The 60948-nt window shown below is 56.1% G+C and overlaps 1 protein-coding gene across 1 annotated transcript; it reads left to right on the plus strand.

Moving 5' to 3' along the window:
- The first annotated feature begins 34842 nt into the window (after positions 1-34842).
- Positions 34843-37498, plus strand: ELFN1 (extracellular leucine rich repeat and fibronectin type III domain containing 1). Its single transcript, XM_044232735.1, has one exon. The coding sequence runs from the start codon at positions 34851-34853 to the stop codon at positions 37323-37325; it is 2475 nt and encodes an 824-aa protein (XP_044088670.1). The 5' UTR covers positions 34843-34850; the 3' UTR covers positions 37326-37498.
- Positions 37499-60948: the final 23450 nt, after the last annotated feature.

Raw genomic sequence — 60948 nt, forward strand, 5'->3', positions numbered from 1 at the left:
GTCAGCATTACTGAAATGGCCGGTTCAGTAAGGCTGTGCTGCAATCGATATAGTCATTCTTCTGCTCACTTAGGCTGCTTCCCACCTTTTCTCCTCTTCTATAATAAGTGGCCGTGGAAGTCTTCGGCCATACATTTTTTTTTTCCTCTATGGAGTTATTTCCTTATGAGAGTTTCTTAGGAGGAAGACTGTTGGCTTGAGGATGTGAGCTTTTCTCCTACACCCCGTGGCTTTTATAGTACGTACAGGAGAAAACCGAAAAACCTCCAGGAAGATAAGGAATGATTATTGAGGGGACGTCGGTGTCAAGGGGAAAGCAGAGACAGCCCGCCCAGCACGCCTCCCCGATCACAGCCCTATTTGCATCCCGAGCAAGGCAGCCGGCATCCCCAAACAGTTTATCCTGGCTCGGCCCGTTTTTGACATTTACATAAATGTGTCCGCAGCGTACACAGTCTTACCTGACCTCCTCCTTTCGGTCGACATCATCTGGGGACGAATCCTAACCCATCCCGAGGTGCTGTCTGTCCCTCCTCATTGCCGTGGAGTGTTCTGTTCCAGGACTAGCCCAGGATCGTCGTCCTCACTCTGGGGCCAGGATGAGCCTCTCTGTGTCCCTTCTGCGCGTGGGCCACCGAGGCAGGTTTACACCAGGGAAGGGGATCGCCACCGTCCGGCTACGCGGCTTCGCACCACCCTGTTTCCCAGCACAGGGCACGGGGCTCTCGCCTTCCCTGACGCACCGTGTCTCCAGGCTGTGGAAGCTTCTCCGTCTTCCCAGCTCATGAAGTTGAGCATCTTTTGGGGTTTGGGTTTTTTGGCTGTTTGGAGGTCCTCGCTTATGAAGTGCCATTTTGAGACCTCTCCCCATCTTGCTACTGGGGTGTCTGTATTTTATTCATTCACGTGTAGGAGTTCACAGATTCCGAGTGAGAAAGCAAACATTCTCTCTGCATGGAAGGAAGACATCCACCTTGTAATGTTTGTGGCCTGTGGTTTTATTCTTTTTATAGCGTATTTTTAAGAGCAGAAATTCTTCATTTGTGCACAGTAAAGTTTATCCATATATTCTTGTGCACGTGGGTGGGAAGAAGTCCTTCCTTGCCTCCAAGTCATCAGTGTATGTTTCTGTGTCTCTAAAATACATAGTTCTTTTCCCGTTTGGGTCTGCAATCGACCTGGGATTGATTCTGTGTGTGGTGTGAGGTAGGGGTTCGAGTTCATTTCCCTCCCCCCACCCACACACAACCTAATGTATTGGACTGTCCCCTTTCCTCGCCGGGCCTCCTTTGTCACATCAAGGGTTAATTCCTAGGTCAGTTTCTGAGTTTTCTGTTTTGATCCCTGGGTTCATTTGCCCAGTCTCCTCTGAAGACCACACTCTCTCTATCACTGCAGCTGCATAATAAATCATAATTATCTGATAGAGTGAAACCCCCGCTCAACATAGTTATTTACGGCTAGAACGTGGAGAATCAGCTTGTCAAGTTCCATGCAAAGAAAAAAAAAATCTGCTGGGATTTTGATTGCAGTTGCTGTGAGTGTATGGATCAATTTGCAGTGTTGACTTTTTAATAAATGTTTATTTTCTACTTACTGCAGATGTATACACATCCAGTCCCTGTTTGTGTATGGGTTTTATACCCAGCGCTCTAAGTAAGCCTTCTCATCCATGACTGTATTTAGACATTCTTTGGGATTTTTTTTTTTAAATGTACACAATTGTAGCACCTGGGAAGAGCTACAGTTTTCTTTCTTCCTTTTGAAGGTGTATCATTTGTGTTTCTTTTTCTTGTCTTACTGTAGTGGCTGAGACCACTAGTAGAGTGTTGGAGAAAAGTGGTGGTAGTGGGCATCCTTGTGTCATTCTTGATCTCGAAGGAAAAGGCCTAGTTCACCATTTGGCAAGTTGTCTGCTGTAGGCTGTGCTCCTTTTATTAGCATTCAATTGGTATCACGGAATGACTCCCAAAGAATTGTGCCGTTTTCAACATAAGCTTACCAGCACTGGGTATTATCTTTAGAGTTTTTTTTTGTTTTGTTTTGTTTTTTGGGGTTTTTTTCCTGGAGGGTTGGTTGGTTTTTGTTTTTAGATCATTGTTTCTCTGATGAGCCTAAATGGTGTCTTACTGTATCTCTTTTAAATTTGCATTTTCCTGATTATGCAAGAGGTGGAACATTGTCCTACATATTCATCAGCCACCTGTGTTTTGTCCTGGGCTTCTCTTCCTCCCTCCATTTGTTGATACATTGTTGGTGTTTCCCTAACAAATCTGAGTACGGTCTTTACAGAATGAAGATAGGTGTCATTTCCCTGTCACATTTGCTACAAATGTGTTCCCGGTGTATGTTGTATCTCTTTTCATTTTTGTTATTTTTCTTATGCTCCCTTTCCTTACTTTTATATGGTCAAACCTGCCTCTTTTCTTTTACAATTTATTCTATTCCTCCTGAGCGTGGAAGGCTTGTCTCCCTCCTGAGGACTGAGAAGTATTGAATTCTGTTTTCCTCTAGCTTTTTTTTATGGCTTAATATTTCATATTTAACTGTTTACTCCGTCTGGAGTTGGTGGGGCTGTGGGGTGTGAAGCTGGGAGTTAATTGCTTCTGCTCTTTACCAGGGGAAGGGGCCTCATTTGCACTTCCAAGTCTCAGGGCTCTGGCTTTCCCACATCTAGGCTGAGTGGGAGGAGATTAAAGGGAGGAGGGAGTCAGCCCCCACACAGCCAGCCCTGGGACTGTGGTGCTGTAATTACCTTCGGGACAGTCCCGTCAGCTGCCTCTGCCGCCCTTTAAGTCGAAAGCAGAGAGCTGTGAGCCCAGTTCAGCAACATCCTAGGGCAAATCTCTTAACGTAATTGGGACTCAGTTTCCTTATCTGCGAAGTGGACATACTAATGACGCCCGTCCAGCTGGGAGTGTATGTGTCGGGTGTGTCCTGCAGAAAGCAAGAGGTCAGGCAGCCCTGTCCAAATCCTGGCTCATCTGTGCGACCTGGGGCATGTGATGACACTTCTCTCTGGGCCTCAGTTTCTCCATCTGGAAACCAGAGTGACAGTACTGTAGTTGCTCCTTGTGGGGCCTTGGGCCATGTGTCTGGTTCTTAGTTCTCCAGCAGCTAGGCATTGCGGGGTTGTTACTGCTGCTCATCTTTGGGAGAGGGTGAGGAGCATCTCTGTGGGGAGGGCGTTTCCAGTGTGGTCTCCGGGTAGAGCCCTGGCCCAGCTGTGATGGGGAAAGGAGGGCGGGTGTGTGTGGGGGGGAGAAGTGGCATGGCACAGAAGGCCCCTCCTTCTTGCAGCTCTAAGGGGGTGGGGCATGCCCCCCCCACTTCCCCTCCTCACTCCCCCAGCTATGGGGGGATGGGCACGCAGAGCCCAGTCTCTTCTTCCTGATCTGGGCAGAAATAGAACACGGTGGCACACACAGTGCCCACCCTCCACAGCCATACGTGCCCGGATAGCCACGCACACGTATCACAGATGCACGCAAGACTGGACACACACACACAGACACGGAAACACATGCATGGATAGACCCACCACCTACGTAGACTCACGGGTCAGAAACACATGCTTTCTAATACACAGAGGCGCAGAGGCAGTGCGCCCAGCACACACGTTTGTGCACGTGCACACAGGCCACGCACACACCAGGCATGCATACATCCATGCACACAACACAGGCACATGCACACACACCAGGCACACATATACACACATGTGTGTACCACCCCAGATGCATGTGTGCACGTGGGCACACACACCAGGCACACACACACACAACACACATGAACACACACGTATACAAACACACCAGGCACACATGTACATGCATGCATGCACACCCCAGACACACACGTGCACACAGTCACACTAGGCATGCATGCACACATACACATGCAGTGCATGCACACACCCGAGACACATGTATGTGCACACATCGCACACACCAGGCATGTGTACACATGTGCACACACATGTATGCACACACATTGCACACACCAGGCACGTATACACACATGCACACACACGTGCACACATGCATGCATGCACAGAAGTACACACACACATACACACGAGGTATGCATATGACTGGCAGAGTTGTGCTCCAGGCCACAGCTGGTTTTCAGCTCTCCTGCTCCCATCATGCCTCTGCCTCGCCCTTGCAGACCAGGGCCCTCCCTGGGCAGCTCCTACACCTGTCAGCCCTCACCTGCCCCGCTGCCCCGCACAGTCAGGAGCCTGGTTCGTCCTCTCTGGCACTTCAGTTTTTGAGGTGATGCGGATGGCCTTCTCTCTTCTCCTTGCCTCCTCCCCGTCCCCGCCTTCTCTTCTTACCTCTCCTTCCTCCGGGCATTCACTTTGTAGGAGACACGACAGGGGTGGGACCTGGGGCAGGAAAGGCCACGGAACCTTCTGCACCCAGGGGCCGCGAGAGCCCATCCAGCTCCCTCCGTAGGGGTCTGCACACGCTCACGAATATCATGAAGGTCTGGGACTGGCATGGGACCCGCTCCCTGTGCCTGACCTGCCACCTGGAGCCTTGCAGGGGTGGATGGAGGAAGGGTCCGTTAGCCTCCCTCAAGACCCCTTGGGGTGGAGCAAGGTCACTGGGGGACAGAAGTGAGCTCAGGACTGACTCTCACCATAGCAGCACCATAGGGGTCTGCTTGGAGTTCTGAGCAAGACTGAAGAAGACCCTAGACAGCTAGGCTTGCCTGCCCAGCCTTCCCACTTGCTCCATGGCTCCCCTCTAAGTGGGAGGATTCTCCCCCGCCCTCTCCCCCCAACATTCCACCTCCAGGTGTCAGTGCAAGTCCCCAGCGCACAGTAGGGGCCTCACTAATGCTTCTGAATGGCAGGCAGGGGACTTGAGTGGGTGTATCACGATTGCTGAGGGCCTGTGTGTCCCAGGCTGTGGGCTCTGCTGGCCCTCCAAGGCTCCTAGGCCTGCTGGAGTTCTTGGCCCCAGTGGGGGCAGCCCTACCTGTCCCATCAGGGCGTTGGGGAGGGAACATTGGACTTGGGCCCCAAATGATGGGGATCCAGCTGTGGGTAGATCTGGGAGGAAGCCTTCCAGGCAAGGGGGTACCTGTGCAAAGGTCCTGAGGTGGCCACATGCTGGGGGAGGAGGAGGGATGTGTTGGAGAAACAGAAAGGCAGAGGACTGGCAGAAGGACAGAGCCTAGAGGAGTGAATGGTACAACCTGAGGTTGGTAGATGGGGTGGGGGGCCCAGGAGAGCCCTAGGGCACCCAGCAGCACCCTCATTTCCCAGGTGGGGGCCTGGCTTCTCAGAGGGGAGGCCGGGCCAGGTAGTGGGGCAAGTCCCACCCGACCTGGGATGGGCATCTTTCTGCTCGCTGGGGTTCCTCCCTTGCCCAGCCTTGGTGGGTGGTGGGGGGCGGGCTGGAGACTCAGGGGACCCCGTGGGTGGGGCAGGCACAGCTGTGGGGAGCCCAAGCTGCTGGCATCAGCAGGAGCCCCTCCTCCTTACCTCGCCAAACAATCATTGCACAAAATATGCAAATGGTATAATTACTGTTATTTGTTTTGCTGATATAAGTGTTTGAAATGCAAATGTCAAGTTTGGGCGCATTCATTTTCCCCACCCCTCACCCTGACGTTTGCAAGTCTACCGTTCAGCCCTGGAAGGAGGATTTGGGGCCCCCCTCCTGCCTCTTCCTCCTTCTCCTCCGAGGAGGCAACCGCTCCCTCCACAGCAGCTCCCTCTGCAGCCTGAGGGACACCCAGGCTCCCCCCTCAGCAGTGTGCAGGGGTGGGGGGAGGCCTTAGAAAGGAGACCTCCCATTCCCCTCCCCTCCCCTCCCCTCCTTGCTGTGTGATCAGGGGCCAGTTATACTTGGCCTCTGGGAACCTTGGTTTACCTGTCTGTGTAATGGGCTCCCCCAGCCTCCGACTGTGGCGTGTCTGATCGCCGTGCTCTCTGGCTCAGGAGCAATTCTGTCGATGGGTTTGGGCCTCAGTTTCCCATCTGTAAAATCCTGCATGGATGTGTTCCCAGCTGTCACGTGGGGACATAGGGCTCCTGGACGGTTGCACCCCCAGATAGCATGCAAAAGATGCGTGTGTGTGTGTTTTCCAGGGTGGGTCCCTGCCTGTGGCTCCTCCAGCCCGGGTGCTCCCTGAGGTTTCAGGGCTTCCAGGCCGGTGGGTTCAGACAAGCCTGGGCTTGTGTGACCCAGTGGGAGGTACCTACCATCATCCCCATTCAACAGAGGAAAATCTGAGGCATGGCCTGCTGGGGTTTGTGGTGGTCTCCCTCATGAGCGTGGTCGATGCCAGCTCTGTCTAGTGCCTGGTTCCTTTCTGGCGGCTCCCTGCACCATGAGGCCCGAGGGCCGGCTCCTCCTTTCTGGCCTCAGCAAGCCGCTCCCCCTGGAAACCCTCTCCCCAATCTGCCTGCACCTCGCAGCCCAGGGCCAGGGAGGCCCCCTGTGTCAGAGCACCAGCTTCACCCAAACCCTACCCGCTGCAGATCCCACATTATGGACAAGGTGCTGGGACCCCTACATTTCCAGCTGCATTGCTGAGCGCGGTCTTAAAAGCTCTTGGACCGACTGGGTTCCAGGAGGAGCTCAGCCCCAGAGAGGAGCAAGGAGGCTTCCTGCCAGGCCCTGCGGGTCGATGGGGCTCGGGGCTTGTGCCAGGGATGGCACCGAGAGTTGCCCTGGGTTGGGCTGATGAAGGTGAGAATGGGTGTGATCCAGGGGCTGGTGGGTCGGGGCGACCCAGGCGCGACCTGCCAGCCCGGCCACCCTCTCTGGACTCAGCCCCTCCAGGCCTCGTGCCGGTGGTGGCAGGGCGTGGTGCTGGGCTACCACCCCGATCCAGCCTAGAGCCGGCGTGTGGGAGGCCTGGGGTCCAGTGTGCCTGTGAGGAAAGTGGAGGGTGTGTGTGTGTGCACAGTCGTGCGTACACGTGTGTGAGCTAGCACGTGGGATCCCGGGGTCTGCAGGGGGTGCTCGTGGACAGTGAGATCTCCAGCCCAGGCACCTAGTCCTCGGTTCTGAGAACACAGCCCACTTGCAGGCCAGGCCACAAGGCACCTCCGCGCTCACCCGGTTTCCGCTCCCACGCGCGGTGCCCCGGGCTCATGTTCCACCTTCCCAGCTTTGCCGTGAGGTCTGAGGGTGGCCAGGAACCCGCATCCCAGCCCTTCCTGTGGCCCGCCCCGGCTGCAGCCATGCCTTGTGGTTCCAAAGCAGTTTCCTTGTGTAAAACCTGGGATTCTTTGCAAAGTGGGGCTGGGCATCCCGTGAGCACTCAAGAAGCTTGCATCCCTGTTCCCCGCCGGCTTCACTCATGAGCTAGGGGTCATTATAGCGGCCGGGGAGGCCGTTTTCAGGCTCCCGGGCCCAGGAGAGGAGAGCAGGCCCTGGCCGGGTGGGCAGCAGGGAGAGGGCCTTCCCAGCAGGCAACCCATGCAGGCAAAGGCCCGCGGGGCAGGAAGGAAGAGGCGTCCAGGTGCCTGGGCCCTGGGCCTCAGCCTGGGGGCCTACTCTGGGGCTGTGCGTGCAGAGAGCACGCTCTCTTTCTGTCCCAATCACCTTTTCCAAGACAGGTTTGCCCTTATTAGCATATTCAAACGCAGGCCATTATTATTTCAATTAGCTGTTAGGTAATTAGCTCTAATTGATGAGCATTCCCCCACCTCCCCACATATTTTTTGGTTATTTACATCTGCTTCTAAACCACAATTTCAGGTAATTACGTGCCACTCACTCAGATGTTTGCGCGTGCGCGCACGCGCGCGCACACACACACACACACACGCACAAGCTCTTCCTCACACCACGGGTTCTTTCTTGCCTTCCAATTCCTGCTCCTGGCCCAGGAGCCTGGGGATTCTTGGCAGGGGCGGTTTGCACAGCTGGGGCAAGGGGCCCCTCTGGCTCCTGTCCAGGCCCTCCTGAGGGTTACCACCTGGCCTGCAGGGCCTCAAGGGGAGTCCCCTTGTCCCGAAGGTGCCACCTGCTCCCCCATCCCGTGCTGCCACACGAGTCGTCAGCATTGTGCCTCCAGATTTGGTCTGACACTGCACCTTTGTGTTGTGGCCTGGGGCGTGGACACCATTCCCAGCCTCCGCTTCCCTGTCTGCAGAATGGGGACCCAGTTTGCAGGAGTGTGGCTGAGCAGAGCATGTGTCCAGGTCCACTGTGAGCCTGTGCGTGGCTGCCGGGCCTGCTCCAGGGAAGGAAGGGAGCAGGGAGGGATGCAGCCTCATGGGCAGGTGGGGGAACTAGTTATGGGCGGACTCACTGGGCCAGCGGGAGCCTTGGCTTCCTGGCTGGTGCCCTCCCATGTCGTCGGGGACCCGGTCTGGAGTCCTTGCCCTCTGCTCCCCAGCAAGCACTCGCTTATGGCGTGGAGGTGGGGCCTGCAGGGAGAGGCCTTGCCCTGGGTCTTTGTGTAGCCCACCTCCTTGGGGGGTGAGGGGGTCAGGGAATCAGAGCTGGTCCCCCCCCACACACCTGGGCTGCAGCAGTTGGGGACCCACTGAATCGGAAACAGCAGCTGTAACCAAGGCCCCTCCACCCACTGCCCCCCTCCCCCCGCCTCCCCCTCCCAACCCGTCTGACCTGCCAAAATCCTGCCTCAGGCTGTGCTCCTCTCCCTGCCCTCTGCCCTCAGGGCGTGGGCCTCCCTGGTGTGCACGTGGAGGTTGACTCTCCGTGCATGGGGCCAACAGGACGGATGTCCCCCTGGCTCCTGCAGATGGGATCTTGCTCAAGCTGCGATGGCTCCCAGCACCCTTCTCACCGGCGTCCCATTCTGTCTCCCTGCAGTGGCAACTGCCTGGGTGTCCATGTGCTGTTCCTCTGGGTTCTGGAAGGTGGAGAAGACGTGTATGACCCCCGCAGGGAGGAGCCCGCCAGCCCATACTGCCCCGGTGTGCCGTGTCACTGCCGGGCCCTAACCGGAAGGTAAGGGGCGCTCTGGCCCATCCGATGCGCTCAACATGTGGGGGGTTGGGGGGAGGCCGGTCTTGAAGACCTGTGTGCTGGGGTCACCGCGCAGGCGTTGGGGGAGCCAGGCTCAGGGTCAGGCTCAGCTGGTCCATGGAAACAGAGGTCCCCACATGGAGCTGCTGCCCAGCCGACGGGGCATTCGGGCCGAGGAACAGACCACTTCAATGTGTGCACAGTGGGGTTGGGGCTCCAGCATCCCCCCCGGTGAGTAGGGGTGCCGTGTGGGTTTCATCCTCTTCCACCTCACGGTGCTGGGCGCCACGCTGTGCGCTTCCGTTACATGTCCAAGTTCAAGTGTACGACGCGCCGTGTATTAATAGGGACTCACCCCGTGTATTTGAAAAACAGGGTCTCTTATGGAAAAAGTGACCTGGAATGCCGACTTGAGCGCCTCAGGAAGGGGAATCAGGCAGCCTTCAGGTGACACAGCGGGTGTCCTCGTGGCCTGGGCCACTGGGCATGCCGGGAGTTAGCTTCCTCGGCACTGTCCCAGGTCACAGAACCCCTCTTGCCACCTGTGCACTGGACTCCGCCGTTGGGGACCCTTCCTACAGGGCTGGGACTGACTTCTGTTTGCAAACCCAGTTCTGACGCAGGTGCTCCTACCGGGGAGGTGGCCCGTCTGCTGGAGCTGGGTTGTCCTGGCTCGCGTGACCAGAAGGGGGAGAGTGACTCAGTACCTTGAAATGTGTGTTTTAGGGTTTGGAGTTTTGCGACATGTTGCTTGCCTGCTGCATCCGGCCATTGCGATCGTGATACTCAGGCTCTTCCGATTCTGATGGACCGAGAGAGGGAGCATTTGGGAATACGGGGCTCTGTCCTTGGTAGCAGGGAGGAGCAGAGGCTCCTAGAACTTCCAAGGGCATGCCTTCTTCTGCTGGTGTCAGACGGCTCCCCAGCCTTCTCCGTGGCTTTAGCAGGAGACTTCCAGGAGGGGAGCGCCGAGGAGGGAGGAGAGCCCACCATGAGAAGAAAAGCGGGGTGTTTTGGGCAGAGGGACCAGCTGGGGAAGCAGAGCTGAGGCGGGACAAGCTTAGTGTGTGTGAGGTTCATGGGGAGACCAGGCTTTCTGGAACCTGTGGGCGTGGGAGCCGCGGGGTTGCAGGGCGGACAGGGGCTAGGTCACAGGGCGGGTGAAGCTGCCTGGTCATGTTCCTCCAGATGTCCTTGGAGTGCCTGCCATGTGCCAGACACTGTGGAGCTAGACACACACATCCCTCTAGGAGCGCCGAGTCTAGAACGAGGGAAGGGGTGTGAGGTCATACGGTTCATTCCATGTGACGGCTGCGTCCCTTCAGCGGACATCAGGAAAGCCTGGGGTGAGGTGCTGGGGTCTGACCCCATCCCTGCCTCTCATTTCATGGGACAGTGAATGAGCACCTACCCCTCCATAGGCCTCAGTTTCTCTGTCTGAAACATGATGGTGTTCCCAAGGACCATCCTGAAGGATGTCCCCTGAGGCTAAGAGTTGCTGAGAGGGCAGCATGTGTGGTCTGGGGTCAGGGTCAGCTCTGACCGTGCCAGGACACAGAGACCCATGCAGCAGTGGGGCAGGCGGGCCACCACAGGCTGACAGCACCCCTGAGAGGTGCTGGGTCAGTTGGGTCGAGGCTGGGCGGACTTGACGGTGCGGACCCCCGGGCATGGGCCAGCCCGAGCAGGATTTTGGCCAAGACTCCTGGCGATAGCCCTGTGCTTTCCCACCTCTGTGCATTTGCATAGAGCACCCTGTCTCCCCACTCTGCCTGTCCTTGGGGTGGTATGGGTGTCCCATAGACCCCATTCTGATGACTTTTGCATGTAGAGTTTTGAAAGTCACCTACTACTTCTGACCTCCTGTTTCTTATCTGTAAAGTGGAGTAATAACCTCTCCCAGAAGGTGAGCATTCAGCAGGACGTGCAAGTTGCTCGGGATACAGTAGGCACTTAGAAATTCTGGTGGTTATGCCCCCCTTTCTGAGCACAAGACAGCAGAGTCTCTGGGACATCACGTCTGAGCAATGTTTATTCTCTGCCTTCTTTGAAGCCCACGCTCAGGCTTCCCTGAGTTGGTCCCAGGTCCCTGGAGCCCAGGGGAGCCCGGCAGGGCTCAATCCCCCCATCAGCCCCAGACCCTTCCGTCTCTGTCCTCTTCCTCACCCCAGGGCCGCGTGTTCTGCCCCTCCTGAGCCTGGCAGGTGGCAGTCGCTGAGCGAGTGCGTGGAATGAATGGAGGGATGTTTCCCAGCCTGGCCCACCTAGGAGGCAGGTGGGAGACCAGATGGCCTGAGGCTCCTGCAGGGTCCGGCAGAGGCATATAGACACCACACGGTGGTTCCGGAAGGTGGGTGCGGGGCGCACCGTTCCCGAGATCCTGCACAGACACAACGTTTTATCATGCAGCAAGTTGAACTTTCTCAGTTCTACTCCTGCCTCCCTCCCTCCTCCGTTTCCTGGTCCTGAGGCCTCGTCCCTGGAAGTTGCTTTACTGAAGCAATGACTAAGAGGCCAGAAGGAGGCTTCTGTGTGTTCTGATGACCCCAGGTGACCTGCTGGCCCCAGCCCAGCCCTGGCCCTGGCCCTGTGTTCAGTACCAGGGACAGAGCCACGGCCAGCCCCACCCTGGGCCCCTGGGTGCCATGGAAGGCATGCTGGGAAATGGGGTCTGGGGGCTGGGGGTCGGCAGAGGCAGAGCCCAGCTTCCACTGTTAAGACCCCTGCCCCCAGGCCTCAGTCTTCTTCTCTGGGAAGTGGGGGTGATGCTTTCCCTAGCACAGGCTGGCATGACACACGGGGGACTTGCCCAAGGCCACCCACCTTCTCCCTTGCACGTCCTGCCCCTCCCCCAGCCTTCCGACAGTCCCCCTTCCCTCCCCCCTTCCCAGAGCAGAGTTATTTATCTGCCTGACGGTGACAGGAGGCAGTGGCTGGAGTTAGAGCTGCTGTCCGGAGATCAGCTGGCAGTTGCAGAGCAAACAGCCCGAGCTAATTAGCAAAAGGTCACTCCAGCTGCTTGAGCCCCGCTTCTGAAGTCAGGCCTCACAAGTCGGGCTGGAAGGAACCTGGGACTTTGAGTTAGTGGCTTGGTTACCAGGACAGCTTCAAACCCCTGGCCACGGCTCATCGCCTGACTGCCCAGCCCACGACTCTAGGCTTCGTTCGCCTAGAGATTCCCAGCACCAGGGGTCCAGCCGTCCGCCCCCTGCCCCAGGCGGGACAGTCCACAGACACTGTGTCCCCAACCCATGTTGGAGGGCGGGCCTCCCCCACAGAGCCCAGGGGCAGACTGTCCCCAGCGGTGGAAGTGTGGGGCTGGGCAGTAGCCGCCCATGTGCCCCCACATTCCCTCTGTGTTCTTACTGTTTTTCTTTAAGTAAATTCACTTTTAAAAAACTTAAATAAATACATTTATTTAAAAGGGAAGTTTTATAGCACTACTACAAATGGAAAACAAGCCTCCTTTGCCATAAATAGAATTCATAATCATAAAAATAAATTCAGTGGAAACAAAACAACGTTATTAAATTCTAGTTGGATGCTGTAGCCCAGGGGAGGCTTGGAGCCCAAGGCCTGCTGTTGCTTTATTAAAAATGGAGAACAGGAAGTGTGCAGAGGTGTTCAACACTTACCAGCCCCAAACCGAGACTTTCTTTTTGATGTAGTTAGAAGCCCTGAAAAGAATTACATTGAAGGTAACTTTCTTCATAAAAGAATTCAGCATTATTTTCTGCTGCATCAGCCAGGGATTTGGTTTGGCTGCATGAAACGGAGACCCTGTCTTATGATTGAGCCCCGCATAGGGGTTCTCCTTTCTCATGGAAATATAGGGTCACTGTAGTGTTGGTGCACAGCCCAAGGAAGCTGTCAATCGTCACCCCACATAGACTTCTTCTTAGACATTCTTAGCATTTGTCCTCATGCCCTCAAGATGGTGGCAGCTCCTCCAGCCATCATGTCTGCATTCCAGGCAGGAAAAGCAGTGGTGAAGAGAAAGGAGTGCGCTGGCTGAGTCGGTTCCTTGTTATCAGGAAGATCATGGTGGGCACTGGAGCCTGTGCTCTCACCCACCATGGTCCACTGTTGCCTCATGGACATTCTCACTGAAGAGTTTGCCTGTTGGCTATATATTGATGTGCTGTCTGTCATTTTCCAGGCAGTAGACCCCGGCCGTGAGGTCACATGCTGGCATCTGTGGAAAGAGTCACGACCCATCCCAGGACACCCTCCTGGGGCCTCCCCTTCCCCCACACCTGGCTTCTGCTGCCCACAGTGGGCCCAGCTCAGGGTGGACCCTGTGCTGTCCCCACTACCCTTTCCTGTCCTCACCACCTGTGGGGCGAGGTGGGGGGTGGTGCTGGAGAGGGTCCAGGCTCAAGCTGCCCACCTCTGGGCTGCCCTGGGAAGGGAGCAGCCCCTCCCCTCCCCCTCCTCCACAGTTCTCTTGGGGTCCTGGTTCCCCATTCTCCCTCTCCAGCCTCCCGAAGCCCCTTCTTGGCAGTTTGGTCTCTCAGCTGGCAGCCCAGCAGGCCACAGGGCTGCATTTCTGCTGCTATAGGTCTTAATTTGTTTTCTCATTTCCCTGTGGAATGCGTATCCTGGGTTCCTGGCTCTAATGAGCAGGAGGAGTGGGCGGGCCTCGGGGTGCCTCCCGCCTCTGGCCTCTCTCTGGCTTGCAGGCCCTGGGGACCCCTTCTCTGTCGGCGCAGGGCTCCTGGCTCGGCCCCTCCTTGCCACAGGCTTTGGTTTTCGGCCTGAGCTGCCTCTCGCCTCCTCCCGTCATAGATTTTATTCCTGCCTCTGGCCTTTGACCCCTATTTTTGCCACCAGTGCAGGGGGTCCCACTGCAGACCCCATTACTAACCAGCTGTGCAGTCAGGGGCAAGTCACTTAACCTCTCTGTGTTCTTTGTGTGACGGGGACAACAGCAGATTTTCCTCAGATCTCTGATCAAGTGAACGAGAGGCGCCCCGCCTGTGCCTCTCCTGTCTTCTCCCCACCAACTCCGGCTTTGTGGATGTCCACATTCTGCACACATGTGTGTAAGCATCTCTGCGTAGGTGTCCCCATGGCCCTGGGGGGCTGGGGGCTGCGGTGCCTGTTGCCATCCTGCCTTGCCCCCCGGCTCCACGTGGTCAACGTCAGGGACTCACAGCGACCTGGCGCCCCAGCCTGTGGACCCTGAATCCGGCATTGGAAGTGGGTCAGGGGGTCTGTGGAGAGGGGGAGGGTCTGGCAGGCAGGCCTGGTGCAGCCATGGGGTTGATGTGAGAGGATTGGAGCTGGTGGGGGTAGAGAGAGGCTTGGAGCAGCCCAGAGGAAACGAGCAAACAGGGCTGTTTCTCACAGTCATGATCTGATACGGAGGGACGTGGCCCAGAGCTCTGGCAAGGCTTCTCTGCCAGGATGAGGGGGAGGGCGCAGCGGGCTGGGGGAGGTCTCCCTTCCTGAACACCTACTCTGCACAGGCTTTCCATCCTAGTCCGGAAGACTCTGCACCACCTCCAGTACTGGGCCTTCCGGTCCAGGGGCCCTGAACAACTGCCCCAGGGTCTGCAGGTAGAGGGAGGTCGTGAGTCCTGCCCAAGGCATGTGCCTGGGGGGTCTGACATGCGCCCACCTTGTGGAAGTATCTGGGCTCTCTGATGGGGAAGAGGGTACACAGGGCTGCCTGCAGGGACTCTGCTCCAGGCTGGCCCTCGCCCTGGCACACGGCCGTCCCCAGCCTGGCCGCTTGGCGCTGGGCCCTGAAATGCGGTGTGTACATCAGCCGGTGGCTCTTCTGGGCTTGCCAGCGGCTGCTCTGAGTCTCCTGGGGAAGGCAGGTGGGGGCAGGGCCTGTGCTGCTGTCCTACTATGTGCTCCCACAAGCCTAGTTCTGGCTGGGGATGCGGCTCAGGGGGGGCGCCGACCCTCCCACCCCAAGACAGGACCATGAGTGCACACCGGGCTTGGAGCAACAGGGCTTCCCGCATCTCCACTGTTCCAGGTGGGGCCTGGAACACAGCCCCCACCCCCTGACAGCAGGGTTTCGGGAAGGTGGTCACGTCTCCTCCTGAGCATCTCTGCCTTTCTGAGTCTGGATTTGAGCTCTTCTGAGGCCGGCAGGGTTGGCCTTCCCCATTTTTGCCTCTGGGAGCATCTAGGCGGGCCTGAGGTGTCCAGGGTCCTGACCACCCGCACAGTGTCAGCGAGCTGAGTGCCACCTGTCCCTCCTCGCCACGCCCCAGAGGTGAGCTCCCCTCCAGTAGTACCCGGTCAGGTAGCCCTGACCCCCTTTAGTGCCCCTTTCTGCATCCAGGGTCTGGTGTGGACACATGTGTCCTGGCGGATGTCTGTGGCTCAGAGATAGCTCCCTTCCCCAGTCCCGCCTGCCCTGGTCCTGTCCACAGTCCCTCCTCCGTGTGTGGCCAGGACAGGTCCCCCTGCACCTGTCCCATGTGCGTGCTGTTGGAGCCCTTCATAGCTGGACTGTGTGTTGGTGGCTGGTGTCAGCACAATGGACAGGCACCTGCTACCCATGAGAATGCGTCATGATGCCGGCCCACATGTGGGATGGGCCACAGCCCTGACAGCTCCCAGTTATTCCGCAGGGTCCCTGCAGACTCACGGTTCAGGGTCACAGACCACACCTTCTACCTCGCAACAGCCCCTCCTCTGCTCCGGGCATCCGCACGTCTCCTGCCTTGACATGCTTCCTCTCATGTGCCCCCTTAGAAGTTGGTGCCCCCGAAGTGCCTGCCCCTTCTCATGCTGCATCCGTTGTCCTGCCCTGGGGTCTGGGGTCAGCTACGTCCCCATGCAGACCGCGCTGGTTCTCTGCCCAGTGCGGGCCATGGGGACAGAGGAACCCCAGACCAGCGTGGCTCTCTGAAGTTCTTATAACCCAGATGTACCCATGTCCCCAGCTCCCAGACCGACAGCCGGGCATCAGCGGCTCCCTGGGGCGGTCTGCACACCCTCCAGGGTAGGGCTTCTCCATGTCGCTGCGTCAGGATGGCTTGTGCGTCTCTGCGGCCGCGTGATAGCTTTCTGTGAGGGCTGCACCGCGGGGAGCTGTCTGTCTGCCTGTGGACGAGCGTTTGGGTAATGTCCGGTTTGGGGCTATCCCGAGTACGGCTGCTGTGTACACCCTGGACTCCCGCACAGGTTCCCATGCGCCCTGTCGGGCCTATCTCTGCCTCTCGGCTCAGCCCACATCCCTCCCTTGCCCCTCACTGACCGGGCTCCTGCCCCCTCTCCCGCGGACTGCAGATGCTTCTGCTCGATTCCCTGCACACCCACGGTTGTCCTGCAACAGTCCCTTTTCCATCAACAGCCAGAGTCGTCATACGTCGTCTGTGCCAAACCTTCAGTGGCTCCCTATTGCCCCTGAGATAACATCCTGTCTCTGGCAGGGGCGCCGGGGTGAGATCAAGGCTCCCAGCAGCCTCTCGGGTCTTTTCACCCCCATCCTCCTGGCTCTTCCGGCCTCCTTGGCCCCTTCCCCTGCCCTGTCTCCCCCACTGCCTTTGTAGGGTTGGTCTTTCACTGTTCAAGTCTCTGCAGAAATGTCAGCTCTCTGGGGGAGCCCTCCTGGGCCCAAAAGACCAGGCTGCGTCCCCGGCTGACCCACGTACTGGTTGAAGCTTGGGCGTCCCTCTGCAGCCCATTAGCCCTGCCTCTGGCACGTGGCAGGGACCCGCTTGCCAGGTGTGGTCTCTCTGGATGGGCAGGGCAGAGCAGCAGCCCCCATGGTGTGGGTGCACGATCGGGGAGCTCCAGAGTGGCGTGGTCAGTCACCCAGCCGATCCGCAGAATGAGGGACCGCCGACACGGAGCCCGTGGGGACGTGTTCTTCCCAGGACAGCTGGCATGAATACAGAGCTGTCTTGAGAGCCAAGGACATAGCAGGGCCCAGAGGGCTCGCCTCGGACAGTGGAGGGATGGGCACTGTGGTCCAGCAAGGAGGACATCCCTGGGGAGGCCCATGGCTCCTGCAGCCTGGCCCTGGTGGGCTCTGGCCACCCCCACCTCTGTCCCGGCCACAGCCCAGTCCACAGCATCCCAGCATGCTTTCCCTTGTGAGCCCAGCCTGGCCGGACACCTCTCCTTTTCAACCCCACAGCACACCTGCTGTCCTCCTCAGGAGGAAGCCCACCTCCCCAAACCCGGCCCCCCTGTCTGGACAAAGCCTCTACCCATTACCTCCTTTGGGAAGAAGAAGGCAGAACCAAGGGGGTGGGGTGCGAATTCTCTAGCCTGGTCCGTGAGCTTCCTCCTCCTGCTTTTCATTTCCCCAGAGGCCTTGCGGATTACGTCAAGCCCCTTGTCTGTGCCGGGGGCCGGGTGGGGAGGGAGGCCTGTCGAGCCTCCAGAAGGGGCACTGGACCATTGTCAGCAGCCCAGCCTGACCTGGGGGTGGGGGCAGGGGGTAGACCAGATGGCCCTTTGTCCCAGCCTTTGTGTGGCAGGAATGGCAGTGCGGGGCTCTGGCCCTGAGTCCCTCAAAACCCCTTCCTGCTCCAGGTCTCTGAGCCTCCTTCCTGTCTTCGTACTTGGGTCTCTCTTCGTGGGATGGGTTGGTATGGTTGTCTTGATCATACAGTGCAAACGTTGCTTCGTTATTTCGGAAATCAACTGCAGCTAAATGCCGAGTGCGTTCAGCCGTGCTTTCTCCGGTGGCCCCCGGGGCTGTCCCACTGTCCCACCCACTCTCCGGCCCGGTCCCCGCCTGGCCTACCCCCAGCCTCCACCTGTTTTCTCCTCAGCAGAGCAAGGACGGTGCGCGCTTCTCCGCTCCTTCGCGATGCTGCGCGTGTGCTAACGTTTACAGAAATGTGTGACGGCGCTGGTCAAGTCAGACCTCCGTGGCGGGAAGCCGCCGTTCCTGTGACAGATTCCCAGCCCTGCGGGGCTGCTGCGGGCCTCCCACGAGGCCGTCACCAGCCAGGTGGCATCTCTGTCTGCCAACCTGGGCACTCGACCCCGCTGCTCCAAGGCCCCCGTGGGTACTGGAGCGGCAGGCAGATGGGGGCAGCCTCCTCCCACCCCCCAATTCCTGCCCTGGAACTGCGGGAGGGCTGGAGAGGGCTCAGGAGAGCAAAGCCTCTGTCCTGGTTGAGCTATGATCTTCTGTGTGATCCGGCGGGAAATGCCTTTCCTTCTCGGGGCCTGAGGGCACACCCTCACAAGGCTGAGGACAATGTCGGGAGGTTCTCTCGATGTGGTTCCTCAGGCACCCGGCTTCGTGGCCACCCCTGTCTGCCGCTGCCCAGCCCTGGCCTGGGCCGGGCACACAGCCACTTTCAACACCATCAGATGAGGAAAGGCCAGAGCGCAGGGCCGTCGGTCAGCTTGCCTGTTTGCTGGGCACCAAGCTACACACCTGCCAAGCTCCATCCGTCAAACCTTTCCTCTGCATGTGGTTAGAGGCGGGAGGGGCTCAGGTTTGAGGATGGGCCTTGTGAGGGAGGGACTGTCTCCAGACACCACGGGTCACCATTAGTGCTCTGACTACCAGGACGGGGGACACCCGTGACCGGGGCAGCCCTGGAACAGAAAGGAGATCTGTCTCCCCTCTTTCCTCTCCTGTGACCCTCAGGCTCTTTCTTCCCCTCTCTGGTCCTCAGTGCTCCCGTCTCTGCAAAGGGGGCCGTGCACACCTCGCCGAAGGCCCCATGCCCGCAGCTCCTGGGGCTGGTACCCCCACCTTGTGTTCAGCCTGGCCGGGGGCTGAGGAGCCTGGGCCTGGACCTCAAGACCAGAGAAAACAAAGCATGAGCCAGAATCTGTGTCCCAACCAGGACAGAGGGCACGTGGCCCGTGGCACAAATGCAGACACCCAGGCCCTACACTGGGATCTGTTGAATCAGGAGTAGAGATGGGTCCTGGAAGTCTCTGTTGCGTAAAGGCTCACGAGTGATGCTGACCATTTTCCTGGTTTTAGGCACCCCCCTGCTGAGGGAAGTGCCCTCTCTGACATCCAGCCTCTCCTTGCACACCTCTGGCGACGGGGAGCTCAGTGGCACACAGCAGCTCATTCCTTTCCAAAACATTTAAAAATGTATTATAAAGTATTGCAGACGTCTCAAAGATTTAAGAAATCTCAAATATTTCACTAATTATGAAATATTTAATACAGCTAAAGGTGTGAAGAGTGATACCCTGAGAACCCGAACACTGTTCAGCTGAGTGTCAGTCCCCGCCCCCCCCACCCCTGCCGGAGCCTCTGTGTGCCCCTCTCAGACCACCCCCACCCGCCACCTTTCTTTCTGAACTTTCCACTGTGGTAAAATACACCAGAATTGGGCTCATGGGCTCCGTGCGTCTTGATCTTTGTGCGATGCCACCTAGGTGTTTCCCAGTGAGGCCGCGTGTGTTAAACCTTGGTGAGCAGACTCGGGGAACTCTCTGGGAGGGTGAAAAGGTCCACCCCAGGGCCTGGGGGGCCCTGCTCTGCAGGCGGCCTCTCAGCCAGCCACCCCCACGCCTTCCCTCCCACCTTCGCGCCCGTGCTCCACCAGCTCCGTCACTTTCAGATGCGCCCTCCTGGGTCTGTTGGCTGCGTCACGTGTGGGTAGGCACTGGGGCTCTGGGGCCAAGGTGCCGGGGTTTAAATCCTGCCCCATGACTAAGCAGCTGTGGAAACTCAGCCAAGTTCATTAACAACTTCGTGCCTTTTCGGTTAGGTGGGTAATACTACTTCCTGCTTCACAGGACTGGCCCCAGTACTAAATAGTTTGATAGACGAGAGTTTAGCCCCTAGAAGGTGCTCTAGGAGTGTGGGCTCTGGTCACGTTCCTTGGAGTCTGGAGCCAGACGCTCTGAGCACAGGCTGAGCCGTGCTGCCTAGAGCCGGGTCATCACCTTCTCTGTTCTCCCTGCTATATCTCTATTAAGTCAGCCAGTTACCTTCTCAGGTGGCCACATTGACCTGTCCAACCGGCTCTCGCTTCATTCTCTTCCCCACGGGTGATGTGGAGCCATGCTAACCCCCTCCTGGCGTGGTTTTTGCCCTGAGGTATTCGTCGAGCTGGAGGGAGTGCTTGGCTCCCGGTCCTGGCCTTCAGCCTCCGTCCCCTTCCTACAGGTTCTCAGAGTTCATCAAGGCTGCTGCTCACACGGATGAGGACAGAGCCTGGAGACCTCCCCAGATAGCCCTGTGGGTGCCCCCCAGCCCCTGGATGTGTTCTTCACCTCCCCCGACTCTGCAGTCACTCTGGGTGCGTGGTCACTCTGCCACCCAGGCAACTGCCCTGTCTTGTACATGCCTGATAACTGGCCCTATCCCCTGTGGGAGGTTCGGTCCCCAAGAATGTCACACTGTCCTCTAGGAGCCTTTGGGGAGGAGCGAGTGGGGGCAGGTGCCCCTGGCCTCCTAGCACCTGCCGGGCAGCCCAGGGACTGGGGTGGTGACCCCTGGAGTCCCAACGCTGTGTCCCAGACTCCTTCCCTGAAGTCCCTCCCTGTAGCCGTCCCCGGGGCCTGACACTGGGGGGTGGGGTAGGGTGCGGGCGGCCAGTGGGGAAAGCAGCTCCCTCCACGCACAGAGGTGAGGCCGGTGGCCGGTGGTATCTCGGGCGACAGACGGACAGACGGCCGGCCGACAGACGGAGGCCCAGAGCCAGGCGGGCAGGCGGTGAGGGGGCGGAGGCAGTGTGAACCGAGGCAGTAATGTGTTCGGCGATGAAGGATCGAGTCGCGGAGGGGAGCGCGTCCTCACACCCCACTTGGGTGCTTTCCAGCACTGTCAATTACGCCGAGAATTGAATGTCCTCCAGCTGCTCCGGCGGTCGGACTCCTGCCCGCCGCGAGACAATAATTAGACGCCTGTGTGTGCGTGCGGGTATGTGTGCGTGAGGTGCGGCGGGGGCAGGCAGAGGGCCCAGGGCTGCCGGGTCGCACTCTGGGGACACACACGTGAGGTCGCCACAGACACTTCCTCCCTGCGGGTCTCAGGGGTGCTCGATATAGGCCTCCCCGATCCTCACCTCGAAGCTGCCCCGGGAGGGGGACCCAGGTCGCCATCTCAGCCCAGCCCCCTGCCCACCATGCTTCCCGGCTTCCAGCTTCACTGACCTTGGCCCTTTGAAGGCTCCGTGAGAGGCTCTATTTAGAACAGCAGCATATGGACCTCGCTGGATTTCTTGCTCAGACATATGCTGGGAGGCATGGCACAGCCAGACGCGCTCCAGTCCCCCTCCCCAGCCACACACACACAGAGGGAGGCCTGGCCGGAGCGGTCCCCGGCCCCACATGGTGGTCCCCAGCACCCCTGGACCTCAGGGACATGGGTGGGGCTGTGGGAGAGGGGAGCCCGCCATCCGAGCGCGTCTGCGGTCACTTCTCACCTGGGAAGGGTCCCTGAGCACCTCTTCTCCCAACTGCCCCACCCCCCCAGAACACAGACCAGTGTGCTGCTTGGGGGATAGCATCAGGGAGAATGGAGCCTGTGTTCCCCACCTAGAGGAGGGGCGGGGGGCTGCCAGGTGCCCCCTCCCCAGGGGACACGGGACGTGTTCTGCATGTTCTTAAAACATGTCTGTGTCCCTCCGTGGGTCAGAGGCTGCGCCGCTGGCTGCCCAGCCCCCACCGGGACTTCCTTTCATGTCCTCGTCCAGCTGGCTGATTGCAGTCCCTTCCCCAGTGCCGTCTGGCAGGGGGCTCTGGCCGTGCCCCCGAGGGTTCATGCTCAGCTCCTTGCACTTGGGAGCTCTGCTGTTAGCACAACAGGGAGAGCTGAGGGGTCCGGCTTGGTTCCCCCCACCCAGGCTTTCTGGAGGGAGCCCCGCCCCTTTGCAGTGTCCCTTTGGGCCAGAAAACCAGTGGGGAGCAGGGCCAGACCGAGCTCCCAGGGCCCTGACCCCCGGCTGGGCCCCCCAGCAGCCTCCACTCCCCTGCCGTCAGCCCGATGTTGGGGGGCAGGCTCTGGTCGGCTGCATGGCCCCTGCCCCCGAGCCCTGGCCCCTCCCCACCCCCGCAGAGCATCTCGATGACTAACAGCAAAGCGGCCCCTTCCAGATCAATCCCATTCCTGGTCTCACGGCTATAATTAATGTTTGCTGTGTCATTAGATTGATTTTTTATGGACTCCGAGAGCTGGCGGGCCCTCAGAGGGACAGCTGTGGGCCGACTGCAGCCCACCCCCTGGGAAAGGGGCACCCAACTCTCCAGCTGCCCAGGCCTGCCTGCACCCCCTGGACTTTGCATCAGCTCTTCTTCAGCCCTGTCCCCACATCCTGGCGGCAGCCAGAGCCTCACGCGGCCCCGCTGGGTGTGGCATGGTGCACGAACACGCGTGTCTTGCCCAGGCCCCTTGGTGAACCTGCGGGCTCCGTGCACTATTCCCACTTCCCAGAGGAGACAAGATGCAGCTGAGAAAGTCCAAGGGGTCTGGGGGCAGATGGTTTGCACCCCATGAGCCTCTGCTTCCGGGGACACCTGCCACACTGGGTCCTGGCTGTTCCCAGACGTGGCTGCATTTACCGGTAAGCAGGGGCCCATGGCCCCGTTGGTCAGGGAGGTAAACTGAGCCTCGAAAGTGAAGGCATCTGCATAAACCTGCTGGCCTGGAGAACACCAGGGCCTGAGTCTCTCTCGGGTCAGAAACCCTGTTGTCGAGGCCACTGCCCAGGGGCGTGGGCATGGATGGGACTTCCTTGACCCACACACTGCAGGCGCCGCCCCCGCAACCCCCTCCCCCCCCCCCACCTGGCAGGCGCCCCCTCCTGGACTGTGAGGGTGAGGAGCTCCCTGTGGTGGGTGGGGTGGGGGTGGTGCGGGGCTCTCCCGCTCCCTGTCGCTGTCCTGCTCTGACACGCGGCATTGTGTCATGTTGCCATGTAACCACGCCGAAGCTTGTGGCTTTTGATGGCGGCGGCTGCGTCCGCGTGTCAGCGGCCGAGGGCCATGCCCAGGACAGATAGGTCTCACTTCTGGCAATGCTGGTGGCCAGTGTGGTCAGGACCACCGGATTCAAGGGACACAGAGACAGACATGCTGTGCAGGGGTAGGTCCGGGTCCCAGCGTAGCAGGTGGACAGTGAGATGGTACCATATTTCAGGGGTGTCCTTCCTGACAAGCCCCTCACTTCTGCAGGGTTTCTCCTCAGAGGGGACATTCCGAGAGGGTCTGGGTCTTCCCTCATTTTGTGTTTTCCGTGCCCCTGATGCCCGACGTGACGTCCATCCGTCTGCCTGTGGGTGACAAGGAACACAGACCAGGAGGCCCTGCAGGGTCCTCTCTGCGGGTGGTGTCACAGTCCTGACGTCCCCCAGGCTGGTGTCCACTTTCCCAGCACATTTCCCTGCCGTGTACCGGCCTGGAGCCAACCCCGAATCATGAAAATCTGGAATGTACTAACAACGAACGCAGGGTGACAGTCACTTGACAGAGTGGTCCGTGGTGTTTGCCCACATGGCTTTGGGAACACGTTTGCCCGGGAGGGGCCCCAAGCTCAGAGACCCGGGAGTCTCACTGGAGCGGGAAGCTGCTGTCTGTAGGAAGTCACCCCGGTGAGCGAGGGTGAGAACGGCCCCAGACTGTGAACACTGTACAGAAACGAGACCTCACCCAGATCTCGCCCCTGGGGATGGGATCAGAAATCCTTGGTGAGATACACACAGATCCTGTTTCCTAGAACGTTAGGTCATCTGCTGTGATTAGGTAGGATTTATCAGAAGAATTCAGAGATGGCTTAGTAGTGGGGAAACCTGTTAATATAATACATAACAACCTCAACAGGTTGGCTGTGGGACCCTGTTGAGAAATGACAAGAAGCATCTGACAAAATCTAGCTCTGGTTTCCGATCTTAAAGGAACTGCTAAGAATGGAACCGGGGATGGTTTCTCATCCCGGTAAAGAAACTGTGTCCCAACTTCACAGCCAGGACCATGCTAAATGATGAGATTTTTCAGATTCCTGGGAGTTCAAAAACTTTTATTTAAAAAAAAAAACAAACACCAGCAACAGAGCTCTTTATCATTGTCCAGAAATCCTGGACATAGCAATAAGACATGAAACAGAATTAAATGCGCTGTCTCTGGGAAAGAATTGTAATCATTTGCCGGCAGCCTGATCGGAGGCCTGAGGAAACCAAGAAGCCACTGAAGTGTTCACTGGAGAACTTGGCGAAAGTAGCAGGCTGGTTATTGAACAGACACACACAAGTCAGTCATTCTCATCTGTACCCACAACAGCTGGTCGGAAAACATAATGAGATCAGGGGTCCCCGCTCACAGTGGCAACAACACAAACACCCCGTGGGATTCCCACGAATGCAGTTATGAGAAAACTTTGAGATCATTGTGCAGAGCTCTGTGGAGTCTTCCTGGGAGACCAGAGAGACAGCGGGCGTCACGGGACAGGCCGTGCCGAAATATTACAATCCCGAAGCTTCTTCCAAAGTTCATTTGTAGGCTCCGTGGGGTCCCACCTGCGTCTTGGCTGCGTGTTTGGAAGAGCTGTGCCCAATCACCTGGGAGAGGGACGCTGAGCCAAGGTTCTGGAAACGGAGAAGCGCAAAAGGGTGTCTATCGTCCTCTGTGGGCAAGCTCATTACAGAGTTTATGTCCCAGGGCCGTTTAGGCGTCACAAGAGGGGCGAGGGGCCACCGATAACAATGGCGCGGTCCCCAGCAGAGGTGTCCATACCAATGCAACTGTGAGCCACCTGGCGGGGTGTGTGACTGGGGTGGGGGGGCTCCACGCATAGGGCCACCGAACAGGTGCGTGGAGACCGTCCGGGGAGAATCACGACTTGGAGCTACCCTCCCTTCCAGGTGATGGACTGAGCACCTCCACAGGCTCAGTCCCCGTCCACTGCCTACCCTGTGCCTGGGAGGGATGCGGAAGAGCCAGCCATCCGTGCCTGCAGCCCCCAGTCTGGCTGACAGGGCGGGACGCACGGGGGCACAGCTGGGCCACTTTGTGCTTACGAGGGGAGACCCCAGCCCCTCTCGGGAGTCCAAGCAGAGACCACAATGGTGGCCGGGGGATGTGTCCCAGGCTGGGAAACAGCAGCTTAGAGAAAATGCAAGAGAAGCAGGTTGACCATCGTCTTATAGGGCAAGGTGGGGGCAGAGAGAGGTAGGCAGGTGGGGACATGGGCTCTCTTGAGGGCACTGGGGAGCCATGCGGGGTTACAGGGGGAGGGCAGGCTTGACCTGACTCACCCTGTGAGGCATCACAGATCAGCCGAGGCAACAGATGATTCACTATATGGTGTTGGACGTTTCATTGCCTGTTGATGGGGGGTTGGGAGGACCGATTTTACTCCTTCATCCCAGTGAAATGCTTTTTAGGTGGGACCACAGATAGGTGAGCAGACGGAGGTGATGTCTGCTCTTAGGATGGCTCGGGGCTCCCCAGGCCACCAGGCAGCAGACCCCGTGCGTGTGTGTTTGGATTCAGTGACAAATTAAGAACAAGAGTCTGGGCCCAGGCCTGCCCATGGTGCTGGATTCCCCTCCAGAAGCCTCTTTCCTGGGACAGGAGCCTGAGGTCCCCGGGGCACAGGGGCTGCAGAGAAAGGGGGTCTTGTTCTCAGAGCTCCCGGGGAGCCTGGGAAGGATCCTTGCCCCCAGGAGCTGCAGCAGCCTTCTGACAGGTGTCCATGAGGGGCCCTCGAGGGAGGGGTGGCTTCTGGAGGGAGAGGGCCTGTGGGGGCGGGTGGTCCTGGCTGTGACCGTGGGGGCGCTGGGCAGGCTGTTTGGTCAGAAGCCCCGTGTTGATCTGGTCATGTGGGGAGAGAGCCCCATTTCCGACGCGGAGACCCCCTGCTTGCCAAGGGACCCTACTGGCTGTTCTTCCCCAATCTTGGACTCTCCCCAGGACCCCTCACCAGAGTGATGATGCCATCCCAGCATGGCCGGTGACCCCGACACATAGCCGGGGGCCTGGTTAGCCCAGGGACAGCATGTGTCTCGGCTCCGTCCCTGGCCCGGGTGGTGTCACCGATGCTGCCTTAGATGGGACTTTGTTTCGGACCTGGTTTCCCTCCTTCATGTGATGTTCGAGGAGCTGACTGCTGTCTTACAACCTCTGCTTGAAAACCATGCCCCAGATCTTTAGTGCAACTCGTAGTGGCCGGAAACAGTGCTCGGGGAAAATCGTCACGGCAGCGGGGACTCGAGACAGGACCTGATGGGTGAGCAGGGTGGGCAACGGTCCCCGCGTCTGGGTGCGTGGCCCTGGCTGGTGGAGCGTGGGGACGGGGGGCAGTGTCCCCCGAGGCCCTCCCAGCAGTCTGCGTTGCCCTCCGCCGGAGATGGGAACAGGGACAGAATCCCCGTGCCCAGAAAGGGCTCCCAGAGCTCAGGGTTCCTGGGGGTTTAGGTTCGACTGGGAAGAGCAGAACCAGTGCATCTCCAAGTGCGGTCTCAGGCTGGCCATCCCTCAAAACAACTGGAGAGATTCAGGTCAGACTAAAGATAGAACTTCCTGGCTGCCAGGGTTAGGAGGGTGTGATGGGGAAGAGTGCCAGGTGTCCCTTGGACACCCAGACCCTTGCGTGGAGTCTGCAACATGCTTCCCGACGGTGGGGGCTGGGGGCGGTGTTCCTGGAGAGGGTCACGTGTTGCCGTCCGGCCTCCCTGGAGGCCAGCCAGCCACCCTCTCCCGGTCCCTGCCAGTGCCTGAGCAGAAAACCATCGCAAAGTGATTTCTCCCTCCAACAGTGCCGTACATCATGTTTTTTTAATTTAAAAAGATGCCCAGTGGAAGCATAACAGACCATTAAATGTTTGGATCCCTAATTAACTCAGAGCAGCCGGGAGCTGCGGGGCCTGGCGGGACAGGGACGGAGCGAGCCCAGCGTCGTGGGGGCCAGACTCCAGCCCCCAGCCCTGCCTGGGGCCTTTGCTGCTGTGTCTGCCCCTCCAGGAACCCTGGCCCAGCCCCGCCCTGGGCCACAGCTTGGGTTCCAGCTGCAGGGTTTCCCCTGGAAACCCTGGGGTAGGGCTGGAATTACCAAGCGAAGTGGTGGATTCTGATGCCATGTTCCCTTGCCCTTGCTTGGGGGGAAAGCCTGGGCTTGCTGGTTTTCCCTCCTCTCCGTCTTCCTGGGGGTGCTCCCACACAGGAGACACTCGCTGCACGTGGAGTCCTATAGGAAACCGGAGACCACTGCTGTTTGCATGCTTGCTGCCCATCCTGGACTCTAGCCAGGCAGGCTGAGGCTCAGGGCTCCCGAGGATGCCCAAGGTCACTGGGTGGGTGAGGTATGTCCTCCGTGTTCTCCCTGGGCCCCATCCCGTCACCTTTCCCGGCTTCCTCTGCATGTACCCTTGTGGGGTGGAGGGCAAGGGACAAGGGACGGTCTCTCCACCGTGGGCCTCCCAGCCTGCCTCCCAGAGGACGAGGGCAGGGCCAGCTGAGGTCGGGGGCTTGCCAGGCCGACCCTGTGGCCAAGTCCTGAGGCTGGAGCCCGGCTGAGTCAGCACTGCGGGACGGCCGGCTGCAGGAGCCCGGGCCAGCCTCCGTGGTTGAATACGGAGCAGGAGCGGGGAGGGCAGGCTCAAGGTGGGTGATGAGGCTGGGGACAGCGCTTGCTCGGCCCCAGTGCTGGGGGGCACCGGGATGGGTAGCTCCCGAAGTCAAAAAACCCCCAAGGCCTGTCCTGCTGGCCTGCTCAGTCCACCCACACGGCCTGGAACAGTGCATTCCCTCCCCTGCCTGCCTGAGGCCAAGGGGCTGCCCTAGGAGGAAATGAATATTTATAGAGCGCGCATACATGCAGGAAGGTACGGAGGGTAAGGTCGTGTTACCCTCCCCGTGAGGCTGTGAGGGATAAGCCCCTGCGATCTCCATCTGCCAGAGGAGGAAACAGGCCCAGAGAAGGCCAGTGACTTGCCCAAGGTCACACAGCCAGAGCATGGAGGAACCAAAATTCGTGGCCCGGCCTGGGGGCCTGGAGTCCCAGCCGGTGGTGTGCCCCATTCAGGTGGGCGGGCCCGGCCCCCCCTTCCACCCCCCCCCACCCCGGGCTCTGCTGGCCTGAGGCCCTGGCATCTGCCCCACAATGGCACTTCCCACTGTGCCCGTCGCGGCCCCGGGGCCTCTGCGGCAGAGCCCGGCTGCAGCGGCAGACAAACGTTAGCAGTAAACATGATCTATCGGCCAAACATTGGAGTGGTAAAAAGTTATCGATCTCTAACTTCCCGCCCATCTCCCCGCCTCCCCGTGTGCCTGGCGCTCAGCCCGTTTCCCTCTGGATGTGAGAGTCGGGCCTTGTGCAGAATCCCCGGGCCAGCGCTGGCCCCCAGTCTGGGCACCGAGATGGAGCAGAGCAATGGTATTTTTAGGCAGGTGATTATGCAAATCTGGCCGTGACAAGTTTAAAAGCCTGGAACCACCATATTTCTTTATTTCATTAGCGGCAACATGTCTGCAGGGTTGACGTGAGGGAACAGAGGTGGGACCAGCCTCTTGAGCGCCCTCGCCCCCCCAGGCAGCGGGTGGAGGGGGCAGTGTGTGCAAGCGCCAGGTGGGGGGGGGTTAGGAGCCACCACGTGGGGCTGGGGGCACCTCTGCTCGGAGGCACCTAGCTCAACCCTTTCTTTAATGTTATAGGTGGGGAAACTGAGGCTGGGAGCAGCCCAGGCTGGGGCAGGTCCCTGTCCTCCCCCACTGTCGCCAGTTTCCCCCACAACCCCAGGATTGAGAGGGAGGAGGGGGTCCCCCCTGCCAGCCCAGTGCCACCATCGTGCCTCAGGCTCTCGGGAGCAGGGAGTCTGGGTTCCTCTCCTGCCACCACGCCCTTCCACTCTGGTTCTGGGACCCCTGCCCCATTCCTGGGCACCCTGCACACCCTGCGTGGGGGCTGTGCTCTGATCACACGTGCCTTCTGCCTCCTCCCTCCTCCTTCTCACCTGGGATGCCCGGTAACCCCTCTTTGCCTAACAAACTCCTACTTACCTACTAGAACCCTTCACATGGCATCTCCTAGAGGAGGCCTTCCCTGATTGCCTACAGTTTTCCAGCGTCTTCCTGGTACTGAGCAGGCCTCCCTCTCATTGCCTGCTATTCCCCCAGTGCCCCATCTGTGCCTCAGGGACCTGTTCCTAAATATCCACTGCCTGGCGCGTGTCCCTGCTGTGGACCAGGATGTGAACGCCAGGGCCCTCCTGGCAGGGGCTGGACCGGACGTGGGTGTGTGTGTGTGTGCGGGACCGTCACAAGTCTGGTATTTTCTGTAATCAGGCTGGGCCTCACTCTGAGTGGCAGGAAGACTTGTCCCAACCCCCAGTCCCGGCGCCGTCCAAATGTGATGTTTCTTTAGGAAAGTCCAACTTCTTTCTTTCTGAGGGTCCTCTCCAAGCTCGTGTTCTCCCCCCTTCCCTTCCAATGGCCAGATGCTGCATCACCCTCCAGGACAGGCCCCTGCCCTCAGCCAGCCAGCTCCCCTCCTGGTTGAATACACCTGCTGGGGGGCTTACACCGCCCATGGCTCCCAGACAGGGCTTTGCACCAGGCATCCACCCTGGGGTTCCCTAGAGCACCCCTCTAACAATAGCCGAGCACATTTATAGGGAATCCACCCTCCCCCTCTGCATTCTTGAGGTTCCGTCCAAGCCCCCAGCTCTGCACCCCCAGGGTCTGGGGAACGCTGGTCACCCCTGCCATCTGCATCCCCTCCCCCCAACCAGGCCCGTCCCTGGGTGGCCCCGTGAGCACCTCCCCATCCCTGCAGGCCTAGGCAGCCAGGGGCTCTGTCTGCCCCCTTTCCAGGGGGACCCTCCACAGGGAGCTGTGGGGTCAGTGGCTGAGCAGCTCGGGTGGCCTGAGTCCTGCCTGACTAGCTGAGGCTCCCTGGCCGGTCCTTTCTCCTGGGCCACAGAGAGCACTGTGGCTGTCCCCTGTCCCTGTGGAGGGCAGTGATGAGGCTTAATGAGGTGATGGCTCTGGGACTTGTCCCGATGGTCATGGTGATGACGGCTGGGAGGGGAGCCCCTTTCCAGGCCCTACTGTCTCTTCTGTCCCTCCCCGCTGGTATCTGATGACCTCAGGACAGTCCACTTCAGTGACCATTGTCAGATCCCCCAGACACATGCGAACATGTGTGTGTAGACAGGCGTGGGGCCGCGGATACAGTTTGGCATACAGGTCCCTATACACATGTGCAGACACACAGAAGGCTGGCTGTCGTGTGTACGTGATCGGCCACTGTGCAGGGCGCCACCTGGGGCTGGGGGGCTTCTGGTTTCTGCTGGGACACGAGGGGGCCCCAGGCTCTACGCCCACTGACTGAGGGCAGAAGCGAGGTGAGCAGGGACTGGCCCCAAGGCTGATCTGGTCAGGGCCAGAACTCATGCCCCGTCCCTATGGGACGTGCCCAGCTGCACCTGGCCTGTCTGTCCTTCCGAGGTGTGGGGTCTCTGTCACACGGCCTTGCAGGGGCCAGCGTGAGGCGTCCGTGAAGGGAGGGGGCAGGGGTCCAGCAGGATTCCTGGGGCTGAGGGAACGTGCTCAGGGTTCTCTGTACATCAGGGGAGGTGTGCACGGAGAAACACTGCGAGAGGCAGTGGGGTGTTTTTGCCAAGTGAGGACGTGAGACCGACGTGTGTTTCTCATCCCGCTGGATGTGTCTGAACCCACAGGTCAGAGGCGGCTCGGGGTGATGTGGCCCACAGTGACGTGGGGTGGTCTGGATCCACAGGGCAGGGGTGGGAACAGCTCCCTCCCACGGTTCCTGGGGAAGGCGGCATGTTTGGCTCCCATTTCACAGATGAGAAAACAGAGCTGACAGCCAGTGCCTGACCCCATGCAACTCCTGCCTGTCAGCTGACACTCTGGGTGGGGGGGCCTCCCAGCCAGTGGGACGTGGGGTCTGAGCACTGGGGCTTGTGACCCCAGGGGGCAGGGAGGGAGCCAGCAGTGACTCCAAGTAAATAAGCAAGTACGCAGGGGCTCGGAAGGGGTGCTATTCCGATGGGGGAGCTGTCGGCTCTAGGATCCGAAGCTCTTGCTTTGCGGGGAGGGACCAGGCCCTGCAGCCAGAAGGACGGGGGTGGTGCACACGCGGTAGTGGGGGGGAGGCAGCGGATGGATGGGGCCCCAGCAGGCGAGGCCTGGTAGGTCCCGGTGGAGCCTGGGTTTTCCTCTGCTCCCTCCTGGAAGAACGGATGTCATCCCGGGTTGTGGGCGGGGATGGCGGAGTGGCAGGATCCCATGACCACGCTCCAAGGTCCCCCCCCCGGGTTCCCGTGGCTGCGGTGGGGAGGGTGGATTGTGGGCAGCAGGAGACGAGGTGGGAGCCCAGCCAGAGGGGGCGGTGGCTTGGACCAGCGCGGCCTCGGCGGCAGAGGCCAGGAGACGACCCCAGAGACCCAGGGAGGTGGGGGGGATGCTTTTGCTTCTGGGCTGCATGTGGGGAGAGAGGGGAGAGCGTGCTCGAGGATGGCGCACTGGTGTGGGGTTTGAGGAATGGGGGGTGGGGCACGAGCTCACGGGGGAAGCTGTCTGTGAGCCTGAGGGGCGCTGAGATCCCCTCGGGGGAGTGAGCAGAGGCGGGGACGGCTGAGGCCGGAGTCTGGCCTCGGGGGCTGTGGAGGGGACTGGACTGGACCGGAGGAGCGGCTGCTCCGAGACCTGGAGCAGAAGGCGCTCCGGGAAGGGGCTGTGGGGCTGGGGGACGCGGAAACAGTGTGCCCCCAGGGCTGGCAAGATGGGTCGCTGGTGACCATTCGGGGTGGACACTGCCTGGATGGGCTGGAGGGGGTTCTTCTGGTCAAGGTGCTTCTGTGGAATGTAGAACTACGCTGTCCAGGACTACAGTACAGGTCGAGCGGCCACATGGGGCACCACGAGTTGGCAGGGATGGTGTGGAGGGAGAAGTGCTGGCAGAGGGACCCCGGCAGAGGGACCCCCAGCCTGCAGGGGTGCGGGCGGCAGGGGCAGGTGGGGGCTGCTGTGACACAGGCCTGTGCCTCGCACACCTATGGGTATGTCTGTTTCATGAGTGACCAGTCAGGCATGGAAGACGTGTGTGTGTGTGTGTGTGTGTGTGAGAGAGAGAGAGAGAGGGGTGGGGGGGTGGGGCTGGCGCTGGGGCCCGTTACGGACGATGGGCGGTGAGCGAGTGAGTCCAGGAGGAGGGGGCGGGCCAAGGGACAGCACGCCACCTGAGCAGAGCCTTCCCAGCCGATCAGGCCGTTTCCCTGGGCATCCGTTTCTGCTCACGATGCCCAGTCCCTGCAGCCGAGGGCCTCCTGGAGGGACAAGGTGCCTGCAGGTGTGGACGCCCAGCCCTAACAGGAGGACGGGGCCACTCGCACTGGGACCTCAGACGGGTCTCCGTTTCCTATCTGCACAGTGAGCTGTAGAAGGAGAATCCTGGCGTCCCTCTGAGGCCAGGTCTTGGGGGCTGTAAGAGGGGCAGAGGGGACCAGCCAGCAGGGTCACACCCAGACTCCTAGCATGTCCCTCCCCCTGAGGCCGCCCATCCCCACAGAGCCTAGGCTCTGGGGGCAGACATGGCCCACGAAGGTGAGAACAGGACACCTGCCGGGCCAGAGAGAGCGCCGGAGGCGGGGACGTGCCCTGTCCTCAGGGCAGGGGGGCCAGCCCTGCCTCCCTCATCACATGGCTGGCCTGGTGGAGGCAGCTCCGGGGGAGGGGGCGGTTCACAGGGGAGACAAGACGGGTTCCCAGAACCACGTGCCTGTCCCAAGATGCTGCGTTCCTGGACGTGCGCCCTGAGGAGGGTGGGGCTGGGGGGGGGCCTCACACCCACCACGTGGGCAGGCTTCCACGGAGCCGTGTTCTCTCGAAGGCACCCCTGTCTGCGTGCACGGGTGCTAACATGGGTCCCAACATGTGTGTTGGTACAGCCTCCCCCTCGCACATGCAGACCCCAGCTCCCACGTGTGGGAGCCTGCCCGTGGGGTGAGCCCCCGCCCCCCACCACCTCCCTCGCCGCACACAGACCCACGTGTGCGTGCTGCTCCCAGAGCCGCCAAGGGGCCCAGCGGCCCTGGCAGGGGGTGGGGGGAGCAGGGAGAGGCCGGTAGCCTGGGGGCCGTCCCTTCTCCACCGGGCGTTTGCCTGTGATAAGGCTTCTTCAGGCCCCTGTAATCCTCCTTAACTTGACTTTGGGTTATTTTGAGCAAGAGATTAAAGGTGATTACAATCAGCATTGCTGAGACGCCACACTTCCTAGACAGGCTCTACGCACCTGCTTTAGCAGTGGGAGCCGGCCTGACCCTGTTGCCCCCCACCTGCCTTACCCGCACCGCGGGGCCCCTGGTGGAGGGGCAGGGGCAGGTACTGAGATGCCCTCCGTCCTCCCTAGGGACACCATGCAGGGACCCCAGCGTCTCCCCGACAGGCTCCCTCCCTGTCCCACCGGCCAGGGGAGGCCCCATGCTTTGCAGGAAGTCACACAGCCACAGGCTGGCCAGGAGGACCTCACCCCGAGTCCCTCCCTGTTCCATCTGGCCCCCATCTGCCAGTCACTCTCCTCCCCAGGAGCCAGATCAAAACAGTGCTCTGTGAAGTTTCCGAAGGGGAAGAAAATCCATTTCACATCATTATATTTTGTTCCCTAATTTAAGCTGCCTCAGTGCAGACTAGTTGCAAACGTCAATATCCGTGAAATACACTCAGCTGGCTGCCGGCCAGGCCACAGAGCGGTGACAGAGGCCGGCTATAAATCCAGATGTTAACGAGGAAAGGCACGCCTGCTCTTCTGTCCTGCAGGAGACCTGGGGCGGGGGACAGAGGGCGGGTCCCACAGACCAGAGGTCCTCCTGTTGGCGGGAGCCGCTGTGTCCAGCCCCATTTCCCTGTGCGCAGGCTCCCCAGTCTGACCCAGGAGGGACGGTCCCATCCTGGGTCTGTGCAGGGGCCGGTGGCCATCCCCTCACGCTGTGTCTCAGGAGCTGGCTGGCAGAGCTGGGAGAGATTGGGCCTTTCCTCGGCCCCGGGTGGGGGTGTGGGTGGGCATGGGGGCTTCTGGCAGAGTCACTCCTCCCTTCCCAGCCTTTCTATTGGGATCCACCCACGAGGGGTGGTGGCAGCCTCCTTTCCCCTGAGACCATCCAGGAGTCTAATTTGGGGAAACTTAGGGTCAGAGGAGTGTGATGTGCCTCGACCCAGTGCGGGAGGGCTCAGGCCCCGAACCTGGCCGTCCCTGGGGCCGGCTGCCTCCCTGCGCCTCCCTGGAGGGGAGCCAGAGGCGCCCTGAGGCCCTGGAGGGATTTCTGTGCTGGGGCTGAGGACCCTTAGGCCAGGGCTCCAAGCACCCTCTGCAGGCGGCTGTGAGTCTGGCCGCGCCCTCCTGAGAGAGGACGTCCCTGATTCCCAACTGTCCCGCAAGTGGCCCTGCCTGTGCCAGACCCATATCCTTGAAATCTCCAGGGCCCAGCCCAGCAGGTGGGATTTTGTCGCCTCTGGGAGGAAATGGGGCTGGGGGCCAGGGAGGGCTTGGGACGTGGGCTTCCCTTCACTCCCTCCCTTGAGGCACAACCTGTCCTGTGCCCTTCTGGTACCCAACATTGTCCTGTAGGACCATGGCCTCCCCCAACATGCCTTCTAGTTTGACCGGGCAGTCCGACAGGGCCTTTCTCCTCCGCGGTGGGGCCTGCCGGAACCCCAGCCCCTCCTGACGGCTCTCCCCTCTTCTGTCTTGCCACAGGATCGTGGAGCTGGAGGCGCAGGGCAGAGCTGTCCAGACACCCGGGCCGATGGGGGAGGCGACCACGGCCTCGGCAGGACATAGGCGCATGACCGGGGGCCTGCGGCACTGAGGGAGGCAGCCGGCTCCCAGCGCCCACACGACGCCAGCATGCGGCCTGGGACAGGACACCCCTGAGCGCGAGCGCCGGCCCCTTTGGTTCCTCCGGGGTCTCCCGGCCGGTCCCCTGGGCAGGCGGCGCGGGCTGTCCCACGGAGGCCGTCCCCATGGCCGGGTGCCTCTGGGGCGCGCTATGGGCGTGCGTGGCGGCCGCCATCCTGCTGCACGCGGGCGGCCTGGCCCGCGGAGACTGCTGGCTGATCGAGGGCGACAAGGGGTTCGTGTGGCTGGCCATCTGCAGCCAGAACCAGCCGCCCTACGAGGCCATCCCGCAGCAGATCAACAGCACCATCGTGGACCTGCGGCTGAACGAGAACCGGATCCGCAGCGTGCACTACGCCTCGCTGAGCCGCTTCGGCAACCTCACGTACCTCAACCTCACCAAGAACGAGATCGGCTACATCGAGGACGGCGCCTTCTCCGGCCAGTTCAACCTGCAGGTGCTGCAGCTGGGCTACAACCGGCTGCGGAACCTGACGGAGGGCGTGCTGCGCGGGCTGGCCAAGCTCGAGTACCTGTACCTGCAGGCCAACCTCATTGAGGTGGTCACGCCCGGCGCCTTCTGGGAGTGCCCCAACGTCGTCAACGTCGACCTGTCCATGAACCGTATCCAGCGGCTGCACGGCACCACCTTCGCCGGCCTGGCCCGGCTGTCCGTGTGCGAGCTCTACAGCAACCCCTTCTACTGCTCCTGCGAGCTCCTGGGCTTCCTGCGCTGGCTGGCCGCCTTCGCCAACGCCACGCACGCCCACGACCGCGTGCAGTGTGAGTCGCCCCCGCTCTACGCCGGCTACTTCCTGCTGGGCCAGGGCCGCCACGGCCAGCGCAGCATCCTCGCCAAGCTGCAGTCCGTGTGCACCGACGGCGCCTACGTGGCTGAGCCACCCCCTGCGCCGGGACGCCTGCCCCAGGGCCGTGCGCCCCCACCGCCCCCGCCCCCGCCGCCCCCCGAGCCCAGCGAGCCCCCCTGCGCCGACGAGGACTGCTTCTCCGGCGACGGCACCACGCCGCTGGTGGCGCTGCCCACACTGGCCCCCCAGGCTGAGGCGCGGCCCCTCCTCAAGGTCAAGCAGCTGACACAGAACTCGGCCACTATCACGGTGCAGCTGCCCAGCCCGTTCACGCGCATGTACACGCTGGAGCATTTCAACAACAGCCGCTCGTCCACCGTGTCCCGGCTGACCAAGCCGCAGGAGGAGATCCGCCTGACCAACCTGTACACGCTCACCAACTACACCTACTGTGTGGTGTCCACCAGCTCCGGCCTGCACCACAACCACACCTGCCTCACCATCGGCCTGCCCAAGCCGCCCGGCCCGCCCGGCCCCGTGCCCAGCCCATCCACGGCCACGCACTACATCATGACCATCCTGGGCTGCCTCTTCGGCATGGTGCTGGTGCTGGGCGCCGTCTACTACTGCCTGCGCCGGCGGAGGCGCCAGGAGGAAAAGCACAAGAAGGCGGCCGCGGCTGGCAGCCTCAAGAAGACCATCATCGAGCTCAAGTACGGGCCCGAGCTGGAGGCCCCCGGCCTGGCCCCGCTGTCCCAGGGCCCGCTGCTGGGCCCCGAGGCCACCACCCGCATCCCATACCTGGCAGCCGGCGAGATGGAGCCGTACAAGCTGGCAGAGAGCGGTGAGACGCCCAAGGCCAGCAAGGGCAGCTATATGGAGGTGCGCACGGGCGAGCCTGCAGAGCGCAGGGACTGTGAGCTGGGCCGGCCCGGCCCCGACAGCCAGAGCTCCGTGGCCGAGATCTCCACCATCGCCAAGGAGGTGGACAAGGTCAACCAGATCATCAACAACTGCATTGACGCGCTCAAGTCTGAGGCCACCTCCTTCCAGGGCGGCAAGGCCGGCGCCGGGGCCGTGTCCGCGGCTGAGCCGCAGCTGGTGCTGCTGTCGGAGCCGCTGGCCGGCAAGCACGGCTTCCTGGCGCCCGTCTACAAGGACGCCTTTGGCCACGGCCTGCAGCGGCACCACAGCGTGGAGGCGGCCACCGGCCCGCCGCGCGCCAGCTCCTCGTCCAGCGGCTCCGCACGCAGCCCGCGAGCCTTCCGCGCCGAGGCTGCCGGCGCCCACAAGGCCGCAGCTGCGGAGGCCAAGTACATTGAGAAGAGCTCCCCCGCCACCGACGCCATCCTCACTGTGACGCCCGCGGCCGCCGTGCTGCGGGCCGAGGCCGAGAAAGGCCGCCACTACGGCGAGCACCGACACTCGTACCCCGGCTCCCACCCGGCCGAGCCCCCCGCGCCCCCCGCGCCCCCGCCCCACGAGAGCCTGGGCGGCCGCAAGGCGTCCATCCTGGAGCCGCTGACCCGGCCGCGGCCCCGCGAGCTGGCCTACTCGCCGCTGTCCCCGCAGTACCACAACCTGAGCTACTCCTCCAGCCCCGAGTATGCCTGCAGGGCCTCCCAGAGCATCTGGGAGCGTCTCAGACTCAGCCGCCGGCGCCACAAGGACCACGAGGAGTTCATGGCGGCCGGCCACGCCCTGCGCAAGAAGGTTCAGTTCGCCAAAGACGAGGACCTGCACGACATCCTGGACTACTGGAAGGGCGTGTCGGCCCAGCACAAGTCCTGAGCCCACGGCCCGCGCCCACCCCGCACCTTCCCCGGGACTCGTGACGCCCACGGGACCAAAAAGGACACAAGACCCACTGCAGCTATCGTAACCCAGAGACTCCCACGCAACGCGCCACACACGTACACACGCGTAGACACGCACACAGACACGTGCACACAGACACGCTCACACAGGGAGACGCGTGCACACAGACACGTTCACACAGGGAGACGCGTGCACACAGACACGCTCACACAGGGAGACGCGTGCACACAGACACGCTCACACAGGGAGACGCGTGCACACAGACACGCTCACACAGGGAGACGCGTGCACACAGACACGCTCACACAGATGTGCACATGTGTACACAGACGTGCACACAGACACACTCACACACAGACACACACGCAGCCAGGGTGGAAGCCTGGGGCCCCCAGAGAGCGCAGGGAGGGGGCGCTGCCAGTCCCAACAGAGAATGAGCCGTGGCCTCCACACACCCACACACACGCGCACACACACGCGCACACACACACGCACACACACACACAAGGGACTTGAGAAAACTGTGTCTGGGGATGGGGGTGGGGGAGGGGACTTTTTTCATTCTCTTTCCTCTTGGATTCTTCTCTGCCTTCTTGATCTTACTCTCTGTCTTTATTTTCTTCCTTTTTTAAACAAAAAATAATAAAAGTCAAGTTCTCTTAAAGACATAAAACGCTAGACACAGAGTGGCCACCTGGCTCCTCCCACGACTGCCTCGCCCAGGTTTGCTGTGGATCCCTGTGGGTCCCCTCCCCGGTCCATTTCTTTGCTGCCAATTCCAGAGGCCACCAAAGAGGGACAGAGCAAGCGAGGCAGCCGGGTGGCCTCCAGGACCTGCCCGAGCCCTGTGGGGGCGCGAGGGGCACTGGGGAGGGCTGTGCCTGGGGTGTGGCTGGAAGGGGCACGGGCTGGGCATATGTGCTCTGTCCTTGTCCCCACTGTACGCTGTCGTCCTCCCGTTGTACAGAAAAATATTTCTATATTTGCAATGTTTGCTGTAAAACGAGAAAGAGACTATGTCTACTAAAAAAAAAAAAAAAATCTGCAAAGGGAAAAACCCAAATGCTTGTACTGGGTTTTTACTCTGGGGATTTAGGGAATGATTTGGGTTTGTTTTATGTGCTGTTTAGTGGGGCTTTTATTGATTTAGGCCTTGGGCTGGGGCTCTGGGGATACAAGCAGGGTTACCACGAAGCCCTCCTCCCAGGAGAATAGGAGTGACCCCTGGAGACCCAGAGCGGGGGAGACACGAGAGCCCACGCCAGGTTGGAGAGGGGGCAGAGGCAGTGTGGACAGGGCAGGAAGGAGCTAGGGCTATGTGTCTGTGATGCGTGGGTGTGAGTGGGTAGCCAGAGGTGATGGGTGGCTGATGCGGCTTTGCCATTGAGTGGGGGTGAGTTGGAGAGGACTGGCGGGTGAGTCAGAGTCGGGGTGGGCCAGCCTAAGCCCCGTGGCCCCGTTCTGGAGTTAGTAAGCAGTTGGGAATTTATGAACCACTCCAGACTGTCCAAACTCCAAAGCAAAGCCCCTGTCCATGGCCAGTGCCAGTGGTCTTTGCTACGGAGGCCACAGTCTCCCTCATGCCTAGCCCCAGTCCTGGGTTCAGCAGAGCCACCTTCCCTCAGGGAATGGGTGGCCAGGGCCCTGCAGGGACTCCCTCCCTTCTGCTGGCCCTGAAGCTGGCCCACCGGCCTCACCCCATCTCCCCAGCGCTGCTGGCTTGGCCACCCCAGGCCCTCCCTGTTCCTTCCTAAGGCCTCACCCTCTCTGCCAAGGGCAAACCCAGACTCAACCGAGGAAGACCCGATTGGGCATTGGCCGGAGAAGGTGCTGGATCCCAGAGGCAACAGGGACCCTGGGAGACGTTGGGGTGGGGAGCAGAGGGGTGCAAGTGGGTTTTTAGAATCTGGCAGGTCAGTAGGAAAGGACTCAGGACTGGAAACAGCTCTAAGATCAGCAGCCTCTGCTTGTATACCTCCAGGGACAGGGAGCTCACCCCTCTTGTCAGCTCCTTGCAGCTTTAGGTCCCTCCCTGGGACTGAGGGGAAACCAGTGGCTTCCCACAGGGCCCAGCTCCCACCCCACCCCCAGCCCTAGTGGCCACACAGCACTGTGGACAGGCCCAGTCCGCCCCCCACCTGCTCCTGACCTCTACGTCAGCCGACCCCGTTGAGGGCCTGTGTATGAGGCTTGTGTGGAACATATGACCCTGACTAGTCCCCATGACCGGAGCCCCTCCAGAACGGGTCATCTCTGAGGACTAGGTACGCCTCCTGCTCCCTGCTTGCCCCAACAGGCCCAGGCTTCCCCAGCCCCGGGCGGCTCCTCAGTCTCTGCCATGGGGCCCTGGGAGGACAGTGCAGGGAGCCTGGTGATGGGCAAGGGGGCCCAGGGCAGCAGGGGCAGGAATGGGGTGGGGGAGACCCAGAGAGAGGACTGCCTGGCCCAAGGTCACAGAGTGACGTGGGACAGTCCTGGCCAGGGGACAGAAGTGGGGCCAGGCCTCTCAGCCAGCTGCTTGCTGTCACCGAGGAGATAAAATTGGCTATTTATAGGGGCTTGGAGAACAACGGGCACAGAAGAGAGGTGCGTGCTCTGGGCAGGCAGGGCGGCTGGCCAGACAGACCAGGTGTGTAAGAGGGACACGTCACCACCAGGAGCACTACCCTGGGGCAGGGGCCTTGGGGGAGGGACATGCAGAAAGGGGGAGGCAGTGTGGTGTCTCTGGAGCAGCCAAGAAGCCCGTTCCAGAAGCACAGACCCTCCCAGGAACAGCCAGGGCCCTAGAAAGGCAGCTGGATGCCCAACGCCAGGCCCATTCCGAGACACAGATGTGTATGTCACCGTGCCCTTATTTGAAAGAGGTAGTGACATCAACAAGAAGCAACAGCATGGGATGGGAGAGACAAACACTTATTAAGCACCTAATGTGTGCAGAGCTCCATGCTGGGCACTGTTGCACCCTGCCCCCACCCTTGAGGAGCTCACGGCCATCAGGGCACCTAAGGCAGAAGCAGGTGACCCAGCTCAGGGTGGCGCGAGACCTAGGAGGCCAATGAAAGTGGGGAAGCCCCACATAGGAAGAACCTGGAAGGCTTCCTGGAAGGGGTGGTGTTTGGTCTGGATAAGGGAATCATAGTGAGGAGGGGGTTGGAGGCTACAACATCAGGAGAGGTTGGCGTCCTGCGGGCTCAGGACTGAGCTCTGAGTGCAGGCTGAAGACCTATAAGGTACACCCTGCCCTTGTCCGGGATCGGCACTCCGCGTCCCCAAGGCGCTGAGTGGGCAGCTTGCCAAGGTGCCCGAAGGGCAGCTCTTGGTCTGTCAGGTGACAGCGTTCGAAGGCCAAAAGCAGATGCCCAAACCAAGGTTCTGCCACTCAGGACCATGGGACCATAGCACGCTGCTGAGACGCCTGCCCCTCCTCCACCACTCGGGGTCACGGTGGTGGGCGAATGGCACATGGGACCGGACTGGTTATTCACCAGGTATCCACAGACACGATAACACTGCATTGCAAACAACCCCAATGCATTATTGCTCACACCCCCGGAGGGTCGGCGCTCTGGCTCTCGCTCAGCCTGCCTGTGTCCTTGGGGCGGCTGGTGGGGGACAGGGAGGCAGCTGACACAGACGCAGGAGACACAGACGCAGGGAGGGCTGAAGAGTTAGGACTATCTGCACACAGATGCCAAATGCGGGGAGACCTCAGAGCACAGGGAGCAGCAAATCCAAGATGGGTATTCCTCAGGTTTCACACATTTCTCTCATTCAAACTGCGATTACAGATCGCCTACTGTGTACCGGGATGTCGGAGACGTCAACGACACCCGTCTGCTCCTTTGAGAGTGACTCAGTCACGGCGCCCACAGGAAAGAGGTGATAACACATCGCACAGTAATTCAAGGGGGGATGCCTACAAAGGGACGCTTTCCGGAGAGAGGGGGTAGGGGACCCACGCAGGATAGCAACAGCCATGTGGGCAGCGCATGGTGGCCCATCGGGATAAGGGAGAAGTCACGGGATGAACCATTGTCAGAGACCCGCCAGTGCCCTGGAGAGGGGCCTCCAGCAGAGGACCACCAGCCTGAGCTGACTCCAAGGAGGGAGCAGGGGCCCATGTGTCCACCCCATGCTTCTCCCTTCCCTGGCAGGGCTCCCCTTGGCTGAACAGCCAGAACCCCAGGACTCAGAGAGCCCGGGGATGAGGTCCATACTCATCAGTCAAGGAGGCAGCAGAGAAGGACGTAGGGAAGGGAGGGGGCGAATGGGAGAGGCAGCTGCTGACCTGCCAGCCCAGCAGCAGTGAAGGAGTGCCGGGGGGACATAGAGGAGGAGACTGTCAGTGCCTCGTCCTGGGGGAGACTTCTTGGGGAGGCCAAGACCCCAAAGGATAAACAGGCTCTGGGAGACAAGCATGAGACCCACCCAGCCCCAAGGGGCAGGTAGTACCCAGTGGGAAGTCAGCGGCTGGGGCAGTGTGGGGCCAGGGCTGCTGGGACCCCCAGGCTGGGATGGCCCGCCTTGCAAGCATAAAGAGATGAGAGTCAGGCTATAGGGGCCCCATGATGGCAGTTTCTAGAACAACCACCTCTATTGATTTTTTTCTTATCTCAAAAGTAATCCTTTTACTACATAAACTTTAGAAGAGAGTTAACCATAAAGAAGAAAAGAGCAGTCACTGTCTCACCACCCCAAGATAAGCCATGGGTCACATTTTGGTGCACGTCTTTCTAGTTCCTCTTCTCTACAAATGCAGCAGGCTTGGGGTTTACATACTATCTACCACCAACTGTGCCAAGGAACGTGTTCTTGCTTTCTGTACTGCGTACCTCCCTCTGGAGCCTCCGTTCTCCTTGAGGGGTGAAGGGTGTGGCACATAGACACGGGAGCCACACCAGGATGTTTGCAGGATCTAGTAAAGGCACTGATGATGTGTGTGTGTTGGGGCGGGGGGATTGCCGATAGTGGCTGAAGAAGAAGGAATGAGGCTTATTGCTTCATGGAATGGCTGGTCTTCACTAGCACCATGGACAGCTCACCCACCTGCCCGGCAGACTGGGTGGTACCAGGAATGAGGCAGGGGCAGGGCTAAACATGGGGTCTCGAGGGAGCTCTCCTTGGGTCACCGCACACCCACGGCACCTTGTCTCACTCCACTGCATGGCCTCTTTGTTCTTTCTGGGAGGTTTTTTGTATTTCAGTTTTTTCAATATGAAATAATCATAGGGCCATCAGAAAGAGTACATAGTCTCCGAGCTCCCCCACTCCCTGACGCTAAGATCTAACTGTAGTACAACACTGAAAGCAGGAAGGTGTTTAGTCTGTGGGTATAACTGTGTTCACCAAGCTACAGATCTTATCCAGCATTCACCAGCCTTCACATGCACTCACGTGTGTGTGTGTGTGGTCTGCAGATGTGTCCGGGGTATACGGCTTTGTGTAAATGCCACCACAGTCATGACGCGAAACCACCCCCATAGTTCTCCCCCAAGCCTCCAGCTCCATCCCTGTCCCCTGGCCCCACTAATCTGTTCATCTCTGTCCTTTTTAGAATGTTCTATAAATGGGATCAGATACTATTTAACCTTTGGATATTGGTTCTTTCACTGAGCATAGGCCTTTGAGATCTGTTGGGTTCACGCATGTATCTGGTATGTTCCTTCTTATCGCTGAGTAATATTCCGTTGTATAAATGACATGCACCGTTTGACCATTCGCCTCTTGAAGGACATTTGGGTTGTTTCCGATTTGGGGCTATTACAAATAAAGCTGCTATGAAAATCTGCATACAGGCTTTGGTGTGAACTGAAATTTTCATTTCTGTGGGATAAATGCTCAGGAGGGCAATTGCCAGGCTGTGTGGGAAGTGCCTGATTCCCATCAGGAATTGCTCCCCTGTTTTTCAGCATGGCCGCACCATTTTACATTCCCATTTTAGATTCCTGAAATAAAATTTCTCCACACCCTCGCCAACAGTTGGTATTGTGGATTTTTTTTTTTTTCATTGCTCTCATAGTTTTCTGGTAACATCTCGTTGTGCTTTTGATTTCTATTTCTCTGATGTCCAGTGTTGTTGAACATCTTCTTATGTGTCTACTTATCCATCAGTATCTCTTCTCTGAAGAAATACTTATCTTTTACCCATTTTATGAATTTTTTCTTTGTCTTTACTGCTGAGTTTTGAGAGTTCTTTGTGCTTTCTAGATACAAGACTTCTGTCAAATATGTGGTTTGCAAACATTCTCTCCCTTCTGCAGCTCATCTCGTCTTGTCCACCTCTTAACAGGATCTTCTAAATTAAAAACAAGAGTTCTTAATTTGTTGAAATTATGTATTATTATTTTTTTTATTATTTTAGGCTTTTGGTATCATATTTAAGAACTCTTGCCTGGCCTTGGGTCCTGAACACGTTCTTTACATTTTATTTTAGTGGATTTATCGTTTTACTTTACTTTTCTTTTCTTTCTTTCTTTCTTTTTTTTTTTTTTTTTTTTAACATTTAAGCCCATAGCCCATTTTGAATTCACTTTTATAGAAGTTTAGGTCAAAGGTCCTTTGGCCATTGCATTTTTGTCTGTGGACGTCCAGTTGCTCTCATACTACTTGTTGGAGAGACTGTCATGCTTCTATCAGATGGCTTTTGCCCTTCATGAAAATCCAGCAGCTGCACCGTGAGGGTCTCTTTCTGGGCTCCCCAGTCTGTGTTTCTCTCTCCACCAGCACTGCGCTGTCCCAAGTGCTGAAGCTGTAAGGTGATCTGGACACTGAGCACAGTGGCTCCTCCCACTTCACTCTCCTTCAAAATTATTTCAACTATTCAAATGCCTTTGCCTTTCCATATAAATTCTAGAATAAGCTTGTTTATATCTATTTTAAAAATCTTAGTAGGACTTTAATAGAAATTGTGACAAACCTACCGATAAATTCAGGGAGAACAGACACCACTCTTTTTTTTTTTTTTTTTTAAAGATTTCATTTATTTATTTCACAGACGGAGATCACAAGTAGGCAGAGAGGCAGGCGGGGCGGGGGGTGGCGCACGGGGAAGCAGGCTCCCTACCGAGCAGAGAGCCTGATGCAGGGCTCAATCCCAGGACCCTGAGATCATGACCTGGGCCGAAGGCAGAGGTTTAACCCACTGAGACACCCAGGGGCCCCCAGATACCACTCTTGACTCTTCCAAGTCATGAACACGATATGCTGTTCCAGTTGTCTGAGTATCTTATTTTTTATGAGCGTTTTTCAATGTTCGGCATATAGATTCTGTACTGGTTCTGTTAGATTTATACCTATTCCTTTTTGTCTTTTTAGCAATTTTGAGTGGCACTGTTTTAAATGTCAGATTCCCTGTTTGTTGCTAGTGTGTAATAATGTGATTGATTTTGGTGTTGGGCTTGTTCACGGCAACCTTGCTGACCTCACTTTTAGGACCGTCTCTTTTTGTGTCTGAGGATCATCTTCTCTCTGCAGTGTGCATTATATGGTATTAATATATCCACGCATTTTGGGGCACCTGGGTGGCTCAGTGGGTTAAGCCTCTGCCTTCAGCTCAGGTCATGGTCTCAGGGTCGTGGGATCGAGCCCCACAATGGGCTCCCTGCTCGGCAGGGAGCCTGCCTCCCCCTCTTTCTCTGCCTGTCTCTCTGCCTAGTTGTGACCTCTCTCTTTCTCTGTGTCAAATAAATAAATAAAATCTTAAAAAAATATATATATATGCGTTTTAAAAGCCAGTGGTTGCATAGTATATCTTTTACCATTCTTTTACTTTCATCTTATGTGTATAGTTATATTTCAAGTGGGTTTCCTGTAGGCGGCATATTGCTGGGTAGTGTGTGTGTGTGTGTGTGTTTTAATCCATTCTTTCAATCTCAGTGTTTTGTTTTGTTTAAATTTTATTTATTTGACAGAGCGAAATCACAAGTAGGCAGACAGGCAAGCAGAGAGAGAGAGAGGGAAGCAGGCTTCCTGCCGAGCAGAGAGCCTGATGCGGGACTCAATCCCAGGACCCTGAGATCATGACCTGAGCCGAAGGCAGAGGCTTAACCCACTGAGCCACCCAGGCGCCCCAATCTCAGTGTTTTAATTAATATTTTTAGACCATTTAAAGTAATTATTGATGTGTCAGGGCCCAAGGCTGACATTTTATTATTTGTCTTCTGTTTGGTCCCTGTTTCTTGTTTTTCTTGTTTCCTGTTTCTCGCCTACCTGTTGGTTATTTTAACCTTTATAATTTGCTTTTTTCCCCCAATCCATATTTTCTTAGTGTATCTTACTATGTAGGTTTTTTTAATGGTATATTACAAAATGCCTATGTAACTTACCACAACCTAACTGGTATCAAAATTTTATCACTTCCAGTGAGGTGTAGAAAACTTACTTCCATTTAGGTCCTTATCTCCCTCCTAAACTAGAACTGTCTTAACTATTTCCTTTACATACATGGAGCCCTATATCACTCTATTGTTCTTTCCAACTTCCTGAAGTTTCAGGCCTCTTTCTGTTATAAATTTCTTTCTATTTGGAGAACTTCCCCTAGTAATTATTTATTTATTTATTTGTATATTTATTTATTTATTTTTAAAGATTTTATTTATTTATTTGACAGAGACAGAGATCACAAGTAGGCAGAGAGGCAAGCAGAGAGAGGGGAAGGGAAGCAGGCTCTCTGCCAAGCAGAAAGCCCAGTGCGGGACTCAATCCCAGGACCTGAGATCATGACCTGAGCTAAAGGCAGAGGCTTTAACCCACTGAGCCACTCAGGTGTCCCCTATAGTAATTTTTTAAAGGTAACCCTGCCAATGATAAATTCTCTTAGTTTTCCTTCATCTGAGAATCTCTTTATTTCCTCTTAATTCCTGGAAGATATTTTTGCTGGACATTGAGTCCAGATTTTCAGAATTCAAATTTTCTTCTAGCGCTCCAAAAATGTCACTTTCTGGCTGTCATGGTTTTAGGTGAGAAATATGCTGTTCCAAGAGTGGCTCCTTTGCAGGTGTTCTGTCATTTCTCTCTAGCTGCTTTCCAGATGCTTTCTTTGTGTTTAGTTTTCAGACCTTTGATGACAATATGTCTCAACATAGATTTTTTTTCCTATGTAGAGTTTGTTCAACTTCTTGAATCTGTAGGTTTAGGCCTTTCACCAAGTTGGGGAAATTTTTAGCTCTTCAAAATATTTTTTCAAGTCACTAAAAGTAGGCTATTTGTATAATCACTAAAGTTTGAGACACAGCCAAGAGCTAGGGCAGGGTTGAGCGATAAGCTTCATCTCCCCCAGGAGACCACTCCTTTAAGGCAGGGAAAGGGGCTGCTTTCTCATACACAAAAACACCCACACACAGAGAGTCAAGGAAAATGAACATAGAGAGGAGCATGTTCCAAATGAAAGTACAAGATAAAACTTCAGGAAAAGACCAATATAAAGTGGAGTTAAGTGACTTAACCTGCTAAGGAGTTCACAATAATGGTCATAAAGGTGTGCACCAAGACTGGGATGAACAAAGTGAGAATGTCAACAAAAGGGTAGAAAATATGAGAAAGTACCAGAGAGAAGACACAGAACTATGGGGTATAAAAACTGAAATGAAAAATACAGAAGGGGCACCTGGGTGGCTCAGTGGGTTAAGCCTCTGTCTTTGGTTCAGGTCATGATCTCAGGGTCCTGGGGTTGAGCCCCACATCGGGCTCTCTGCTCAGTGGGGAATCTGTTTCACCTCTCTCTCTGCCTGCTTCTGCCTACTTGTGATCTCTGTCAAATAAATAAATTTTTTTTAAAGAAAAATACAGAAAAGGGACCCAGCAGCAGATGAGATGAAGTAGAAGAAAGGATCAGAAAACTCTAAGATGGAGCAGTGGAGCTCACCAGATCAGAGAGCAGGAAGGGTGAAAAGGAGTTGAGATAGCATAAGGGAATTACTGAACAACCAGGGGACCAACAAGTAAAAAACAAAAAGTGAAAAAGTAAAAAGTAAAAAACAAGGAGGCCATCTTAAAAGCAGCAGGAGAAAAACAACTTTGTGTACAAGGGAACTCTTGTAAAACGTTTACTAGCTTTCTCGGCAAGAATTTTGCAGGCCAGAAGGGAGTGGCATCATGTATTCAAAGTACTGGAAGAAGAAAAGCTTCTAACCAAGGATATGCTACTCAGCAAAGTTGTCATTCAGAATGCAAGGAGAGAGAAAGAGTTTTCTAGGCAAGCAAAAGTTGAAAGAATTCATCACTACCAGACCAGCCTTACAAGAACTGTTAAAAGGACTTTTTAAAGCTGAAACAAGAGGGTGCTAATTACTAACAGGAAAACATAAGAAAGTATAAATCTCAAAATTCAGAATTAATCTACTGTTGTAAAGGTGGTGGGTTAGTCACTTACAAAGCTGGAGTGAAGGTTAAAAGACAAAGTAGTAAAGGATAGCTACAATAATTTATTAAGGGAAACACAAGATAAAAAGATGTAATTCATGGTATCGAAGACATAAAGCATGTGTGAGGGGGAGTAAAAATGTAGAGGTTTGGAATACATTAAAACTTCCATTGTTATCAACTTAAAACAGACTGTTACAAGTGTAAGTTGTCTTATGTATGCCTCATGGTAACCAGAGAGCAAAAATCTATGGTAGACACACAAAAGGAAAAAAAAAAATCCAAGCACACTACTACAGGAAATCATCAAATCACAAAGGAAGGGAACAAGAGGAACAGAGAAACTATAAGACACCAGGAAACAATGAGCAAATGGCAATAAGTACATACCTATCAACACTTATTTCCACATAAATGGACTAAATTCTCCAATAAAGAGACCCAGAGTAGGGGCGCCTGGGTGGCTTAGTCATTGAGCGTCTTAGTCATTAACCTTCTGCTCAGGTCATGATCCTAGAGTCCCAGACTGAGCCCCACATCAGGCTCCCTGCTCAGTAGAGAACCTGCTTCTCTCTCTTTGCCTCCCCCAACCCCGCACTCCTGCTCTTTCTCTTGCTCACTCTCTCTCTCAAATAAATAAATAAAATATTTTTTAAGAAGATGCAGAGTATCTGAATGGATTAAAAAACAGCAACAACAACAAAAAAACCCAAGACCTACTTATACACTGCCTGTAGGAGGGAGACTCGCTTCAGATGTAAGGACACACGGAGACTGAAAGTGAAGGGTTGGGAAAGATATTCCATGTGCATGGAAACCAAAAGAAATCTTGGGTAGCTATACTCCTATCAGACAGAATAGAACTTAAAACAATGATTATAATAAAGGGGGAAAGAAGGTTTCCCCATAATAATAAAGGGATCAATCCAACAAGAGGATATATTTATAAACATTTACTCACCCAACATAGGAGGAGCACATAAGTATATATAACAAATTCTAGCAGACCTAAAGGGAAAAGTAAACAACTATAATATAAAAGGGGGATTTAAGACACTTACTCAGTGGTTAGATCTTTCAGACAGAAAGTCAATAAGGAAACGTTGGCTGACATGTCAGACCAGAGGAACCTGACAGATATATACAAAACATTCTATGTAAAAACTATAGAACACATATTCTTCTCAAATACACATGGAGAATTTTCCAGGAGAGATCACAGGTTGGGCTCCAAGTCTTAATAAATTTAAGAAAATTGCTATCATCTCAAGAATCTTCTGCCCACAAGGGCATGGAACTAGAAATCACAAGAAAACTGGAAAAGTCACAATTATGTGGAGATTAAACAACATGCTACAGAACAACCAATGGGTCAAAGAAGAAACCAAAAGGGAAATAAAAATACACCTTGAGATGAATGAAAATGGAAATACGATATACCAGAACTTACAGACTGCAGCAAAAACAGTTCTAAGAAAAGAAGTTCCAGTGATAAATGCCTACCTCAAGGAACAAGGAAAAAGCTCAAATAAACCACCTAACTCCACATCTCAAAGAACAAGGAAAAAAGAAAACCCAAAGCAAGTAGAAGGAAGGAAATAATAAAGATCAGAGAGGAAATAAATGAAAGAGAGCCTTAAAAGTCAGCAGAAAAGATCAATGAAACGAACAGCTGGTTTTTTTGAAAAGACAAACAAAACTGATAAACCTTTAGCTAGACTTACCAAGAAAAAAAGAGAGGACTCAAATAAATAAACCAGAAATGAAGGAAGATGTTATAACTGGTACAGAAATACAAAGGATCATAAGAGACTACTATGGAAAATTATATACCAACAAATTGGAAGAAATGGGCAAATTCCTAGAAACATACAACCTACCAGGACTGGATCACAAAAAAATAGAAAATCTGAACAGACTGGTTATTAAAAAGGAGATTGAATCTATAATAAAGAGACCTTCCAAATTAAAAAAAAAAAACCTTCCAATAAGCAAAAAGTCCAGGACCATATGGCTTCACTAGTAAATTCTACCCAGCCTGTAAAAAAGAATTAATACTAGTCCTTTTCACACTCTTCAAAAAAATATAAAAGGGCTTCCAAATTCATTGTATGAGGACAGTGTTACTCTGACATCAAAACCAGACAAGGATGCCTCAAGAAAAGAAAATTATAGGCCAACACCCATGATGAACGTAGATGCAAAAATCCTCAACAAAATATAGACAAATTGAATTCAACAATGCACTAAAAAGATCATATATCATGATCATACACCAACAACACATTAAAAAGATCATATACCATAAATAAAATAAAAATATTTTATTTATTTACTTGAGAGAGAGGGAGTGAGCAAGAGAGAGAGCAGGTGTGCGGGGTAGGGGCCAGCAAAGGGAGAAGCAGGGTCTCTGTATACATTGCATATACCAATAAATGATATATGATTTATTCCACGATGCAAGGATGGTTCAACATTCACAAATCAAGCAATGTGATACACTACATTAACAAAATAAAGGATAAAAATATTTGATCTCTCAATATGTGCAGAAAAATCATTTGATAAAATTCAGTATTCATTTATGATTTTTAAAAAAATCTCTCAATAAAGTGGGTACAGAGGGAATGTACCTCAACCTAATAAAGTCCATACAGGACACGCCCACAGCTAACATCACACTCAATGTTTAAAAGCTGAGGGCTTTTCCTCTAAGATCAGGAATAAGACAAGGATGTCCACTCTCATCACTTTTATTCAACATGGTGCTGGAGGTCCTAGCGAGGCAAGTAGGAAGACAAAGAAAATGTTCCCAAGTCAGAAAGGAAGAAGTGAAAGTGTCACTATTTTTTTTTTAAAAAGGTCTTATTTATTTGTGAGAGTGAGCAGGGGCAGGAGCAGAGGGAAAGGGAGAAGCAGACTTGATGTGTGACTCGATCTCAGGACTGAGATCACGACCTGAGCCGAAACCAGGAGTCAGATGCTTAACTGACTGAGTCACCCAGGTGCCCCCCAAAGTGCCACTATTTACAGATGACATGGTATTATATATAGAAAGCCCTCAAGACACCACCAAAAAGCTATTAGAATAAATTAATTCAGTGAAGTCACAGCCTGCAGATTTAAAGTACAAAAATTGGTTGCATTTCTATATAATCTAATACCAAACTATTAGAGAAATTAAGAAAACAATCCCATTTACGACTGCACCAAAAAGCTTAAAATACCTAGGAATAAATTTAATCAAGTTGGTGCAGTCCTGTACACTGAAAACTAGGATATTGATGGGAGAAATTGAACAAGACACAAATAAATGGGAAAGTATTCCATGCCATGGATTGGAAGAATCAATACTGTTGACATGTCTGTACTACCCAAAGCAATATATAGATTCAGAGCCATCCCTATAAAAATTCCATAGAATTTCATTTTTCACAGAAATAGAACAAACAATCCTAAAGTTTGTATGGAACCCACAAAAGATGTCGGATAGCCAAACAAATCAATATTCAGAAAGAACAGAGCTGGAGGCATCACAATCCCTAATTTCAAACTCTATTATAAAGTTAAGGGAAATGAAACAATATGGTATTGGCAAAAAATCAGACACATAGATCAATGGAACAGAACAGAAAGCCCAGAAATAAGCCCACATATACACGGTCAATTAAATTATAATAAAGAAGCCAAGAATATGCAATAGGGACAGGACAGTCCATTCAATAAATGGTGCTGGGAAAACAGGCCAACCTCCTGCAGAAGAAAGGAAATGGACCCCTACCTCACCCCGTAAACATGAATCAACTCAAGAGGGATTAAAGACTTGAGTTTAAGACCCGAAAACCATAAATCTCCTAGAAGAAAACACAAGTAGTAAGCTTCTTGACCTGTCTTGGTGATGATCTTTTTGGATTTAATGCCAAAGGCAATAAAGGCAAAAATGAACCAACAGAACCACATCCAACTGAAGAGATTTGCAAGGCCCAGGAAACTGTCAGCAAAATGAAAAGGCAACCTGTGGAATGGGAGAAAATATTTACAAATTGTATCTCTGGTCAAGGGCTAATGTCCAAAATATATAAAGAATTCACACAACTCAGTAGCAAAACAAAAATAATCTTACTTAATTAAAGATGGGGAGAAGACCAGAGTGGGCATTTTTCAAAGGAGACATACAGATGGCCAACGTACAGACATACAGATGGGAAGGTGCTCCACATCACTCGTTATCAGGGAGATGCAAGTCCAAACCACAGTGAGGTATTACCTTCCACCTGTAAAATTGCTGTTATCAAAAAGACAAGAGGTAACAAGTGTCGGTGAGGCTGGGAGTTAACGGAAGCCTGTGCCCTGTTGGTGAGAAGGCAAGCTGTCTGTCTGTCTGTCTGTCTGTCCTCCACAGGACAGACGTGCCTTACCATGTTAAAAACAGAACTAGCTTATGATCCAGCAACTCCACCCCTGGTCTTTACCCTAAGACAGACGCTAGCTCAGAAAGATGCTTCTTGTGGCAGACCCCATGATCACTGCAGCATTATTCACTACGGATAAGACACAGAAGCAGCAAAGTGTCCATAGATGGACGAAAGGATTAAGTAAAAATGCAGCAACTACACACACCAGAGTAATAGCCATAAAAGAAGGAAATCCTGCCATGGACAGCAGCACCATTGGGTCCCGAGGGCATAAACTAAGTGAAAGAAGTCAGAGAAAGACCAATAGTGTGTGATCTCACTTCCATGTGGAATCAAAACCAGAACAAAACCAAACTCACAGATACAGAGAACAGATTGGTGGTTGCCAGAGGTGGGGTTTTGGGTGGACAAAATGGGCAAAGGGGGTCCAAAGATGCAGACTTCCAGTTATAAAAATCGGTAAGTCCTGGGGCTGTCCCATACCCCACGTTTTGTGTGGCACTGCAGTTACCACACTGTGCTGCGTCAGAAAGAAAGTTGATCTTAAAAGACCTCACCACAAGAAAAAATGTAACTCTGTGCTGGATGGATATTAACAAGACTTAACGGTGGTGACTGTTTCACAACATACACAAATACTGAACCACCATGGGCCACACCTGAAACTAATGTAATATCTCAGTTATATCTCAATTAAAAACATGTTTCAGCCCACATTCTTTCTTCTCTTCTTCTGAAACTCTGCTGGCACAAGTGTTAGATTTTTCATTGTTGTTCACAGATTCCTAACAGTCTGCTCATTTATTTCCAGTCTGTTTTCTCTCTGTTGCTCAGACTGGGTCATTTCCAAAATAGAGCTTCTGGTTTACAGACTCTTTTTTCCCCCTGTTGCCTCTAGTATTCAGCTTGTCCAGTAAATTTCTAGTTTCAGTTCTTGCATTTTTTGGTTCTCTAATTTCCATTTGATTTTTTTTAAGGTCTTCTATTTCTCAGCTCAGATTTTCTTTTTCATGTGTTTCAAGAGTGTTCATAATTGTTTGTTGAAACACTCTTTAGGATTGCTGCTTGAAAATACCTGTCAGGTAACCCCAGTGTCTCCCTCATGTCGCTGTTGGTTGTCTTTTCTCATCCAAGCTATGATTGTTATGGTTGTGGGGATGATACGTGGTTTTTACTGTGTGCATCATTGTTGTTCTTTAAAAGTTTCTCTCTCTCTCTCTCTCTCTCTCTTTTTTTAGCATACAAAGAGTAGTGATATTCAGAATCATTAATGAGTAGGATAAATACAGAACCAGCCAATGGAAAAAAGAGTAACCCTAGAGGCAGACTCTACACAACCAGGATGTCCATAAAAGTTCATCTAGCCTCATGAGCAGACCTGGAAAAATATATTCCTGAGCTCTCTGGAAATATGAACTATAATTATAAAAGAATCCTTTTTTCCTGTTTGCATTAATTTTTGCTATTAGATGCATTACTCGGGTCTCCTGTGGGGGGTCTGCTCTCTGTTTGTATTCAAGAGAGATGCTCTCACGAGCTCACTGCAACCTTTCATGCCTAGAGAGGGTCTGCCAATTTTGGCGGCAAGAGGGTGAGCCGGAAGGACGTTTTGTTGGGAGATACCAACAGACGATTCATAAGGCTCTTATGCTTGGGCCAGTTTTTCTAAAAGAAAGTTAGTTCCTCCAACTTCCCAAGTGCCCTCATCTGGGAGGCAGGGGAGAGGAGAGACCCTGACCTTCATCCTTGCTTTGCATAGAGCCCTTCTCTTTCACTGCCTCTGGGGTCCCTGAGCCCAAGGTCTTTGTGGTTCTCCCTCCCCTGGGAGTAAACATATAAACAAGAAAGTCACCCGGTGGCTTTCCTTCTTCAACCAGTACAGTCACTATATCCTTCAGATCATCAGCGCTAAGATTCGTGCTACATGTCACACACTCTCTCCTCTCCCACGCTCCTGGAAGGGCGTGCTGTCTGTGAGCCATCCTGGAGAGACTCGAGAAAACAGTCACTCATGTCATCTCCTGCGGGACTTAATTCTTTCCTGTACCTTGCATTGAAAAAGGCTACGGAGCCTCTGTCCTGTCTTATGGCAAAGGCGTGAGCACTGGTGACCTGTGTCAGCTGGTCTTGGCCACGAGCTGCCCTGCGGCGATGGGCACGATCTCTGAGCCCCTACGTGGCGGGCTGTGCAGATCACCCCGAGGGCGTCCTGCAGGAAGGCAGCAGGTGGAAGCAGTGGCAGCAGCTGGAGTGCGGGACGGCAGATGGGCGAGCGCAAGCCTATGGCACCTGCACAGGGCAGCAGCGGCATCTGGTGTAGACCCCCACTGCCACACGCATGGGCACTGGCTTCTCACAGCAAACCCATCCTGTCTCATCACTGCCTCTCCGGGAAGCGAGCGGGTTGCCGTTCCTGGAGCACTTACAAGAGAAAGGTCGCTGGGACGACCCCAGCCCCCAGCTGGTGCACATCATTCTGGATTCTCCTTAGCCTCCTCCAGCATGAGGCTGCTGGGGCCAGGGGAGTGGGGGGGGGGCACATGCTAGGTAGCTTCCTCATTTCCATGGCAGCGCAGAGAGATGGCCCAGAAGTCACCCAAGCATCAGATACACTCCTCCCTGTCTCCCTCATGCAGGAGCTCCCTTACTGTCCCATGCCCATCCTGGCCAGGCACTCGCTGGTGTGCTGTCCCCTCTCTTTGCCAAAAGGAGCCCAGCATGAACAAGCAGAAGCCACAGCTCCTTGCCCCAGGTGGCCGTATAGTCCTGTGTCCGCTGGGCTGCTCCCACACAAGATGCCACCCCCTCACCCCAGGTCGCCTGTCCCTCTGCGTGTCCCCCTCCCCACCCACACTCACATGAGCCACCTGGTCCCAGGGAGGGGCTCCTCTCTGTCACCAGCCACATCTATATTCGGCCCCTCACCTGTGTAGTCAGGAGGGCCGCCTCTCCCGCTAAAGTTTTAGTTCGGGGTCTCTGGAAGCAGAGCCCGGAACAGGAATGCTCGGCAGCAATGGAGGGGGACGTCCTGGGGGGCACTGAGGGCTGTGGGAGGGGCAGAGAAGGGAGGGTAGGTGGGGAACTGGCCCCTCCTGCGGGGAGAGTCCCTCCTGTGCCCGACTACCTGGCGATGATCCACAGGGAAGGTGTCGGGCATGGACACAGGTGATGGCTCGCAGTGGCCGTGGGGCCCCGAGGAATCCAGGGGGACCCCTCCACGCCCACCTGCCTGCTGCATCTGGGAATGTGACCTGGGCACGCATTTGACTCTTAAAAGTTTTGAATACTTTTTTTTAGCAAAATAGAGCCATTTTTCTTCTTTATAGATTCTCCTATGACTACAAGACTCTTTGTGGCTGCCTAAGCTGGAAACCCAGGTGACCAGCCTCTGACTTTACCGTAACACTGACCTCTGCTGTGCGCAGAAGGGGGACAGCTTGCCGACCCTCGGGATGCCGGGAGGGTACCCCTGAACTGCCCTGCCTGCGGCGGCTGCCAGTCAAAGGAAGCCCTGGCGCAGGGTCCCCCTCCCCACTGGGGACACAGTGCGCCGTGGGCTCTGATCCCAGCCCGCCCCGGACAGCACGCAACACGACCTTTTCTTTCAGTTTGTAATAAGGCCTTTATGCCACACGTGCAAGGCTCGGGAAGGTTTGTGGGTCTGATCCTAGAAGGTTTCTTCCGAAGAGTGGACCAGATGTTCAACAGCATCATAGATCCACCCAACCCGCACCCATGGGCTCCAAACCCCCGTGAAATCCTCTGATGCGCTCGTGGCTGCCTCTGGGCCTGGAGGCCTTGGCTCACTGGCCTGTCCGCCCCTCTCCACATCTGTGCTGCTTTTGTTCCTTTAGCTGCTGCTATGTTACTGTCCACTGGGTCAGCCTCCTTCCTCTGTCTTCTTACAGCTTCAGTTTTCCTTGGCTTCCCTGGTGTGGAGGGTGCGTGTGTGCGCCCGTGTGCGTGGGACCTTCCCGTGTCTTCCTTCTGCCCGGGACTCCCCATTTCCCGGCAGGGAGGCCTTCCCCGTGGCACTGTCCCCACTGAGTGGGTGACACAGGGATGAATCTGGTCTCCGGGCACAGGGATGTCTCCCCACTCAGGCAGGAGCCGCTGATCCCTCGTGAGATGTGGTGTGGGATTCCAGGAAAGAAACGGCTTCCTCTTCTTTGGGGTTACCCCCGCCCCAGAAAGAGGGAGTGAGTCTGGGGTCTGAGAAATGCAGCAGCAAATGAGCACAGTTACTGAGCACTTTCGACCTACTAGGGACGTTCTCCAAATTTCGCAAGTACGGACACAGGTAACCCAACCCGACGTGCTCGTCGGGGGTGATGCTCGCGGCACTTAGTACCTGGCTGGACCCCAATGTCGACATCCAGACTGACGAGTGCCCGTCGGATCTGGGCTCTGAAGGAAGGCCCCAATGACCCACTTTGCATACGAGGAACCGAACCTGGAGACGTTTACACCGCGCCTTGGATCACATGATGGCTGTGGGGTGGTCCAGACTCCCTCCTGAATCTGGAGAGTGGTCTGGGAGTGGACAGCCCACGGGCTGCAGGGGTGTGCCCTGGTGGTGAGTTCCCGTGCCCAGCTGGGAGGACGGCCATCCTCTGTCCCTGCAGGAAGCTGGAGGGACAGTCCTTGGTCGCCTGTGGGACACTTATACACAGAGCCGAGGGCTCTAGGGTGTTCTCGGCCTTGAGGGAGGGGAGGCCGGCTCTCCGGGTTCAGACCCTGCCACGCTGTTCTCTGCCCCCTCAGCTTCCCAGCTGCTTCTCGGCACCACTGACACTGGAGACGGGGATGTGCTCAGGCTGGGGTCCAGGGGTGGGGGGACCTGAAGCTCACTGCTGAGAACGGACATCCAGACCCGTGACTCTGCTTGTGCTCTCCCAGTGCTGGGATCGCCAGTGGTCACGGCAGGCCAGAATTAGCTCGGTCCCCTTGAGCAGGGCCTCAGGGGCTGCCGCCTGCATTTCTGAGAGTGGACGAGAGTTGACATCTTCCCAACAACCACCAGACAGGGCTCTCGGGGACATGGTGGGGACAGGTGAGGGTCACCTGCCAGCCTTGCCCCCATGTGCCACTCCCCCGTGTTTCTCCTGTGTTTCAGGCAGGCTGGCGACGGGGCTCGGCCAGCCGGAACGTTCCATCCCTCTGCTAGGGCTGTGCCCTGCACGTGACACCTGAGATGCCCATTTCTGTCCCCTGTTTGGAATCAGGACGTGAACGGCAGCAGCGAGCGGGGAAGGGCGGCTGTGAACGTGGTTCCCCTGCGCTCTGCTGAGCTCCGGATATGCAGCCCTTCTTGTAAACACATCCTCAGATTTCAGAAAACCGAATCGCCTTCAGAGGTAGAAGTTAGGCAACAGCTTTGTTTTCTTGATGCATTCTTTAGTTTTAAAACAGAAATGGGCCAGGGCGCCTGGGTGGCTCAGTGGGTTAAAGCCTCTGCCTTTGGCTCAGGTCATGATCTCAGGGTCCTGGGATTGAGCCCCGCATCGGGCTCTCTGCTCAGCAGGAAGCCTGCTTCTCCCTCTCTCTCTCTCTCTCTGTCTGCCTCTGCCTACTTGTGATCTCTCTGTCAAATAAATAAATAAAATCTTTAAAAAAAAAAAGGGGGGGCCTTGGAAAAGGAATAGTTTTGATTTTTAAAAAAATCACGTTCTGTCAACTATCTCGCCCATAAGCCAAGACTTGCTCTCTCCTAAACCACGATACAATGCTTGTGGTTTGCTCTGACCTGTCCGGTGACAGGTGCCCTGACGAGATTTTGCAGGTACCAAATGGGGAGAATAGTCCGGAATATCCCGGCCTCCCCCACGGTCAGTGGGCGTTACTCCGAGCCACTGTGGTGGGGAGGACTTGTGACAGGGCCCCAGCTGCCCCTGCTTCCCCAGGCGCACTCCTCAGCAGGGGAGTGAGGCCGGTGGGAGGCGCTCCCACACACAGAAAGCCCTAAGGACCCCACAGGGTCACGAACTTGCTCTCCAGCTAGCTGTGGGCTGCGGCGTTGGGCTGCATAGGGCCAAGCGTCAGCGGGAGGCAGCTCTCCCCATGAACATTGCTCTTGGCAGGGGATGTGGTGGGAACATGCCGATGGGAAGCCCGCGTGGGTGACCTGGTTGGGGTGGCCGTCACTGAGCGCCATGCCTCGGGGCGGGGGGGGTGGTCACCCCACAGACATGCGACACACACAGGCTCAGGGCCCCAAGTCCCAGACGGATGTGTGGGGGGCTGGCTCTTCCTGGAGGCTCTGGGGAGACCCCATCGTGGCCGCGCCCCAGCTGGTGCCTGCGCACACCCTGTCTCCACCTTCATCCTCCCGTGTGGTCCCCGCCACGTGTCTGCGTCCCAATGTCCCCTGCTTGCAAGGACGCCAGCCAGATTGGGCAGAGCCTCCCCCAGCAACCTCATCTTGACTTGGTCATGTCCTCATGTCCAGAATCCAGTCACTTTCACAGGCACTGGGAGTTAGCACTCTAATGTCCTTTTTTGGGGGAGGTGGTGGGGGGCCACAACCCAACCCAGCATCCCTGAGATGCTCTGTCCGCCCCGGTGGCCTTGGCTCTGGCCTGCTCCTCCTGCATCCCGGACAGCGTGAGCCAGCAGGCGGGTGGGGCAAGGAGTACCTGCCTCTGGCCGGACCTGGCCGTGCACCTCCTCGAGCAAAGTCGCCTGGTTCTGGTGACCTCCTTCGGACGGGGACCCCGTCACCTCCAAGGAGAGCAGCACTGACTCCAAAGTTCTCCAGTTTCTATCCCCGAGACCTTTGGCCTCTCTGACTCCTCGCTGTCATGATCTGAAATAGGCTCCTTTCCCACGATGCTCTAGGGGGTCGTTGCCCCGACCCAGAAACAGGCTTTGTGTTGGAAGACTTCTTTTTCAAAATTTAGGTCCTGGTTTACGGATGGTAAAATCCAGTTTCTCTGCGGTACAACCATAAGAATTTGGCAAAGGCTCAGAGCCGTGCAAACACCCCTCGTAGCTCCCTGCCCTCCGCACCCCACCCCCGGCGCCCTGCCGGCCTCTCAGCTCCCCGGGGTCTGCCTTCCCTGCCCAGAGCTGGGCATCGCTCCCTCCGACTCAGGTGACGAGCGGGCTGCAGGTCTGGCTTCTCGGGTCAGCACGATGTGTTTGGGATTAACCCCGGGTGGTTGGCGGAGCTGCTGGCTCACGTGCTCGCCGGCTGCAGGACATCCGGGTTTTCTGGGTGTTTTGAGATGGACAGTAAAGCCACGAGGAACTTCCAGACACGGACTTGTGCGTGAACGGAGTTTCTGATTTTCTGTGCTTAAGGCTTTCCAGCAAACACTTAGAGCCGTTCATCTATTTGCCTCGCCTTGAGGGCGATGTGCTCATTCTCCACATGCTTATTGGCTGCCCACTATCCTCCTTGGAGACACGTATGTTGAGATATTTAACCCCTTTAAAAAAAAAAAATCGCTTTTCTCACGCTGAGTTTGGAGACTTCTTTGCCGAGGACAGGAGCGTCAACGGGTCTGCGGCTGGCGTGTTTCCTCCCCGCCTGGGAGGGCCTTTTCCTTCTCCTGCTTCATCCGATTTCAGCCAATTCACCCACAGTCTCTCGTTCCGAGTGTGGGCTTGTGCTCAATTCTGAGATCACCAAGGTTTTCTCTCATGTTTACTCCTAAAAGTGTTCGTTTTCGGTTTGGTATTTGGGTCTGTGATCCGTTTTTTGTTTTGTTTTTGTTTTTTTTTTACTTTCTGCGTAGACTGGGAGAGTAGATTGAGACTTGGGGAATTCATGGGTTTCACCAAGTCAGAGAAGTTTGGGTCACGATTTCTCCAAGTCTTGTTTCGGTGCCGACTTCCCCTCGCCTCCCGGGGCCTCGCTGGGAGAATGTTATTCTGCGTGGTGCTGCCCCTCGGGCTCAGGGGGCCCCGTTCCCTTCCCCGGCTTTGTTTCTTCCGTCTGTCCTTCAGAGCCCTGATTCTCTGGATCCTTCTGGGGGCCCCGCCCCCCGCCTCGGCTCTGCTCCTGGGACCGAACCCTCAGTGCTTCCTCCCCGATGCTGTGCTGTTTCAGAGACAACATTTCGTTTGGGTATTTTCCTGTTTGTTTCTCTGCAGAGAAATTTTATCCTCCCGTTTGCTTCAAGACTGTTGACCTTAAGCTCAGAAGGATGGTCCGGAAGTATTGGCCAGATTTTCCTGAGTCGAGGAATTCTGGATCCCGCCATGAGCGTCTTAGCCTCTCCGTCCGTCGAATACTCCAGAGAACGCTGCTTTCTTCTTGGGGCTTTAGCCAGTGGTTAGACCCAGACCTCAGGTTCCGGTTCCTTCTGGGGCGGCGGTTCCAATACCGCACGGTTTCCAAAGTTGGGTCTATCTGGTGCATGGGCCGCTGCGAGCTCAGTTTGGGATTTGGGCGGCAGCCCCGTCCCCGGGCGTCTGTGGAACAGCTCGGGCATGAGGCAGGACTAACGCTGGTTACACACAGAATCAGGCTGTGCCCCCAGAAGCCATTCTCCCCACTGATTTCCAGAAGCCCCTTCGCCCCATGCCACGCCTACACAGAAACATCTCTGCTCAGCTGACCGTCCTGTCCTCAGCTGAGAAAAGGATCGCTCCCATGCCAGGCCCTCACCAGCAGCTCACCCCAGGTCCTGGTAATGGGGAGGCCAAGGCTCTGGCTCTTCCGGACCCTTTGGTCTTGCCTGCAAGTTCTAAGGTGGGTCTGTCCAAGTCCTACAAACATCCCACGTGTGCTGTGAGTGACCACCTTGTGGCGGTGCCGGGCCTCTAGAACATGTACCCTTCTCTGTTCCGGGCGTTTTATTATGGACAGATTGGAC

The sequence above is a fragment of the Neovison vison genome, chromosome 14 (genome assembly GCF_020171115.1).
Source record: "Neovison vison isolate M4711 chromosome 14, ASM_NN_V1, whole genome shotgun sequence".
Lineage (NCBI taxonomy): Eukaryota > Metazoa > Chordata > Mammalia > Carnivora > Mustelidae > Neogale > Neogale vison.

Excerpts from the sequence above, each read along its gene's own strand:
- ELFN1 (XM_044232735.1), top strand. The coding sequence starts at position 34,851 with ATGGCCGGGTGCCTCTGGGGCGCGCTATGGGCGTGCGTGGCGGCCGCC.